Genomic DNA, 72,089 nt, shown 5'->3' with positions numbered 1-72,089 from the left:
GGCTCCAAGTGAAGATCACTCACCAATCCCCACAAAATATAAGGACTTTGTGGTTGTATTCAATAAAAGAAATGCCAGTGCTCTGCCCCCACACAGGCCCTACAACTGTCCCAGAATTCTCCTTGATGAAAATCTAGTGAAGAATTTTATCCACCCTTCGATGTCCCTTGCTGAGGCCCCAATCCTGTTTGTCAAAAACAAGGATGGCACTCTGTGCCTCTGCATAAACTATCATGTGCTGAACAGTATCACTATCAAGAGTAAATATGCCTTTCCATTGATCAATGAACTACTGAATTGGGTGGGTCAATTAAATCCGGAACACAGGTTGAAAACCACTGTTCTAGAACAATATCTCTGCTGCTTCATCAACTATCATCAAGATGACTGGCTCTGACTTTTGCCTTTCACCAGATTTGCTTACAATAACTGATCACAGATCAATCTGCCACAGTCCTTTCTATGCCAGTTATTGCTTCTACCCCTCATTTCATACATCTGTATTGCTGTTCTCCCATGTCCATGTGGCCTCTGATTTGATTCAACATGTCCACTGCAGTCAAGAGGAATTAAAATCACATCTAAACTCTGCCAAGGAGGATTACAAACAATACGCTGACCATCAACAGGACCATCCTCCCATGGCTGTCAGAGACAGGGTATAGCTCTCAACTCAACACTTGTATACCTCTTGACCCTCAAGGAAATTACACATCCCTAAGGGATCATTCAACAGATTAACCTGGTGGACCTTCAAGTCATCCCTGAACAAGAGCCTTTTTAAATCACATGCACTGATGAGTCATTCCTGTGCTAGGCTCCAGCCAGTCCACAAGCCAGGAGCTGGTTTGATGACCCTCCGGGCAGGTATATAAGTTTCACAGGAGAAACAGCAGCTCAGTCTGCTGAGTGTCACTTCATGGCTTGGAATTCTCCCCTGCCTGATAACAGAATCACAAGTCTTAGTCTGCTCTGGACTTGCTCTTGCTCCAGCCACATTCCTAGTCCTGCTCCAGCCATGCTTCAATCCTGCTGTGGACTCCTGACTCCAGCTCTGACCCCCTGGTTTTGACCATAAGGCCCAACTGCCACAGATCCGGCCACTAGGCCCCACATCCTCATCACAGTTTCTGACAGTGGCTTATACATCTGCTCTGAGAGTCACCAGACTACCTCCTGGTTTGTGGTTTGGTTGGAGCCTAGCACAAGAATAACTATTCAATGCATGTGGCTTAATCAGGTTCTAGTACAGGGATGACCCGTCACCTTATAGTTAATGGGTTATAGATTGTTGTAATGAGCCATAAATCCGGTGTCTTTATTAAGTTCATGATTTTTAGTGTAAGCAGAGTCTGAATGAATTCTCCCCTAACATCTAGTGGTGATGTGTAGAAAAGGACTTCAGGAGCTGATCAGGTGATCTGCATGATGGGATTGGTTGCCCAAATAGTCACTTTTGGCTGGCATGTTCAAAGACAGAAAGAATAAAGAATAAACTTATTTAATTCTTCAGGGAAGGACTGTGTTCTGCATAATAGAAGGGGAAAGAGACATAGTTAGGTCACTGCAGAGTAGTGCTGAGCGCTCAGATAAGCAGTTCTTCCTTACTACCTTTCCCTGGTTTTAATCTTTATGTGCTTATGCAAATTATCTTTATATGGCTGATTCATTTGTCATTACAGCAGGAAAAGGGACTTTGCCAGCATACTAAGCTCCCGCTATAGCACAAATGGAAATTGCCAATACTCAGTTCCTCTGACCCCAAGCTTTCTTTTGACATAGCCAGTCTCCCTATTATTGGGGCAGGAGTAATAAAGTGTTGTTATCCTTGTTATGTGAATCCAGGGCAGCAGAACTGTGCTTGGCATTTCCCGATTGAGGGACTCACCCTCAATTAAATGACACTCGCTAGGCAGGGGACATGGGTTCCAAAGCCCAGTGGGTTGAGAGAGGGTAGGGACAGGTACTTGTACCAGGTGGTGTGTGTTTTGCCTAAGGGCCCCAGACACCATTTGACCCTTCCTCTCTCCACTGTGTAATAACAGAGCTAATTTAGACTCAGTGAGAGTCTTGTTACATGCTGCAGAGCTCAAATCACTTATATCTGGGTCTAAGTATTAGACCTGTTTTGGGGCAGTGTCTCTGACACAAGAGACTGCCCAGTGTGTACCAGCAGCAAGGCTCCCCCACTAACAGCTGAAATCACTAAGAGCTGTATTAAGTGGGGGACCCTGAAGACATCTTGGCATGGCTGGATGAGAAGCGTGACCAGCAGGGCAGCTGGTGGAGAGGCGCAGCTGGTGGAGAGGCGTGGCGAGTGGCCAGCAGGGCAGCTGGCAGAGAGTGCCAGAGCAGAGCCCTGCAGAGAGGGGCGGCGAGTGAGTGCCCAAGCAGCAGAGCGAGTAAGGTGCCTCCTTACCCCCCCCCCCTGCCCGAGGGTGGGAGGTGAACTCTGCAGATGCATCTCTGCACTCTGGGACTGAACTGGCCAAGGACAGCAACTGATAAGAGAAGAGGTGGGCACGTTAAAGGGACTTTTGGGTTGCTGGAATTAAAAACCCGAGGGGAAAATGTGACTGCACCAGGCTTGTCCAAGCATGTGACAGTGTAAATTAAGGCATAGATGTCAGCTGTCAACACATCTTTCCATACTGTCTCTGAATGCTAGTGAGAGACCAGCGACTTGAATCCAAATATTTAACATCCCACACAAATCTGTTCCGATTTTGTATTCCTGTAGATAGATCTGAAGGATCATATTCCAACTCAGTGTGCACATTATTCCAAGAAGGTGCACATCATAAGCACTGATGCATACTTACATTCTGGGTCATTGGTCACATGCCCTCCTGTGCCCTGCTGAGAGCATGAATAATGTGTCAGAGCGCACTTGTTGGCACACAGGTTCTGTTAGGGTCAGGAGGCACCCACAAATAGATCATGCCCCAAATGCTAAGGCTCCACCTTAAAATGACCATTTATAATTCCTGTCATAAATAATATGCTTCTCTGTGGATGTAGGGGAAGTCAAGATTAGAGTGGAAAACTTCCACTCCATGCTCCCTGTGCTGGGTTTTTTCTCTGTGCAGCGCCCTGCTAGCATTTGGCCAGAAGTGTTGAATCATGAAGCTGCAATTGTAGTGTTGAAATTTATAGCTTGTAGTATGTAGGCGTCTTACTTTTGAACAGGTATTAAAGAATTGTTTGCCGCAGGATGACCTTTTACACAAAGGCTCTGTCACACATTGTTCAGTCTTTGCATTATTCTTGTGGCCAAAAGCAAATCTTAGATTAAGTTAATTCAAATTTAAGAAGTAGAATATGTTGGACTATCCTGAGTGCTTCTTTGCTTAATTCAATAAACCCTTGTATGTAAAGTAATTTACAGTCATATAACTAAAAGAAAAAAAAGGAAAATCAAGCAAAAATAATACATTAAAAGAATCTAATAGTTAGAAAATCAACATTTCTGGAAAACTAGAATAAAAAAATACTGGAGAAATAAATACTTATGAGCAGGGTCTTGGGTATTCTCTGCCTCACAAGTCATAGCTATAAGACATTTTATCTCCTGGTTTGCATGCCAAAATTGTTGCCATTTACTATAAAATCCATTTCCAAATTTTATATACAAGCTAAAACCTCTTATGCTGCCAAACCAGCACATAGTACTATTATGGTCCAATGCAGAACCTCAGACTACCTGCAAAATCAAAGAAGGGTCTGTGCTGTCTTTGGAAATGTGAGAGGAGTCAGGGCAAAGCCAAAACCTCTTTAAGCCCTGTAAATCAAAGTTACTACAGACAGCTGCAAAAACTGTAAAGGTGCAGGGAAGCTTTTAAGAGGTAGGGGAGGGGAGGCAACATTCCTGTGTCTTATGTATAATGAGAGGAGCTTTGGGCCTTCATAGCATCTGAGATTATTATATGTTCATTGTGAAGAAGATGTTTCTCTTCCTGAAAGCTTTTCTTCATGGTTTTAGGGCCCTCGCATTTGCTTCTTTATGGGAAGAATCTGCATTGGGAAGGGCGGGTGGGAGAGTGCTCTCAGTTTTGACTTGTGGATTTTCCTATATGTTGTCCCATATGGATGTGGAGTTTGTGTGCTCCATGGAAAAAGCTGGGTGTTCAACCCCCTGAACTCTCATATCTCAGGGGCTTCGCAGGAGGCAGAGAGCATCTTTGTGGATGCCCTTTGCCTCTGTATGGCTGCATGATCTCTGGCAAGTAGGGCTTCTGCAGGAATAGTGCTCCTGGACACTCCACTTCCCTCCCCACAATGTCCCCACAAGAAGGTTCCACAGCACAGAGGGACAGTAGCACAAATGAATATAGTTTCAAGTTGTGTAAACTTCCACTGTTTTTCCTATTTAGGTTTGGGAGTAGAAACCCATTCCCACTCCCCGCCCTCCAAACTCCACACAGTTGGGACACTGCAGAGCTACTGCAGAAGCACAATCTAGGGCTTGCAGGTAGCTCTGGAAAATGTAACTTACCTGACAATTATTATGTATGGGGTTTGTACATTTGAATATTCTACTTTAGAACTGTACTTGTGCAGTCTCAGCATTCATGGCAGATCTGCGAGCTTTGAAAGGAAGACCAATGGCTTAAGAAAAAAATACAAACCAAGGAGGAAGGATGGTCTTGTGACGGAGGTACAGGATTTTGAGTCAAGAGGGATGGGTTCAGTTCTGTCCTGTGTGATCTTAGACACTTAAACTCTGCGTGCCTCAACTTCCTCATCTGGAAAATGAGGATAATCAGACATTAACAATCTGGAGGACGGCGTGGATTGCACCCTCAGCAAGTTTGCAGATGACACTAAACTGGGAGGAGTGGTAGATACGCTGGAAGGTAGGGATAGGATACAAAGGGACCTAGACAAATTAGAGGATTGGGCCAAAAGAAATCTGATGAGGTTCAACAAGGACAAGTGCAGAGTCCTGCACTTAGGACGGAAATCTCATGCACTGCTACAGACTAGAGACCGCGCGGCTAGGCAGCAGTTCTGCAGAAAAGGACCTAGGGGTTACAGTGGACAAGAAGCTGGATATGAGTCAGCAGTGTGCCCTTGTTGCCAAGAAGGCTAACGGCATTTTGGGCTGTATAAGTAGGAGCATTGCCAGCAGATCGGGGGACATGATCATTCCCCTCTATTTGGCACTGGTGAGGCCTCATCTGGAGTACTGTGTCCAGTTTTGGCCCCACACTACAAGAAGGATGTGGAAAAATTGGAAAGAGTCCAGCGGAAGGCAACAAAAATTATTAGGGGGCTGGAACACATGATTTATGAGGAGAGGGTGAGGGATCTGGGATTATTTAGTCTGCAGAAGAGAAGAATGAGGGGGGATTTGATAGCTGCTTTCAACTACCTGAAAGGGGGTTCAAAAGAGGATGGATCTAGACTGTTCTCAGTGGTAGCAGATGACAGAACGAGGAGTAATGGTCTCAAGTTGCAGTGGGGGAGGTTTAGGTTGGATATTAAGAAAAACTTTTTCACTAGGAGGGTGGGGAAGCACTGGACTGGGTTACCTAGGGAGGTGGTAGAATCTCTCTTTTTAGAGGTTTTTAAGGTCAGGCTTGAGAAAGTCCTGGCTGGGATGATTTAGTTGGGGATTGGTCCTGCTTTGAGCCGGGGGTTGGACTAGAAGACCTCCTGAGGTCCCTTCCAACCCTGTTATTCTATGATTCTTCATAGCAGGGGTAGGCAATTATTTTTTGGCAAGGTCCAAATTCCAGAGAAAATAATAATAAAAAATAATAATGGTAATAATAAGTAAATAAAAATAACAAAAAAATATTTTGGGGTCTGTTCTAAAGCATCTGGCAGTCCGGATTTGGCCCCCAGTCCACCTATTGACTACCTCTGCCTCATTGTGTTGTTGTGAGGTTAGATTACTTAACGTTGAGAATCAGGATACATGGATGGAAAGAACTAAAAAAGTGCAAAGGAAACATACTGTAAAATTCTTAAGGTAAATTCAATAATGCAGTGCAAATAGACACATAGGTCCAAGTGCTCTGACAGAAATGAAATTCAATGAGAACTGAGCCTTTAACTCCCTCTAAATTCACCACTCATTAGTGTTCAAAGACAGAAAGAATAAAGTGGGGAAACTCATTTAATTCTCCAGGGAAGAAGGACTGTGTTCTGCATAATAGGAGGGGAAAGAGACATAGGTCACTGCAGAGTAGATTTGACTGAGCCCTCAGATAAGTAATTCTTCCTTTCTACCTTTCCCTGGTTCTAATCTTTATGTGCTTATGCAAATTATCTTTATATGGTTGATTCATTTTATCTTTATTATTACAGCAGGAAAAGGGATTTTGCCAGCTCCCACTGTAGCACTATAGCAATTGCCTATACTCAGGTCCTCTGACCCCAGGCTTTCGTTGGACAAAGACATTTAGAGACTTAGATGTTTACTATCCATTTCTTTAGGCAGACAACCATATTTCTTTCCCTTCTTAGACGCTCCACCATCTGTTCTTTGTTCTATCCTAGTAAGTGTGTGGAGGTTTTTTTTTAAATGAATGTCTGGTAAAAGGTGGAGGGTGGCATATAATAGAGGAAAGGAAAAGTAAGGCTCAAGCAAAGAACAGTTGGAATATGTACTAGCATTTCTCATTCATATGTTGTCCTCTTTTGCTATTGCTAAGGGAAATCAAGCAAAAAGGGTTTATTTACTGACATAAAATTCCACTTTAATTGCCGTATTATCAGTCAGTGAACTGAAAAGAAATACATAGCAAATACCTGAGTTATATTCTGTAAGTCATTTACCATAAAACCTATGATAAGTGAACAGTAACTGGATGAAATGCTATGCTTTTAAAATCAGCATGGAGAAACTTTTTTTTTCGAAATGTATAAAAACACCAATGCTCTTCTACGGAGCTGTTTTTTCTGGTTGGTTTCCCCCCCACTCCCCATCCACACTGATGAAAGTTTTTCTCTGTACTGTGCTGCAGAAGTTTTAAAATGAACTGGGCTCATTACCTTTTCTTGCAACAAGGCTTAGGCTTACCTAAAAGTACCACTGGGTTTCCCTGAATCTGCCCACAGTCACCAACTGGTGCAATAATATCTACTGCATCTTATCACAAAGTTGGCAAAACATTTTGATCAACAAATATTCAGATAATAATTATTTCAACCTGGCCTGACCTGTACTGTCCTGGAAGGCTATTTCATGCCTTCACTGGTCAACTAGTGGTCACTGCAGATATCCATTTAAGAGACTGTTCCTGCTAGCACTTTCCTTGGTAAGCTGTACTTCATTTATTGCAGGGGATTCTGGGTATTTTCCTTCATCATACAGGGTATGAGCTCTGCTTCCTCATGGGGAGAAGAGAAGAGAATTATACAAACTAACAATAGTTTGGTTAGTTCAGAAGCATTTGATTGTTGTAAGAGACAGTTTGTAGGATCCTGGAAGAAAAAAGCGTATCATATTAAAGAGAAGTGTTAGGTGAGAGAGCCTTCTGCTGGTTTCCCAGAAGCCATGTTTTGTTTTCTTTCTTACTGCTTTAGTCAACTGAATTCAGCCTATTCACATTCCAAAAGCCCACGAGAAGTGTACAGTTTTCCATGGGCTCTGTTCCTTGCACTCTCTTCCAGTTTAACTCCACAGAAGCAAGGCAGAGAGAGTTTGTACAATGCATAATTTCACATACATCGTTTTATAATAGACAGGTGGATATTGCCAAAAATGATGTGCAAGTAAAACTGATAGATTGTGATTAATAGCAACATTAAAATAAGGGTGAATTATTGTAAACACCAGCAGCTGTCTGCTCTCTATAAACTCTGGCTCAGGTCAGAACTGAAAATGAGTTTGGTGATTTTCATCCTAAACTCTAGCCAATGCATATATGCATGCATAAATAAAAGATCTAGGACTGAAATAGAAGGGATTGACACACCAGGAACAAGAAGCATTAGCAGAGCTGTGTGAAAACCCCAAGGCTATTACTCTGTATCAAGCAAATTTTATTAATCCTTCGCTGGCCTGAGCTCCAAGTTCACATACAACTAATACAAATTAAATAAAGCAGAATAAATGAGTAGGATTTCAGGCTAAAGCAATCACATGTCTAGAGTGGGCTCCAAAAGTGAAATGGAGTTCAAAATTGCAGGGTAAGTTATTTTATAGCATCCAACAGCATAGTTTATAGAAATATATTCATTTATAAAAATGTTTCAAAAGACATTACCAACATTCTTTCACAAGCCTCTGCTGTTCTGCTACAGGGTGGCTATGGTGTTGCGGATCCTGCAGTATGCTATCTTATCTTCACACTAGGTTTTGAAAATTTAGAACTGCCCACTATTTTAGAGTCTATTGATCTATCTTAGTTACTTATGTGACCGCCATAGTATCTGAATGCCTCACAATCTTTAATGTATAATCCCTGTGAGGTAAGGAAATGCCAATATCCCCTTTTTACAGATAGGAAATCAAGACACTGAGAGACGAAGGCCCAGATCCTCAAAAGTATTTAAGCACCTCATTCCCACTGACCTCTGAGGATCTGGGCCTGAGTGACTAGCCCAAGGTCATACACAAGCTGTGGTGGAGGAGCAGGGAATTGAACGAAGCTCCCTCAAGTCCAAGGCTAGTGCTCAAACCGCTGGACAATGCTGCAGTGCACTGAGCCCCCTCAACTCCTATTGACATTAAAGGGAGATGATGTGCACAACCACCCAAGAATGAATCTTTATAGTGGGTCACTATTTGTACAATTACAGTTGCGTGTCTTTAAATTTCTGCTGACCTAATCCCATTCCCTGAGAAATGTTTGACAATACTTCTATTGACCCCAGTTGGAGCAGGACTGAACCATCTAATAATATACTATATATCCATCAAGAATACAAACAATCTAGCAAGAAGTTCTGGAGATATCATTAATGGCTAGATCGTGGTCCAGAGGTTCTTAGTAAAAGTCAAGATGAAATTTTGTTCACTCTTTTCAAAACAATACAAAATTAGTACATCACTATTTGAATTTCACAGATCATGTGTTATTCCTCAATGGGTGAAATTCACCCTGTGCCTCAAGTGGCACATCAACCTCATTCAGGCTCTTTGCACACAGGAGCATTTCACACACTACAATAACATGAGGCAGGGCCGGCTCTAGGATTTTTGCCACCCCAAGCTCCAAGAGCGCAACTGTCCAAGCGAAAAAAGGGGGGGGGGGATGGCCGGAATGCCGCCCCTGGAATTGTACTGCCCCAAGCGTGTGCTTGCTTTGCTGGTGCCTCGAGCCGGTCCTGACATGAGGTTTCATCCATATTAAAGTATTATGTCCATGTTCTCTGCTCTTTGAGTAATTTCAAATGTTTCCTTTTACACATTACGTAGTGGAGCTACCTAAGGCTATGGCTACACTAGGGACCTTCCAATGGTACAGCTGTACTGTGCAGTTTCACCTGTGGAGTCACTCTAAGCTGGCGGGAGAGAACTCTCCGACTGGCATAGTTAAACCACCCTCAGTGAGCGGCGGTAGCTATGTTGGCAGGAGACGCTCTTCTGCTGACTTTGTCACTGTTTGCACCAGCGTGTTTGTCGGTGAAGTTTATGTCAGTCGGGGGTGTGTGTGTGTTTTTTTCACATCCCTAAGCGAAAAAGTTTTGCTGAGTAAAGTGCTAGTGTAGACAAAGCCTAAGGAATGGGTATAGCCTGTGTAAGTCACTTAAATTTAGAAGCGAGAGTTCTATTAGTTGAGTACATCCATGTCATTTAATAACATTCTAATGACTACGAAAGACTCGCTTGCCAGTATATTCCCTTTTTTGGCGTAATTAATATTTCATGATGTTGGAGTTAAATAAAATCCTAGGGTCATGTACTCAGATGGTGTAAGTCAGTTCCAGTGAAGCTAATGGAACTACATTGATTTACAACAGCTAAGCTCCTAGATTTTATTGCAAATCAAGGAAAATTACCTAAGCAGTGACATGACTCCTACAGAAGAGTTCATACCTGGCTGTTCATTTGGCATGCACAGGTTATAGTTATGATGAGATAACAACAGTATAAAAGACATTTAATTGCAACCCTCACCGGCTTCTATGTCAGCATTTCCATCACGCTTCATGAGGCAAGAAGTCAGCTTCCGCCAACACTGAACATGGGCCATGTCTCTGAGATTTGATTTCATGTGCTATATACCCAGATCTGTTATTTCTGCTATACACAATAGCTGTTGGTCTTTTACCCACTTGTAACACAAGCTATTAGGTGCCTGGAGTCTTAGTTCACCACTGCTTGAATATTCAAGAATATAGGCCAGCTCCTGCTCCCATTGAAGTCAATGGGAGTTTTCTCATTGAGTTCATAAAGAACAAGCGTGGGACCTCTGCCTTAATTTATGCCCAGTCTACGTGCTCTTTGGTGTTTGTGTTGGACTGAAATTGTGTGTTCTTTTGGTTTGCCACGTTTATTGTAGAATTAGCCTTGGTTACAGAGTTACTACAGCAAATAATACTGTGCTTGAAGAGCTTCATTCATTATCTCTGTATGTTTGTTGTGTTTATTTTTTAATAGAATAGTGAATAAATTCAAAAACAAAGAATATCCGTTATGAACTAGGAGACTGCTGTACATGAATTGTCAACAGGAACAGACACAGAAATGTGAACATATTTGATACAATGCTTTGATTAATGAAAACTATGAACAATTTTTGAAGGCACAGTCTTCAGTTAAATAGAGGATGCTGCTAATAAGTACCAAAATTGCTCAGAAATTATATCGTGGCACAGTCAAAAGAGTTAAAGAATTATATACACAAAACCGCAAACAATGATAATTCATTTGCATGGGTTTAGTATTCATTCTTTTCATTACCTACAACATCATTTACAACACACTTTGGTCCCAGTCCTTATTTAGGGTCCCATCCTGGAAGATGTTGAACACTCTTAAGTCAATGAGAAATGAGGGTATGCAGCACCCATCAGAGGACCGAGCCATTAGCCTATTCTCATGCATGGGTTACACTGAAGTTTATGGAAGTCTTGCCTAAATAAAAACTGAATAAAAACTGTCTGAGGACTTCACATGATTTGACTCTTTGTGATTAAAAGCTTTATTGATTCTGTAATACAGGACAAACAAAAAACACACTGATGCAGTTAAAAAAAGAGCTTGTTTTTGCATTAGAGTAGTACAAGAACACATTGAAAATAGTAAAAAGACAACTAATTATCATGAGTAAATAATCCTCCAGATTATTGGAATGTATATAGGGTTTATTTAACCAAATGTGTGTAACTTCCATTCATGCTAGTAGGAGTTAAACCATATGTCTGTATCAATGGGATAATATAACCCCAACTGATGAACTGTTAGAAGACCACAGTACAAACTATGAAATTGAAAAAGAAAACTTGGGCAGAGGCACAGAAAATCATATATGTATTCAAAGTGGGCCCAGATAAACCCAAATTACTATAGACCATACTATTTGTGAAACAAGCAGAATTATATGTGATCATACTTAGGCAATTAAATATATATTAGGGCTTTGTACAGAGACAAATATTCAGGTTTTTTTTTCAAATCTGGGGGCTAACTTTTGAATTGTTGCTAAAAATTCTGATCTTCTCTTTGGGCACCTCAACATCCATCGTCAGGACACTATAGCCAAATCACTGGAAAGCTGACCTTTTTGTAGTGAGCCAGGCACGCTTTTCCTTAAACTTATGTACACCAATGACACCAAAACAGGAGGACATTTTTCATATTTATTCCAGGATGAATTGCTGCTATTTTTCCATTTGTTTGTCTTTTCTTTGCAGATTTTGATAATAATAGCAAGATCCCTGTAATCAAAAAGGAGCTTTATGCTGCAGTTATGTCATGCTCACTCTATATGTATTTGCTGGAGGATTTATTTTGATCAACTTGATGATTAAGGTAGTCTCTGCAATGTTTGGTGACCTCTGCTAATGCAGCATGTTGCACATGTCACCCTCTGGGGCAAGAGTGAAGTTACGAATTACACAATAGCATTAAGGATTGCACATTAAGCTCAATCTGGGGTCTAATGCAAAAGGCCAGATCAGCAACATATCTTGACAACCAAAGGAGACATTTTTCTTGAAAATGTACATGTAGTTAGCTCAAGGAAGATCTGTTTTTAGCACAGAATACTGGATTAAGTGGCCTACCCAAGCAGGAATCCCATAATATTAAATATGGGGCTTACATCGTTGTGCAGGAACTATGTAGGAAGCAAACTCTGAACTATCTTTATATGGTGAGGGTTATGTGCTGATGTTTGCATGATGTAAACATGAAACAACCACATATGAAAAATCAGATATGCAAACACTTAGCCGGGTACTATGGGTGGGATCCCAAAAAAGGGGAGATGCTCATTTTCCCTGAATGTGGTATGTTCTACATCCATCACCAAATGTCAGGGGGTAGCGCATGGACATAGATGTTTATCACAACGTCAAAACCAACCTCTCCATTGGTTGGTTTAAACTGGTATGTTTGAGAAGCTATTGGCATAGCTAGGGTGACCAGGTGTTCGGTTTTCAATCGGAACATCCGGTTGAAAAGGGATCCTGGTGGCTCCTGTCAGCACTGCTGACTGGGTCATTGACTGTCTGGTTGGTGGTGCTGTGCAGCAGGGCTGGCAGGCCCCTGCTAGCTTCCGCACCACGTGGCTCCCATGGCATGTCCCCCCTCCAGCTCCCATGCGTAGGGGCAGCCAGGGGCTACCCTCGCCCCAAGCAGAACGATGGCCAATGGGAGCTTCAGGGGCGGTGCCTGAGGACGGGGCAGCGCGCAAACCACCTGGCCACGCCTTCACGTAGGAGCCAGAGAGGGGACATGCCGCTGCATCCGGGAGGTGCTTGAGTTAAGCGCTGCCCAGAGCCTGCACCCCTGACCTCTCCCCTCCCAGGCCCCAACCGCCAGTCCCAGCCCCAGCCCTGATCCCCCTCTGAATCCCTCAATCCCAGCCCAGAGCACCCTCCTACACCCCAAATCCCTCATCCCTTGCCCTACGTCAGAGCCCACACCCCCTGCTGGAGCCGTCAGCCCCGCCGCACCCCAACCCCCTGCCCTAGCCCAGAGCTCCCTCCCACACTCTGAAACCCTCATTTCTGGCCCCACCCTTGAACCAGCACCCCCAGTCCAGAGCCTGTACCTCCGCAACTCCCTGCCTCAGTCCACAGCCCCCTCTCATACTCCAAACCCCTTGGCTCCACCCCCTCCAGCCTGGAGCCCCCTCCTGCACCCCAAACCCCTCATCACTGGCCCCATCCCAAAGCCTGCACCCCCAGCTGGAGCCCTCACCCCCTCTCACATCCCAACCCCCTACCTCAGCCTGGAGCCCCCTCCTGCACTCTGAACTTCTCATTGCTGGCCCCACCCTGGAGCCCACACCCCCAGACAGAGCCCTCACCCCCTCCTGCACCCCAGATCCCTGAGCCAGCCCAGTGAAAATGAGCGAGTGAGTGAGGGTAGGGACAGCGATCCACAGAGGGGAGGGGATGGAGTGGGCAGGGCCTCCGAGAAGGGGTGGGGCATGGGCAGGGCCTATGGGGAGGGACTGGGCAAGAGTGTTGGCAACCCTAGGCATAAATGATGCATGGTGGGGGGGCATGTGGGGTTAAGCGCCCCTCCAGATTTCTGCTTGGCCTGCTGAGGGGGGGGAGGAGGGAGAGGGGCTCTGACCTTCTCCCACTGTGCCTGCCCCCCAGCGTCCTCAGCCGTTGTCCCTAGCAGCCAGGCTCTAGCAGGGAGCAGAAGGGGCAGAACCAGCTTCTCACGCCGGCTGCTCTGGGTCGCTGCCCTGTGCAGTGCATCAACTGCCTCAGAGGGAGCCTGGCTGGGGCGGCGGCCTGCCTCCCTGCCCCCCCAGCTCCCTGTCTGGGGCCAGCTGCTGGGGCCAGGAGCGGAGCAAGCTGGAAACATGCTGGAGGGGAAAGGGGGGGCTCCAGCTCACTCCGCTGGCCCCTGTCCCCAGCAACCGGCCTGAGCAGGAAAGAAGAAGGGGCTGGGGCCAGCCACCGCCCCTGCCAGGCTCTCTTACAGGCGCAGCAACCTCGAGCTGCCAGCTTCAGCCACGTAAGCAGTGGCTCCGTTCTGCTCCCCGCCTGGGCCTGGCTGCTAGGGAGAGTGGACAAACATGCCGGTGGGTGGGAGAGCGGGGGGAGGGGGAGGAGGAGATGCAGCGAGACAAGGACAGAGCTCCTCTTCACCCTACAGCTAACTCTGGTGGGACAGGGAGAGTGTGGCAATCCTGAGCTGGGTGCAGGTGGGGTGTTCTGGCAGACGAGAGTTATGGAGCGGTCAGGTGTCCTCCCCTTTAGATTACGCCCCCCAGTATCAAGAGCCACGAGTTACCTATGGCTATTGGGTTTAAAAAAAATGTCTCACCAGATACCAGAAAGCTAACTTCCCAGCTATACCAGCCACAATCAGCAAAGTACATTTATGCCACAGGGCCAAATGAGCAGCAACTAAATGTGCAGCTGCAAAGGACTCTAGGTAAGGATGGAGATTTTGTATACTAATTGTTAGGGGGAGACCATGTGGTACCAGCGTAAGGCTCAACATGTTGGATCATATTAAAGAAGTTCTGTATTAAAATCACAAATGAGTTTGATTCCCCATAGTTTAAATTCCAGGGTATTACTAATTAAGAGGTCTCTTGGTTTTTGGTACTGTTTCTCTCCCTCTATATGTGAAACTTGCAAGCTGCTAATTGCGTTAGTACTTTCTAAGACAGAGTCTGTTCTCAAAGCAATTCACACAGAGAGAGACTCAAAGCGACACTCTGTAACAACAGAAACAGCACCCAGAGACTCCCCGCCCTTTTGTTGTATTAACAATTGTGATTAAAATAGAGATAGAGGATGTATGTGGATGGATGCTTGGTGTGGTTAATAACTGAATGATCAAGGAGGTGCCAGCCTAAGGGATAGGTCAGTGGTTTGAGCATTGGCCCTCTAAACCCAGGTTTGTGAGTTCAATACTTGAGGGGGCCATTTAGGGATCTAAAAAATTGGGGATTGGTCCTGCTTTGAGCAGGGGGTTGGACTAGATGATCTCCTGAGGTCTCTTCCAACCCTGATATTCTATGATTCTAAGAATCCAGTGTCCATCGGCTGAAGAAGGCGTCAAGTGGAAATAACCAGAGGACCCCCGGAGGGCAGCCTGGAATCACCCAACAGCCTCAAGAATGGGAGAACCAAAGAACAAGGTAACATCTAGCAGCACGGAGCCGTCAGGAACGTGCTATCTGCTGATTGATTTAGCAACAGCATGATGAAGCAATTCCCATAGACTGGCATAGGAAGAAATTCCTATAAAAATGGACTCTAGAAAGTGAGAACTTTGGGGTCTGATTCTGCAAACCAACTTCTAGGAGCATCAGATGTACATCTGACAAGGCCCTGCTCCCTCCTCATGTCCAGGCCACCTGGCCAGTGGCTTGGCGTGAGCAACTCTAAGGCTGGTAACTCTTGATAACAACCTTGCAGAACCTGTGTGTGTGTGTTTGTATGAATGAATGTGTGAATAAATATGAAATTGAATGGAATGTCATAGCTATAACTAATTGCTTACTATGATTCTTTCTGTATTCACAATAAATGTGCTATTTTGCCTTTTCCCCTTTAATAAGATCCTGCTGGTTTTTATTTTTATTGGTATAACATTTTGGTGGAGAATTGCAAAAGGGGGAATATTGGTAAAAACCTCAGTTATTGTAAATATTGATGTGCACACCGCCAGCTCTATTGAGGTAGGCATTTCTACTAGGTTAGCCAGACCTGCTGGCCTCCGAGAAGGTAGCAGGGGAAAAACGCATAGATTAAGCTATGATTTCAGAATCTAGGCTGTGTCACTTGCTAAGTAATACCAGGAGTGACAAAGAGATTGAAATATCCATGTTTAAAAGAAAACAGGGTAAGCCAGTACCAGAGGGAGGAATGGAGTCAGAAGGAACTCCAACCTCACCTTTTGTTAAATTACACCTTTTAAACAAATCCTCCAAAAATTTGGGCACAGTCCTTGGACTAAACAAGCCCTAGCTGATGTCTGCACTATTTCAGACCTAGAGGATAGATTAGCTCAGTATATCCTCATATACAAACCTTCTAATGCTGCCAAAAGAGATGCAGCAGCAATGTGGTTATTGTGGGAGGCATGTAAAGATTCTTACCTCCGTTTGTCTTCATGTAAAGAGGAAAAGGAACGAACAGAAAAGGAAGCAGACAATTGAAGGTGCTGGCTACAAATACCCAAAGCCAGCTGAAAATAGTGAAAGAGGCACTCCAGGAATGCAAAAAGAGAGTGAAAAAGTTAACTCTGCAGAGGCTGGAGGGAATTAAGCAGCTAAACTTTGTGAAAATGTTAAAAAGGAAAAGTGTTAGAGAAAGAGCATTCTTGGTTTCTTTGCAGCCATTCTGAAGGAAAAAATGGGCCCTTTTCCAAAGCAATGTCTGTAAATTAGCCAGGCAAAAATAAACTATCTGATTAAAATCATTTGACTGGACATTTAGTCAAGTTTGCTAAAAGAACAGAAGGGGGTTCTATTGGAACTTAACTGCCTCAAATGTATAAAGGGAATGTAAGATGTAAAAAAAAGAGTAGTGTGGAAGGGATGTTAAGGAAAAGAAAATATGTATTTTCTATTTATCTATCTGTGTGTGTGTAAATATGTAAAGTTCTAAGGACCAATTGGTTTTGTTTTTGTTTTAAATAATGCCACTAAAAAGCCATTTGACTCTTTAATTCAAAGTTACAAAACTGACAGACCTTTTTGCTAGACACAATTTCTGGACTCCCAAGTGGGTGCATAACAGACACTTTTGACAAAGGGCAAACAGAGTGTCACTGGTTGAGTATTCACCTCCCCTGCTCTGCACTACAAACATGCCTACTTTTTCTCATCACAGCATGATGTAGATTGTGGCCCTTCACCACGTAATACAGCAAGGGTGTGCAACCTTTTAAGCCTGATGGTAAAACATATTACCCCCAAAATGCCAAAATTAATACTTACAAGCAGATTATCTGGCCTCTTCTGCTCCCATTGTGCTCTGCTGTGGGTACCATAGCCAGATTGCGGAAGTTAGAGCAATCCACACGGTGCTCTAACCTGTGCCAGGTCTGCAGGAGAGAATCAGGGGGCTATAACTGGAGGCTGGTTCTCAGCATCTCCTCTCCTCTCTCCTAGGATGCCCTGGATGGCTTTATGCAGGAGGGGAACCATCCTTCACTAGATAGTCTCCATGTGTTCAGGCAGAGACAGTCAAGTCAGCTCTCCCTGGGGAATCCCACAGGCTGGCAGGGAAACAGAGCAGCCAGAGGTACTCTTCCCTCCCTCCCTTTAGATGCAGTGGGCAGCCAGCAGAGGAGCACCTACTGAAAGCTAGGGGTGCAAGCCCACCCGTGTCTGAAGACCCCTTCCCCAGCCTAAGGGAAGGAGCTACTGGACCAGGGGTTCAAATAATTATGGGGAACAACCAATCTGGCAGAGGAGCAGCTGTAGCAGCAAAGGAAAAGCAGCTGCTCATGAGCACCCAGCTCACACGACAGCTGCCCCTGAGGCTGTAGAGAATGTGGTGGGAGGAACCTCGGGGAGACAGCTGGTGCCCCACCTCCTCTCTATGGTGACAGAGCTGATTCAGCCATTTTAGTTTAAAAACCACAGGGCACAGCTTAGGGGCGAGATCTCCAATTCATATTCAAATACAAATTTTCTTCTTAATACAGTTGCCCTTGAGGGCCATAATTTTGAGCTTCCAGAGCCACATGATGGACATCACTGTAGTACAGCATGTGGAATTAGCCCTTTCTCCGCTCAGTAGCCCACATACTGAGCATAAGTGCTAGACAAGTGTCCTGTTTCAGGGCAGCAAGCAGTCCTGCATATCCTGGAGGAGGACTGAATCCTGCATGGAAAGAATACTATTAACTTCATGTCTACTGTGTGGTCACACAGGGGAATTATTACTAACAAAAATTGCTGAAACCATTGGAACATGTCTTTCATTTTGCTCTTAATGAAACGGCCTAGGGCATTGTGCAGTATATCACATGGGGATGAGTTTGAGCCATACTTGTAATATTAGGTATAAAGCAGAAGGCAAAGTGCTCTCCTGGTGTCATGTGCTCCTTATCTTACCATGGTATTTGGGTGTGAATAATTACATTGCAAACATTTTTGAATTACTTTTACTTTGATACACAATAGCATTCAAAGTGTGTAGAGTCAACATCTCTGACTTCCTGAGTGCTCAATAAGTCTTCCTAAAATGGCTGCTCAGTTTGGAGCTGAAACCAATTTACATTCTCAATCCTTGTAAAGCACTATCCAGACTTCATCCAGGTATGAAATTCTGCAACAAAAGCTGAGGTGGTGCGGATACTAAAACACCTTTAATTTCTAATGATTTCTAAGGTTCCTTCGTAAAACAAACTATTTGCCAACTCATTAAAGGTGCCAACCATTTCTGGAATCTAGAGATGCATTTGGCCCTGAAACCAAGCATTAAGCAGCACTTAAAGCAAAAAAGTGTCCTCTGGTGTCCGTTCCTTGTCATGGCAGGATAGCTCTAATAATCCCCAGTCTCTGTAGGTGGGGGCTTTTTCCTCCTGGCAGGTTCAACCATGCTGGATTGGTCTGTGGGGGAGCAGCCAGATACAAAACAGACATCCTGGTCCTCCAGGTTGGGGGTTAGGCACAGGGTTAACAACCCTGTCCCCTAAAAAACAAAATATGTTACAGAAACAGCAGCAGACATATCAACCATTACTGTGGTTGATGGCCTTCAGGAGTCACTGACCTGTATGACTGCCAGTGGCGAAAGTCAAAAGGAAGCCACTGGCATGAAGACTGAAGGCTCAACACCAAGACAAAAACCGTACTTGGTTTTTTGAACATACGGACAATGTACAAAACAGGGAAGCTAACTCAGGTCACAGCAGAGATGAGAAGCTACCGCTTACATATCCTGGGAGTCAGCAAAAGCAGATGGACGGGATCAGGAAGATTAACAATAGCCTCGGGAGAAGCTTTGCTGTCTTCGGGATGGGATAATGGACAACACCATGAGGGTGTTGCCATCCTTTTGAAGAAGGGAGTGGAGCATTCCCTGCTTGGACGGAAGTCCATCAGCAGCAGACTTATGAGAGCCAGAGAGAAAGGGAAATGCAATAATATTACTCTGATTCAGTGCTCTGACATGATGAAAAGCAAAGGACAAATTCTATCTTATATTACAGGTGGAGTTAAAGAGAGAGAACTATGCCACGACATAACTATCATCATGGGAGACCTGAATGCCAAGGTTGGTAAGGACAAGAGAAACAATGACAGAGCAATGGGTGTGGCACCATGAATGAAAACGGAGAAAGGCTGGTTGATTTCTGTAATATGAATGATCTAGTCATCGTCAGAACCCTATTCCAACATCGTGAAATCCACAAGCTGACATGGTATTCTCCAAATGGCAGAGATAAGAACCAGATTGACCATATGATGATCAATGGCAACTGAATTACTTAGCCTACTTCTTTCTTCTAAAGTTGGCTTTGCTGTAGTGTCTGATCTGACCTAATGTTTATTGAACTCACTTGCCTTAAACACCACTCTGAAGTTCTTTAATTTGTTTCCACCCCAACCCTCACATGATCAAGTCCACAGAGATAATGCTTTCCTTACCTATAGAATAATAATATACTACATCTGGGTAATACCTTCACTCTAAGGGTCTCCACTCAATTTATAAACATTGATTAATTTAATTTCAAAACACCAATAGCAGGAGGGTATTGTTTTTATGGATGGGGAAGCTGATTCATATAGTGGTTAAATGTCACACCCAAAGTCACACAGGAAGCCTGGGACAGAACTGAGAATCCAACTCAGACCCACAGAACTGTCCTCTCTTTATTCCCCAGCTAACTGTTCCTCTGCCTCTTCTCTTGTATTTATTTTATTACTTTTATCTAATCTGATAATTATACATAACGTATTTCATTACTGTGTTTACACAACTTTTTATTATACTGTATTGGTAATACAGTACATGTTTATGGAGAAATACTTTCTCTCCTTTGTGTATAGATAACGTGATCATGCTTAATTTTTCCCTAATACTTTTTCATCTTTAACCATTTGGGGTCTTGATCTTCTGGATCTTGCAGTCTCATTTCTCTGCATGGATTTTTGGGAGCTTCCATTGCAGCTACATTAGGATAAGCACTTAGCTCTCCTCCACTTCCCTCCCATCACCCAGTACCAAAAAGCAGGCATATAAATATTCTAGCCTCAAATATTTTCAAGGCCTTCCTGTCCATTCCAGAATCTAGTGCACATTCTCTCCCTTCATTTTTTGAGATGCTCCATTGACTGGCACTCTTTTCCATCTTCCTGGCTGTATTGTCTCATATTTTCTATTCTATTCCTATGTAACCCTTCTGCCCGTCAGAGTTGGCAGCAACAAGGGCCGGGTTCAATATCTAGGGGATTCATTCCAATAACACAATGCAAACCGGCTCGAGCCCCCACCCAGTGACCTGGGACAAATATATACCACCCCCGCTGGGCGCCTCCAAGAGGCAATACTTCCCCTCTCGCAAGCACATAGTCTGAGTGTAGCAAAAGCCTTTTAATAACAGAGAGAAACAATGTGGCATTATGTTGGGGAAACACCACCAACAGGATTCGTAACAACCCATGAGCAAAAACCCACCCCAAGCAAATTGGGGCATGCTCTTTCTCTTTGGTTCTTGAGTCCAGCAACCTCAAATCACCCAAAGTCCCAAAAGTCCAATGACCCAAAAGTCTCTTTCCCTGGTCAGGGGAGCCCCAGAGTTCGAAAGTTTATCTGCAGAGCTTTACCTCCCAACCTGGGTGGAGATGTGGGGGGTGGAGGGGGAAGAGAGGTAAGGGGCACCTTACATGATCTGAAGCTGACCACCCCACAGCTCCATAGGCCTTCGCTCCGCTCCGCCAGCCACCCCACGAACTGCTTCAGTCGGCTCAGCTGCCCACCAGCAGCTCCCGCCGTCCCACAAACTGCTCCACCAGCCTGTCCACAAGGCACTCCAGCCGTCCCGCAAACTGCTCCACAATATATCTTCAATCTCCCCTACTACTTAACACAACACTCAGTGATTTCAGCTCTTAGTCAGTTCAGCTCTTTGGTGAATTCAGCTTGTAGTAGGGGAGCCTCAGTGCTGGTGCACCCTTGGCCCAAAGTGAGCTCAGCAGCCTGTAACTAGACTCCTAATGGAATCAAAATTAGCTCTGATATTCCACAGTGGAGAGAGGAGGAAGTGCAATTAGCATGTAAGGCCCTCACCAAGGGGCCCATGCCACCAAGTCCATGTCCCCAGCCTCTCTCAATGCACAGAGTTTTGGAACCCATGACCCTTGCCTAGCGAGTGCTACTTAGTTGATGGTGAATCCCTCCATCATAACAAAAGGCCAAGTACAGTTCCCAGCACAGTTCCCATAATCAGGGTAATAACAAGTTATTCTTCCTGCCCCAATAACAGAGACACTGGGGATCCCACAGCAGCCAAAGTGACCATTTGGGCAGCTATGGCCTCATGCTAGGCGGGGTGGGTGTGCCTATGCAACTGAGATTGGCCCCTGAAGTTCTTTTCCACAACTTGCCACAACTCACCACCAGATGTCAGGGTGGAGCTCATCCTGACACTGCTTACACCTAGAAATTTTAATGTTCTTACTGCTTGTATCCCTATCTCTCCTTCTTCTTCCATGCTGATCCCTCCACCTGAAACAGCCTCTCTGTACTTATTTGGATACCTGACTCTTTGAATTCTCTCTTTTCTTCTAGGTCTATGACATTCTTTCAACAAAATCCTACTTCCTGAGCCTTCCATTTTACACATATTTCACCAGCCTTCCAGAAATTTGTTCATGATAACCTCTTCCCCCTCACATCCATGAATGTCACTTCTATTGCATAATGTAATCTACCTAATTTATATACTTGTACTTTGAACTGATCCTGTTCATTGCGGCTGTCTCATCTCCTAATGTTTGTTTCCTCTCCCTTGTAGTCTGAAACATGGAAATCAGTTCCATGGAAATCATGGAAATCAGAGCTGCTTTTACCAAAAGAACCCACATTTAACAACACCGCAAACAGTGCCTATGAGTGCCCTTCTGTGAACTGGTTGGCCATGTAGGAAAAAACATTGACAGTTCTGTCTTAATTACTCAATGGTTCTACTATACTCGCTATTGCTGCTTTGAGATTTCCTCTTACAGAAATCTCCATATTTATTTCTGGTCTAACCCTAGCAAGGAGACTGCCTGAATTCAGACACTGATTTCCGTGGAGTTTCACCAGGGATTAGTTTGGCTCAGTCTGAATGTTTAGTTTCTTGGTAGCTGAAAGAAATAAGAATAGCCAGGGCAGAGGAAGAGAAGCGGAAAAGAGAGTAAAACAAAGAACCCCCACCCCCAATAAGATACAATATTTGGAAAACAAGTTATTTTAGTTAAATTGCATGCAATTAAAGTATCACTAGATGGCTCCAAATAGCTAGTGCACACATCTTTCAGTACAACTGAAATAACCAGCCCTTATGCCACAACAGTCCTGCCTGTATTTCTCCAAATCTTATTTGGTATTTAACACACGTTATTTTAAAAATCCTGAGTTGTATATACTTCATTATATTGAACTGAGTATATAGTAAGAACACAAAAGGGAATGGCCCCGTCTATTTCACAATCCTATTTCCAGTGAAAAGCCCTCTGTGTAAAACCTTAAAACCTTCCCCCTAGTAACTGACAGTAGTGAGTTGAGAAGTACATTAGAAATGTGATGCAAGATTCCTTTTTGCACAATGTGACTGAATAAAATCTTCCATGTAAGAATGTCTGTCTTATTCCAGGAGGTAAGGGTAGGGAGTCAGCTGTTTCATACTTTCAGTGAAAGTGTCAGCAGAAAGCTTGACATTAAATTAAGCCAGCTCCCCTTCAGAGTTAGCCTGAAAATAATGGATTAGTCAAGGGAACCAGACCACCTGGCTAATGGAGGGGGAGGAATGGAGCTGCCTGGACTCTAATGAGTCAGTCCTGGGAAATGGAATTCTCTCCCCCACAACCAAAAAGTAAAGGCAGGCCCACAGCCATCACCTCCTCACGTACTGCAGCTCACTGTCCTGCAGCCTCCATGTTAGGAACTGTTACACCTGAAATAATCCCTAAATTAAAGGCCTCACCTATTTTCAAGCTGTTGCTCCTTTAATAACTTCCTCCTGAGCCTACCGATTGGTTATATCACAGGCCCAGTAATGATTCCTTTCTGCCGGATGTGTGTTAGAGTGGTTTAATCCAGGAGATGTTAGGAATAGTGTTTGGAGCCATTAGTACCATCATACTTGTGAAGCATCCAATATAGTACCCCCCGTGTCCAAAGTGGGTGTGGGTTCCACATCACCACTGGAAATACAGAGAAGAGGTTTAGGCTCCAACATTTCTTTGTCCTGGGTGAACTGCCTTGAAATGCACAGTTAGGGTGGGAGTGTAGCATTGCCAGGCGTCCGGTTTTTGACCCGGAATGCTGGGTCGAAAAGGGACCCTGGCGGCTCCAGTCTGCACTGCTGACTGGGCCGTTAAAAGTCTGGTTGGTGGTGCAGCAGGAGCCCGGGGCTAAGGCAGGCTCCTTGCCTGCCTGGCTCTGCGCAGCCCCCGGACGTGGCCGGTATGTTCCTGCGGCCGCTAAGCGCAGGGGGGATCAGGGAAGCTCCGCGTGCTGCCCCTGCCCCCAGTGCTGGCTCCGCAGCTCCCATTGCCCAGAGCTGTGGGGGCGGCGCCGGTGGGCACGCACAGTGTGCACCATGCAGAACTGTCTGGCCGCGCCTCTGCCTAGAGGCTGGACATGCTGGCCGCTTCTGGGAGCAGCATGGAGCCAAGGCAGGCAGGGAGCTCCACATCAGAATATCCCATTGCCAAGTAGTTAGGGCATGCACCCAAGAGGCAGCAGCTTCAAGTTCAAATCCCTTCTCCTCCTCAGGCAGAGAGGGAACTTAAAGTGCGGGGAGGTATTCCATATCCCAGGTGAGCACCCTAACCACTGGGTTAAAAGTTATTAGAGAGTTGCGCTTTCCCCTGCTGCCCGTTATATGCAAGCTTGCTTACAGGAATCAGATTTGGTAGGCGAGGTCTGAGCACACTTACCATATCAGGCCCTGCCAGCAACTTAGACAGAGGAACATCTGTCTTCTCCTGGTTTGGGCATTGTTCTGGGTTTAGGTGTCTGGATGCCTGCTGTGGGAATGCAGTGTGCATGCCCAGAGGCAGAAACGTAAGTGCCTCAGGAATTTTGACTCCAGAAATTTAGGTGCCCAGTGACTTTAGGTGCCTACAGAATTTAGAGCAACTGAGCAAGAGCTTTGTAAATCCCAATTGGGCCTGATTCTGGGTTTTAGGTGCCTAAAATGGCAGTTAGGCCCCTATGTCCTTTTGTCAGGTTTCAGAGTAACAGCCGTGTTAGTCTGTATTCGCAAAAAGAAAAGGAGTACTTGTGGCACCTAAGAGACTAATGAAGTGAGCATCCGATGAAGTGAGCTGTAGCTCACGAAAGCTTATGCTCAAATAAATTGGTTAGTCTCTTAGGTGCCACAAGTACTTCTTTTCTTTTTATGTCCTTTTGTGAATCGAGCCCATATTTGCTGCACCCCTCCCTTGCTCTCCAAAACCCAACACGCGTGGTTGTGCATGCAAAAGGTTAATTGCACATGAAAATTAGGCAGTAGCATATTCAACTACCCATTTGTGTGCACAGATTTGGATTCTGTGGACATGTTTTGCTTCTAGATCCATTATGCCCAAACCCGGCCCTGTAAATGTTGAATGACACACAGGGTACATCCAGGAAACACACTCCATTAATAGGCATGTTCAGAACTCTCATTTCCTTGGAGTCTGATCCAAAAACCCAACAATTTCAGTGGGAGTCTTTCCATTCAGTTCAGTGGGCTTTCAGTGAGGCCCTGGAATGGAACATCTCATTGAAAGGTGTTACTGAGATGCATACATGCACATAGTACGGGGACATGCAAAGTAGCAGTGAAGCAGTATTTGCTGCTGTGTTTTTCTGATGCAGTCTTTTGCATAGGAATAGAGGAATCAGCTGTAAATAGATGTTTAACACAACGACACTATATTTTATTTAGGACACTCTATTAATTTGCTTTCCATTAACTACAAAGAAGGGTGAGAAAGAGGAACTGTACAGAACCATGATATTTCTTCCTCACTGAAAGATTATTGTTGTTTTATTTAAGTAATTGATAGTATGCATGTGATTATCAATGTGTGAAAGTAGTGCTGGACTGTAATTAAGAAAGTGGTGTATTATGCAACTTGAAATATTGATTTTGCTAACACATTGTCACACTTTTTGAATTATTCATGACATCTACCACATAATATATTAAGGGATTGAAATATTTGCCTGTCTTTTTTTTAAGAGGGAAAAGATTCATAGCAGCCCTTTGTGATACTGCATAAAATCGTAAGTAGAGTAGGCCATAAAGTTAGGCTATGTAATTATAACCTTTGCAGTTCCAGAGTCCCCAGTTAATGATATATGATCATGAAGTAGTTTCAGAATTAAAACTGGTTTGGCCTGCAGATATTTCAGTGTGCACCTTTGTTCTGTACAGCTTGAATATATGCACCAAAAAAAAAAAAAAAGGACATCTGCATGCAGGCTGAATTTATTTCCTACCAAAGGTGCCAAATTTGTCCTTTCTTGGGGGGGGGGGGAGGGATGTACTCGACCCCTGCTCCACCCCAGGCCCCACCCCCACTCCACCAAGCCCACCCCACTCCACCCCTTCCCCCAAGCCTCCACCCCCGCCTTCCTGCCCCCACCACACCCCCTCTTCCTGTTCCCCCCTGCACCGCCTCTTCCCACCCTGTTCTGCCCCTCCCCTGAGCACGCCCTCACTCTTCCCCCTACCCACAGCACCTCCGCCACTCTGCTAAATAGCTGATCCATGGTGGGTGCTGGGAGGGAGAGGAGGCGCTGATTGGCAGGGCTGCCAGTGGGTGGGAGGTGCTGGGGAGGAGGAGAAGGAGCTGAGAGGGGGGCTGCTGATGAGTGCTGAGCACCCACCATTTTTTCCCTATGGGTGTTCCAGACAAAGACAAGTAGCCTTTCACTCACAACTGAAATGCAGCCATCTTTGCAGTGTTTAACAACACAGGCCCATATTCAGCCTGTATTGATATGGGATCTCAATCATAAAGTTCACTGTGGTGGAGTTTGTATGAAGTATGTGAAGCAGCTCCAGCCTTCTCTTCACATTTATAATAGTGCAGCATTACCACCCACAAAAAGTGGGCAACATTGGCTGGGGAGTAGGGAGGTCTAGGGAGCCAGGGCTGAGCTATGTCGGCATATTCCCACTGATTATGGGATCACAAGTGGGAATTAAAGTTGTCATTCCAAGGGGAATCCTCTCTCTCATGCAGAGAGATGCCATTGAAATGGGCTTTTTGCCAGCGTCAGTGAATCTGGCTCACAGTCTGCCTAAGACAGGTACACAATAGATGGCAAAGTCTATTGAGCATAATAAGTAAATGTGGCCACAAACATTCTGAGCAAAATTCAGATAATAATCTGAAGGAGTTTCAAAGTTGCTACAATTTGCACCATCTTCTGAGCCCGCTCAGTGGAAGTAATGCCAGCTTAAGCCAATTTAGACACAGGATGAGGGGGGCAGAAGGTGATGTGTTACAGCAGGTTAGAATCTCTGCAGTTCACTCACCTTTCAATTTGACCCTCAGAGTGCTACAGTTAAAGAACAGATTATAAATCAGAGCGTAACAATTCATGTGATAATTCTGCCTGCCTGAGGATAACCCTTCAGATGAAGATGAACAAGGGCACTAGGAAACATATGGATATCCACCAAAAAGGTTGATCCTTGCTCTTGCAAAATATCAGGTTGTTAATGCTCAACCTGTTTTATGAGAAACTACAGTACTAAAACTCTCTTCCTCTGGAACTTAAAGCTACAGTAGGATGAATGAGAACAGACTATCATGGTTTTTGTGTACTGTAAAGCAGTGAGCACTGGCTAATTTTTTCAAGCCTGGGTGCCTAAAGTTAGGTCTTTAAATCCCTGAGGTACTGGAATAAAAGTAGCTAAATTTTCAATATTTTTGGAAAGTTGCAGCTCCCACTGACTTAGAAGTGCTCATCTCTTTTGGAAATCAGGCCACTTATATCTAGGTGCCAATATATGCATTTAGAAGCCGCACTTTAGGCATCCAGTTTTAAAATTCTGACCATTCTTCTTAAGTTATTCCTGGAGGTGCTTTTGCACTAGCAAAAACTCATTTTTTGATATTTTTACTCTCAGCAGAAATATTGAGCGACCAGCCCTAGGGAGCTCTGTAGAATACAGAAAAGCCAGTAATTCCCAGCAGCAGCTCAACGGGTAATGGAGGCTTGGGAGAAGAGTCTAAAAGTGGCAGCACATTAAGGGAATCACATTAATGGAAGGGAGGAGGATGCTGCATCATCTGTGGAGGAAAATTCATATTTTATCTTTTCTGCAGATGGTAGTTACCCAAAAAAGATAACTTGTAGCATATATTCATCGTTTTATAATTACCTGAAAATCAATGTAATACTTCACAATATCACTCACTATTTGAACCTTTGGTATGCCCTGTTCCAGCTACAGAGCCATATTTATCCCAGGCAGATGAGCAACACCAGGCCTGAATTTGCCCCAAGGAATGAAGCTGGAAAAAGCTACATGACTGTTAAAGGCACACATGTGATAACAGGTGTCTCTTGCCAGTGAGGAATAGCTCCCAAGGGAAGGACTTCCTGCAGTAAAGATGCCTCTTGGAATTTGATGGAGACTGCCAACCTTGCCCAGCCATAGCTGGCTTTAGGACCTATTGAAAACGGTATATCTCCTGAGCAGATGCAATGTTATTTAATCCTAGCTAGTGCATATGGCTGTTGGAGTAAATAACATTTCATAGGCATAGCAGGCCTATTTAACGCAGAGTGTGAAAACTGATATCTGCGCTGGGATATCTGACTAAGGTTAAGAGGACATTGTATATTATTGCTACTCAGTCTTAAAGTTGGACTACATGAAAAAATGAGACACTGGCTTCTGAAGTAGCATAAGGTGGGGTCTAATGAATTTGAGTTTCAAGGGATGTGTATGTATTATCACAATGAAGACTATTATCTACCTATCTCAGATTTTTCTTTAGAATCCATCCCTGCTCTAGCAAAATGCAGTTCCTTATCGGGCTCTGTGGAAAAGCCATCATCATCTAATGAAAACAGTTCCATGGTACAGTACAATTTCTCCTGAACAGATGAAGGGATAAGGTAGGCTGTCCTTCCCACAGTGCCCCAGGGTGGCACAGACCTCAGTCTTTTTGGTTGATTCCAGTCTTTCCAAGTGACTTACATAGCTTAATCATGCTACATGATATACCTGCATATATACCTTAGCTGGTTAGCAGATTGAGTTCTGTGCTTCTAATAAAACCGTAGACTTCCTTAAAGAAAAGTAATATAGGTTTTAGTTAAAAAATAAAAGAGAGACAGGAAGAAAATAGTTTGCAATCATTTTCTTAGTATAGAAATCTGATAACCCCCTTTCAGCTAACTCTTACTCAGTTTTGTGGGGTCAATTCAGATGTGCCAGTAGCATCTTGTACTGGCTTATTTGGCAGTAGACTAGATGCAATAGGGTCTTTATGAGATCGTGTGCCTGCTAAGGAAGGGATTCCTGTTTGGTCCTATGGTGACTTACCATCTCTGTAAAGATGGAAAATTACATAAATGGAGTGAAGCTGAGGTAAGACACAACTGAATTCTAGATTATCAAACTCTCTCAGATTGCTATATTTTTTCATTTCATTAACATCTCTCTTTACGGAACTGGCAGCATAGGCTGATGGGTACACACGTGTTATGTTGCAATATACTATTTTAACAACATTTAGTTTCACAACACAGTTTCATTTTGGCATAAAAAGAGGAAGAAAGGGTCTAATATGGTGTGATTCTAATAAGTCAGTTATAAAACCTCCAAATCTCCCAGGGACTTCCCTTTAATTCTTCTGAGTAATGGAGAGTGAGAAACAAAATACATGTCATCTTTGCAATGTAAAAAAAGCTACATACAAGTGAACTTTTAAACTGTCTGGAAGAACTACAATTTTTCTCTGCATGGTCATTTCCTGTTGTGTATCTTCTGTCTCAGGTAAGCTGCTAAGCTCCTGAAGGTAAGAACTAAAACACATTATGCACTGTACAATTCTCTGTAAATGTTTTTGCTGCCTCTCCACTTGGCTTGTTAGTGTCTGATTGGCAATCACATTGGTAAAATTCAGATAATCTTTGTCTGATTGGCATGTGGACAGTGTAGGTTTTCAATGATTTTACATAGCTTCTGTGAATTTCCACATGCAATTTCTGGTTCCTTCAGAACTGGTAAGTATATTACAAACTCCAGGCTAGTGTATCTGCCTCCAAAACTATGAGTCACAATAGTTAGTCTTTGATGTGGCTTAAGGATATGAAAACGTAGTCACTCAGATCCTGTGTGGGGTCTTGGTACACGACTGGGCCTCTAGGCACTACCATAATACAAGTAATAAAATAATAATAATCTACATTATGTAATACTTTTAAAGCAAGTGTAATTGAATATGCTGCTTTTATGCTGGTATTTATATCATTTTTCATTGATGTGTATGTATGAGTTAGGAAGTTATCCAAGCGACAGCTTAGAGGTAGAGTACTGCATATGCAGATTGTTTCCCCCAAGTAAAAAATGGATATTGTATATCTGTGCCAAAAGGTTTAGAATTTTTCTGAGCAACCCAATTGTGGTTAAAATAAATATTACCTGTAGGACCTTTAATCCTTGCATTTTCTAGACTCACAGGAAATTCAGGAGTGTGCACACACGCACACAGACACACACGCACACACACTATTTCTCTCTCTTACATTTAGTCCCCAGCAGATGTAACCCTTTCATTCCATGGTCAGGTTCGTGCACTTTCCTCCTGTTCACTCTTCATAAAATGGCAGTCATTTCAATAGCAATGTACTGTAGCTCTTTCTCTGTCCCCCACTCCTACTAAGTGTAACACTTTCAGTAACAAGAGCACATGAATCCATTTCCCCCATTCCAATTACTTGAGATGCAAAATATTAATGAACTGTCACAACATGGATATAGCTTTGAAATGCACATACAAAATCCACAGAGTTAAGACTGACTAAATAGAGATTTCAGTTTACTTAGAAGAGAGACATGTAGAAACAAAGATTTTATCACTCTAAATTGTATAGTACAGGGGTTCTCAACCTGTGGGTTGCCAGTGGGCTTTAATGGGGTCACCAGTGCTGGTGTCAGACTTGCTAGGGTCCTGGGCTGGAGCTGAAGCCTGAGCCCCACCTCCTAAAGCGAACGCCAGAGCCCCACCGCCTGGGGTTGAAGCCGAAGCGGTGCTCAGGCTTCAGCTTCAGCCCTGGGCAACAGGACTCAGGGGCTGAAACCCTTGGGCTTCGGTTTCACACTAGCAGAGTTAGTTAATCTATGGGTAGGTTGTGCCATGATTGCCCATTATGGAGTTTTTTTGCACCTTCCACTGAAGCATCTGGTATTGGCCACTGTCAGAGACAGGTTATTGGATTAGAGACAGCAACTGCCCAATCCAGAATGGCAATTTTTATGTTCCTTTGTACCCCCTTGGTGCAGGCAAATGCATGTTTTGTATAATGTAGGCAGCTAGTTTGCAAGATTTGGCCCATGTAATTGTAATCTAGACAAGGAGCAGATTCAGAGGAATCATGCTCACAGTTGGCAAACACCTTTAAGGAAGTTATACACAAGGGAAGGATATAACTCCTAGCTTTAGGTGGGAGTAGGCAAAGGAGATCTTGTCTGAGGCTAATGAAGAAAAGTGTTTATTTGATATTTGGAAAGGTTCTTAGCCATAGTGGCAACAGAGCAGTATAATGAACTCCAAATAGAAGCACTTGAGGCACAGTCACTGTAAATATTCAACAACAGCTTTGCTATAGGGCTTTTCAGATGTACACAGCAAAGAGTCTTGCAAAATGCAGTTTAGAGTGGATGGCCCAGAGAACCTTTTCTGACCTGAAATGAAGACCACATTCGACAAAAAGGTGTAGGGGACTGGAAACTTATTGGAGTTCCCCATGGAGAATTTGTACAAGACTGTTCCATTGTGTACGTGTTGGGGAGTGGAAGGGGGCAAGTTACTCCTCATCAGATGAGCAGGAGCAGGGCTTAAATTCTCATAGAGTATTTCCTGGAGCTCCCCGGGGCTCAGGGCTTCTGTCCTGTGGGTCTGAAAATATTGATCAGAGCTTTGCTCCGGACAGCTCCAGCTGAATTTAAGCCATGAGCAGGAGGTTCAGTTTCCTAAATCTGGGGATGTCAGGGAATTCCACCATCTTCATGGAAACTGTATGGCTCCGCCCTCTTTCCTGGCTTTCCCTAACCCCCTATGGTTCCTGCCAGTGAGGCCTCCACAGGCACTGCACTGTCAGGGCTCCACGTCCAGCTATAGCTCCTCAAGAATTATGACGTGATTGGAATAACAGAGACTTGGTGGGATAACTCACATGCCTGGAGTACTGTCATGGATGGTTATAAACTGTTCAGGAAGGACAGGCAGGGCAGAAAAGGTGGGGGAGTAGCACTGTATGTAAGGGAGCAGTATGACTGCTCAGAGCTCCGGTACGAAACTGCAGAAAAACCTGAGTGTCTCTGGATTAAGTTTAGAAGTGTGAGCAACAAGAGTGATGTAGTGGTGGGAGTCTGCTATAGACCACCGGACCAGGGGGATGAGGTGGATGAGGCTTTCTTCTGGCAGCTTGCAGAAGCTACTAGATCGCACGCCCTGGTTCTCATGGGTGACTTTAATTTTCCTGATATCTGCTGGGAGAGCAATACAGCGGCGCATAGACAATCCAGGAAGTTTTTGGAAAGCGTAGGGGACAATTTCCTGGTGCAAGTACTAGAGGAGCCAACTAGGGGGGGCGCTTTTCTTGACCTGCTGCTCACAGACCGGGAAGAATTAGTAGGGGAAGCAAAAGTAGATGGGAATCTGGGAGGCAGTGACCATGAGTTGGTTGAGTTCAGGATCCTGACACAGGGAAGAAAGGTAAGCAGCACGATACGGACCCTGGACTTCAGGAAAGCAGACTTCGACTCCCTCAGGGAACGGATGGGTAGGATCCCCTGGGAGACTAACATGAAGGGGAAAGGAGTCCAGGAGAGCTGGCTGTATTTCAAGGAATCCCTGTTGAGGTTACAGGGACAAACCATCCCGATGTGTCGAAAGAATAGTAAATATGGCAGGCGACCAGCTTGGCTTAACGGTGAAATCCTAGCGGATCTTAAACATAAAAAAGAAGCTTACAAGAAGTGGAAGTTTGGACATATGACCAGGGAAGAGTATAAAAATATTGCTCGGGCATGTAGGAATGAAATCAGGAGGGCCAAATCGCACCTGGAGCTGCAGCTAGCGAGAGATGTTAAGAGTAACAAGAAGGGTTTCTTCAGGTATGTTGGCAACAAGAAGAAAGCCAAGGAAAGTGTGGGCCCCTTAATGAATGAGGGAGACAACCTAGTGACAGAGGATGTGGAAAAAGCTAATGTACTCAATGCTTTTTTTGCCTCTGTCTTCACTAACAAGGTCAGCTCCCAGACTGCTGCGCTGGGCATCACAACATGGGGAATAGATGGCCAGCCCTCTGTGGAGAAAGAGGTGGTTAGGGACTATTTAGAAAAGCTGGACGTTCACATGTCCATGGGGCCGGATGAGTTGCATCCGAGAGTGCTAAAGGAATTGGCGGCTGTGATTGCAGAGCCATTGGCCATTATCTTTGAAAACTCGTGGCGAACGGGGGAAGTCCCAGATGACTGGAAAAAGGCTAATGTAGTGCCAATCTTTAAAAAAGGGAAGAAGGAGGATCCTGGGAACTACAGGCCAGTCAGCCTCACCTCAGTCCCCGGAAAAATCATGGAGCAGGTCCTCAAAGAATCAATCCTGAAGCACTTACATGAGAGGAAAGTGATCAGGAACAGTCAGCATGGATTCACCAAGGGAAGGTCATGCCTGACTAATCTAATCGCCTTTTATGATGAGATTACTGGTTCTGTGGATGAAGGGAAAGCAGTGGATGTATTGTTTCTTGACTTTAGCAAAGCTTTTGACACGGTTTCCCACAGTATTCTTGTCAGCAAGTTAAAGAAGTATGGGCTGGATGAATGCACTATAAGGTGGGTAGAAAGTTGGCTAGATTGTCGGGCTCAACGGGTAGTGATCAATGGCTCCATATCTAGTTGGCAGCCGGTGTCAAGTGGAGTGCCCCAGGGGTGAGTCCTGGGGCCGGTTTTGTTCAATATCTTCATAAATGATCTGGAGGATGGTGTGGATTGCACTCTCAGCAAATTTGCGGATGATACTAAACTGGGAGGAGTGGTAGATACGCTGGAGGGCAGGGATAGGATACAGAGGGACCTAGACAAATTGGAGGATTGGGCCAAAAGAAATCTGATGAGGTTCAATAAGGATAAGTGCAGGGTCCTGCACTTAGGACGGAAGAACCCAATGCACAGCTACAGACTAGGGACCGAATGGCTAGGCAGCAGTTCTGCAGAAAAGGACCTAGGGGTGACAGTGGACGAGAAGCTGGATATGAGTCAGCAGTGTGCCCTTGTTGCCAAGAAGGCCAATGGCATTTTGGGATGTATAAGTAGGGGCATAGTGAGCAGATCGAGGGACGTGATCATCTCCCTCTATTTGACTTTGGTGAGGCCTCATCTGGAGTACTGTGTCCAGTTTTGGGCCCCACACTACAAGAAGGATGTGGATAAATTGGAGAGAGTCCAGCGAAGGGCAACAAAAATGATTAGGGGTCTGGAACACATGACTTATGAGGAGAGGCTGAGGGAACTGGGATTGTTTAGTCTGCAGAAGAGAAGAATGAGGGGGGATTTGATACTGCTTTCAACTACCTGAGAGGTGGTTCCAGAGAGGATGGTTCTAGACTATTCTCAGTGGTAGAAGAGGACAGGACAAGGAGTAATGGTCTCAAGTTGCAGTGGGGGAGGTTTAGGTTGGATATTAGGAAAAATTTTTTCACTAGGAGGGTGGTGAAACACTGGAATGCGTTACCTAGGGAGGTGGTAGAATCTCCTTCCTTAGAAGTTTTTAAGGTCAGGCTTGACAAAGCCCTGGCTGGGATGATTTAATTGGGGATTGTTCCTGCTTTGAGCACGGGGTTGGACTAGATGACCTCCTGAGGTCCCTTCCAACCCTGATATTCTATGATTCTATGATTCTAAGATGGGAGTAGGAAGTAAGAGTGCCATAAGATATAAAGTTAATACTGATGGTCACTATAACTTTTGTATAAAGTACGCATAGGGTGGGCCTTGGCTCTACATCCTCCCATCCCCCAACCAGGATCCCTAACCTCATGGAAGGGCTTCTCGGAGTCGTAGGGGGTGGGAGAAGATTTCCGGAAAGGGATCCATAGGATTTTCATTCCCTCCATGAAGGGAGAAGGGATTATTTGCACCTGTGATTCTAGGAAGCCAGCTGGAAGAACTTGTGTATGTATAGGGATCACATACGAAGCTGAACTCCAGATACCGAACAGAACACCTATAACGTTATTTAGGACCATACTTTGGGAGCCTGGATGCCAGACACATTGTGGTCCCAAATGTATTTGTGTCCGTCCCTTTCTAAAAGCCCGCATCCCACATATCCTTGTGCCCACTGGCTGTACTACATTCCTTTCACTTTATCTAGAAATCTTCTAACTCACTCAGGCTTTTTAGGGGACAAGCAGATTTTATTACTACTCTTCTTATATATATATATATATATTGCTCCAGGCTCTTGCTTAGCCTAGGCTAGGTAGTCAGTTCAATTCTGTGTTGTTATGTAGCTTCTCTATCAGCTGTGCACTGGGCTCTTTGTACACACACTGCCATCATCTCCAAGCAGTGAATCTGTCAGTCTGAGAAAGCCTATGATATTGCTGGATTCTGGATATTTGCGCAGAGGCTCACTCTAGTCACACTAATGCTAGCAGCATAGATCAAGGGTCGACTTATCTCTCCACTGAAATGCAGAAAATACCCAGGTTAAGGCATATGCCAGGGACTTGGTTTTAAAAACCGAAAAGATATAAAGGTAATAAAGATTTACAACAGGCAGTGCCTCTTTTATTCCTCCCCAGTGCAAGCTATGCTAGTATTCCTTTAGAATTTAATCAGTCACCCATAGTAAAAAATAAAATCCGGCAGCCCTGTCTCAGGCAAAACATGTCAAGAGTAAAGACCATGAACTAGGCCATCTGCTCTCTTTGTCCCCCATGGAATGAAACATCCATGTGAATTTTTCAAGGAAGGATAGGAGAAAAATAGACTGATCTAAAGGAGCATGAAATCCTCATCGCTCCAACTCTGTGGAATCCCTTATACACAATCTCTGTGCATTTGCGACTCTGTGGTGTGCATGTGTATTGGAGGCAGGAGAAAATGGAACTGGGAATAACTGTTCTTCCCTTACCAAAGAAAAAGCACCTGTAGGAAATAATGCTGACCCTTTCCACATGCTAATCCCCTCTGTGTGGCCAGTTGCCAGTAGTGAGACCATGGCAACTTGCCTCTAGCTGAATTGATGGGCAGAGGATGGAGGGGATAACAGGAATGTATTGAGCTTCCGTGTAAATGTCCAGGCCCTCAGAATTGCCTCTCACCTTAACACGATTTCGCTTGAAGACCTGGGAACATCTGCAGGCTGAAAGGGAAACAATCCTCTACAGAGCAAGAGGGTAAAGCCCACTCAGCCAACTAGATTTTTCCAAGTAGTCTGTGGGTCTGAACTTGCTCAGTTTCATGAGTTTTCTGGGTTCCCCCACCTCAGCACTGGGTGTGATCTGACCCTGAAAATAAGAACTACAGAATTTGGCCAAAGAAATGAAACCAGCAGTTTCAGTTCCCTGCTCATCACTTTCTGATAGAAGAATGGTACATCTGGCAGCTGGGAAAACAATGATGACACATGCTACATAAACTGGGCACAGCCTATGTACAGTGATTAGAAATGGGATAGATCATGTAATATAGTTTTACATATTTCTCAATATCTACACCAAAAATAAGTATATGGGTCAGTATCACAATAATTCCACATTTGGTCTGACCAAAGTAAAAGCCAACACTCTACTGTTTCCTGTGAAAGACTATAGGAGAGAACTATTTTGGCATCTCCTCCTGCTATGATGGAAGCAGAATTTATCTGGCATTCTGAAGTAGATTTTCATGGCTCTCTTAGTGTGGCTAATAAATAAAGTAAACCAGCAGCAATTAATCCTAAGGGCAATTAAGCTCCAGATAGGGTTTCTGAAGCTGTTTAAAAGGAAGGGATGCTAGAAACCAGTCATCTGAGAGGGCACGCTGTCCTCATGGGAAAGAGATCTCCCCCTCTCAGGAACCCTCCATGGACACTAGTCTATGTCTCTTCCCGTGTTCTGCTAACTGCTGTTACTGGAGTCACAGGGCTGAGGTAAACATGGAGCTGCCACAGGGACAGAGGACAGCCAGGACTCAGAGTCCCTAACACATGTATGTAGATATTATCTCCACACACAGATTACATTCTGAGAGGCCCTGGGTGAATTACTTTCTCCTCCCTCCTAACTCAGAATGGGTTCTTTGCACAGACGGGCCTGTTCTCTCCTGCTGACAGCTCCTTTCTGCCCCAGTTTCTGAGGACGCTTCCATAGCCAAGACCAGGACTTTGTCCAATATGTATTGCAACATTTTGCAATGGCTACTGTAATGCAAGGAATGGCTCTTGGAGGAGGTGAAAGCCCTATCACACCCACCGATAATGAGTGACAACCACAAAGTTGGCATGTAGTATCCCATGGGCCACATAATGATACCACCTCTCCTTTCACAGTTTGTATAAGCATTTCCCAATCACTTGTGTGCTCTCAGTTCTGGTGTTCTGAAACAGTTGAATAAACTGAAAAATATCTATAACATGTGTTCCTCCCTGTGGAGACAATATCCGTGCCTATTGCATTTTATAATTGGATTAAATGTTAAATGAAGAGTTCTACATGTTATTAAAGTGAAGACTATTTAATTTCTCGTGGGTCACTTGGTAGTTTTGTACTATAAAAATGATTTGGACATGTGAAATCTGCTTGGTAAAACTTAACTTCCTCTTTGCTCCACCATGTGGGACTGGTCTAGGACCCCTTTCTTACAGGATATTTTCCTGCCACTGGTTTAGAAAAACTGTTGCATAATTATGAATAATTATACTGAAATTGAATGTGCTGGGAGGCTGAACATTTCCTGGTGCATAGCGATGCATGTATCTCCCAGTTACACAGTACTATGCACTCTGACTGCTTTCTAAGTGTCTGATTTCAATAATCATTGTATGGCTATTTTTCTGTAACTATACTGTATGGTCTACATTCTCAAAACTAGCCAATGATTTTGGGAGCCTTGATTTCTGGGTGTCTGACTTGAGATAGTGTGGCCCTGTTTCCAGAACTGCTGAGCATCCAAAACTCCAACCAAAATGAACAGGAGCTGGGGGTACTGAGAATGTCTGAAAACCAGGCCCTAGCTGTCTCAATTTGGAAACTCAAAGTGACCATTCAGACTGGCTGTTAACCAATATTAGCCAGTCCAAGTACAGAAATTTGTATAATCACTCTATGGCGGGTTTTTTTAAATTAAAAAGAAACCACGAAAATAACAATTATTCAGCCTGAGAAGAAGGAAGAAGTCAGATTCACATTCTGAGTGTGAGATCCACCTTTTCAAACGGTGGCATGTGAAGGCCTTCAAGTTTTGGAATAAACCCCATAGCTTGAATGTGCATGGAGAATGGAAAAAACCCACTTTTTATGGCCACCCACTGAAATCAATACACTTTCTGCAGAAACCATATAGATATAAACCACAAGCCATTGCACAAAATATCCTTATAAAACAAAAACACAGTATATTGTATATAGTGGTGTACATAAAATTATTTTATGTGATTGGTCTAACATCACAGTTAGCAGCCTAGCTGCTCACTGCATTCATTTAAGCCATTTAAAAAGTGGTAAACTCCTATGGTGATATCCTGATCTGAAGCTAATCTATATGCAACCAATAACAGATTTTCAGGGGGAACATAATCAATACAAAAGTCTTTTTACAAACAAATGAACTATTTGCCTTTTCTTGTTGTTTTTTTGTTCCATCTTCCTGTTGGTTTATGATCTAATTTAATCTTTGATGTCTTATTTCCTCTTTTTTCAAGAATGTTGTCAGAAGGGTATCTTTGTGGAATCCCCTATTTTTGTGAGGACTTCTTGAGTTCCAAGCTCTACAGAAAGCGAGAAGCAGAGGAGAAGGTGCATGAGATGAGTGTCATGTGTGGCTTTACCTATTCCTCCATGGATGAAACACAGGGCAGAAGTCTCTTTCAGAGGTGGTCTGTGGGCAAGTTCTTTTCTTCAGTCCGTTCAAAAGGAAGCAAACACAATGGAAGACAGAAAGAGACTTTACCGCAGGTTATTCAGAGCCCAGAGTTTGAAAGGCAAACATCTCCAGCTGGGAATATGGCTGGAGGATCCACAAGTAGAGATACCTACCTGGTTCCTTCTTCCTGTAAAAGCATTTGCAAGAATTACAATGATTTGCATATCGCTGGTGGCCATGTGATGCCTATCAGCTCAGTAACAACAGATTTTACCTGTGACAGTGGGATAGGCCCATTTTTGGAGTCATCAGAGATTCCTCCGCCTATGGAATCCATGATGCCACCCAATGACCTCATTCGCAAGCCCGTCCAAGGGTACTCGTCATGCTGGCGAGTGACTAGCATAATGCAACACCAGCAGCCCCTCTCCAATTCAATACTGAATGACTACCTAGAGCAGAAAGTGGTGGAGTTGTACAAACAGTATATCATGGACAGCATGGTCAACAGCGCATCCCCCACTCAGATCATGGCCTCTGAGCTCATCATGACCAACGTAGACCAAATCAGCATGCAGATATCACGGGAGAGGAATATGGAGACCACTAAGGCCAAAGACATGGTCATTAACTGCCTATTACGACTTGCCAGTGGAAAAGTATCTAGTGAAATAAGCACCCCTAGTCTGCATATTTCGCAATAAAGCAGCATCAGTATGTAGACTGGTGGCATTAAGGTGGTCTACAGCTAGAAAGCTTACAGGCTTTGTAAATACAAATGTTAAGTTCTCAGTTATAGTACTCTTCTGATATTATTGAATTAACCCTGTTATAACTGAGAGTATTGTTATTTGACCAATTTCTGTTGGCCAAAGAGACAAGCTTTGCAGCTACGCAGATCTGGTCCAGAGGTGAAGAAGAGCTCTGTGTAGCTTGAAAGCTTGGCTCTTTCACCAATGCAAGTTGGTCCCATAAAAGACATTACCTCACACATCTTGTCTCACTAATATCCTGGGACCCACAAGGCTACAACAACACTGCGAACATTATTGTTATTTATAATTTGTACTGTCATTGCACCCAGGAGCCTCAGTCCTGCTAAGCTCTCCCTCCTGCTTGGAATCTGCACTTTTATCATTTGTAGGGCCCTACCAAATTCACGGTCCATTTTGCTCAATTTCATGGTCATAGTTTTTAAAAAGAGTAAATTTAATTATTTCAGCTATTTAAATCTGAAATTTCAGGGTGTTGTAATTGTAGGGGTCCTGACCCAAAAGGAGTTGTGGGGAGCTCGCAACGTTACTGCTACCCTTACTTCTGTGCCGTGGCTGGCAGCGGTGCTGCTTTCAGAGCTGGGCAGCAGGAGAGAGGTGGCTGCTGGCCAGGATCTCAGGTGTGAAGGCAGAGCCACCGCCAGCACCAGTACAGAAGTAAGGATGGCAAGGTATGGTATTGCCATCCTTATTTCTGCCTGCTGCCTGCAGAGCTGGGCCCTCAGCCAGCAGCTGGCACTCTCCAGCTCTGAAGGCAGCAGTGCAGAAGAAAGGATGGCATGGTATGGTATTGCCACCCTCACTTCTGAGCTGCTGATGGCTGGGCGCTGCCTTCAGAGGTAGGCACCTGCCAACAGCCACTGCTCTCCGGACACCCTGCTCTGAAGGCAGTGGAGATGTAAGGGGGGCAATACCTCAATCCCTCTAAAATAACTTTGTGACCCACCAGTAACTCCGTTTTGGGTAAGGACCCCAATTTCAGAAACACTGGTCTTCCCCGTGAAATCTGCATAGTATAGGGTAAAAGCACACACAAGACCAGATTTCACAGGAGGAGACCAGATTTCATGGTCCATGATGCATTTTTCATGGCCGTGAATTTGGCAGGGCCCGAATCATTTGTACCAGTGTGAACTTCAGCCTTCCTCCCAAACAAAGCTGGCTGTGTCCAGATCTCGCAACTATGACTAATCTCTACTGTCTGCCCCAACTCTATCCATCCTCTTACTTTCTTTGTTTCACCACCTTCCCTGCTCACTTTCTCTCAGATCCAATCCAAGGTTAGTTCTGAGCCAAGTAGGCTCCCCAAGTGTGTATGAATTTGTTCTTCTCTGAATTGAACCGTTAAAAAGAACAGGGAAAAATTATAATGATCTGCAATCACTTGTAGATATTGTTTTTTTTTGCCAGCTAGCTATATACGATGCAGCTTGGGGAATAGAACTCAGAGCTTTAGAAAACATAGCACTTTACCACTTGAGCTAAAAGAGAATCTTCCTTAACTGATACATGCAATATCCTCTTTTTAGGCCATTTAATGAATGTTTTCTTATGAATCTAGTGGTGGAGGGCATTGAAGGGGGCAGAAAATAGGATTCATCATAGCTGGGAGAATTCCAAACTGCACACTAAAGGCCTGAAGGTAATGGGAATATTTCCACTGAATGCTTGAGGAAGCCTAAAATATCCCACCCAATAGTGAGCAGTGGTACATGTACACAACAAGCAGTACATTAAAGTTGGGGTTTGTTCTTGTTTGTTCCTAATTAACTTGTTTATTCATAATACTGTTCCTTGCTGTGATCACTGGCATGCACCTCAGATCACAGAGCCTGGCTCTTGATGTACTTTTATAAGGAAGTCCTTCCCCACTCCACATACTTGCATTCACTTTTTTTAGACTCAGTTCTTTGTGGAAGGTACTATCTCCTATTATGAGTTTGTACAATAGCTAGCATAATGGGGGGCCAGTCCCCCTGTGCTACTGTAATACGATAAATTATTAATAAACACCCACCAGATATTTTTGCTTTGGTGATTCATTAGAGCCTAATATTTGCCTTTGCATCTCTCTCAGCGGGATCTTTTTTACTTTTATCTGTACAGTTTTTTTTTATCAGCATGTAACATTTTTAAAAAATAAACTTGTTACTTAAAACTTCATTTTGTTGCTGCTCTCTTGCAAGAAATTGCTTAGTGATAACATTTATACTTCCCTACAGGGTGATAATTTCAGGATGAAATGACTATTTGAAGTACAAATGGCTGAAATTTGTAGATTTCTAATACCTTTGAAGCGAGAGCCCCATTCAAATACAGGGGCGTTACATCTTGTTGTCATAGCAACCTACTATAATACTATTATACAGCAAATCAGTAAAAGTAATCTTTCCTTTGTTACAGTTCAGGATACTTCAATGATCAAATGCAATTGACAAATAGAAATGATGCTATTTTCCATCCAAGAAACACATTTTCACGGTAGCATGTAGAGAGTTATGCAACATCAGTTAATAATAAACATCTCTTCAAATCCTTTATGGTCTTCTTTAAACCTGCCCAGAGGTATATGGATATGCTGGGCCCTTTAGAAGCTATTTGTGAATAGCATGTGGAGCACCACTAGAGTAAGTGAATAATGCAAAAGATATGAATTTTTTTACAGATATGCATTTAGATTTTTAGATGAGTTTAGTCTGACCATACTTGTACCCTGTTTTTCTGCTAACATTCAAATGATTGAGTTTTATTGATACAAATATTAGTAGAAAATGAATTGCAAAGTCACAGGCATGAATATTCTTGCCCAAAGTGCTTGCATCATCATCAAGGCACAGAAATTGTTTCTTGCAAACACTCAGCTCTAAGCATAGCATTTGCTGTGTGCCTTATGATCACTCAATTGATGTTTTAATCAGCTGATTCTCAAGTACAGAACTTGATTTATTTTTCCTTCATGGTGGGCGCTTGATTAGCAAGTACGGTAAATATATTTTAAAAAGTGTTTCCACTGAGTCATTGTGCATGGCAGGTATGACCCCCAGATACATGAGATGCAACTGAAACTAGTTATAGTGAGAGGTGTTACGTAACCCAGCACAGCTAGATGGCTAAATGAGATACAAGAGATTAATATATTGCAGTTTTGGCCACTGTCTCATTGGAGTTTTGATTTAGAATTGCATCATTGAAAAGGATTATTATTAATAAGTTCTATTGGCAGTAATGCCTGAGGCTCCATCCCCCTGCCATCAACCATTTGATGTGGCTACCTTCCACACAAGAACCTGCCACTCTTTTCTACAGAATGGAAACATACATCCTGCGCTATTCAGGAATCCTAGCGGTTTAAAGCCCACATTGATCACCAGAACATCAGCTGCCTTGATCACAAGCCTGTGCAACACACTATATTTTGCCATGCAAAAATTCACTGTGGACTTCAAAGTTGTATCTGTCCAGTCCACTCAGTGAACACCATTCTCAAACACTGTAAGACCACATGTTTCTCATGTGCTGCTGGTGGGGTGAGGGGGTGCAGATGAGCTCTGTAGAAATAACTCTGAACTATTGTCTTGGGTTTTGGCCCTGTGCAGGTAGTGCCAGAACATACTTTCAGCTGCCTTGAAACTGCTTTTTTAAAGCTCCCCTTTTCTTGCTGAGGAAAGAGCAAGGGGTAAGTGTTCACCCTAGCCTCCATTTTGAGAAAAGGTTTTGGAATTAGCATCAGCACCTGTGGAATTCTGGGAGATGCCCAACGTAAGGTGAGAATTTCACCTCTTTCCCCACAGTTACCCTGAGCTCACTGAAAACTCCCAGAAGCCACTGTTTCAGGGAGCGGGGTTGAGAACTGAAGGCTCGGTACTTACAGGGAAGTGTGATTGCAATAGTGTGGTAAAGCATAAATGGGGATTCAGAGTAAAGCTGAAAGAACATGGCTAGAGCAGACGCAACTGAATCTCTAGTACTTATATTGATGCTGTCTCAATAGATCAACTACCAATAGTTCAGTTCTCTAGTGCAGGCACAGCCACAGTAAGTTTCTGGTCAAGGAAACTCCCCTTGATATATTCTTGAATATATATGCCGTAAAGTAAAGGTGTTAATTTGTACTGTCCAATTGATTATGAAATGTTAAGGTGTTATTTTTTATATAAGGGCCATAATATTTGCACAGGTGCACTTATTTTGGAAAGCTGAATAATCAACCTTTCCCTGGACAAACACAGTTGTTTCCTTCTCCTGTATGAATACTTACATATATCTTCCAATTTTTTTTTTTTAGTATTGTATTGAACCTGCTCCTTGAGATAACTAGGTGTCATTCACCTCTTGTCCCTGGCCAGGTTATTTTCAAAACTTTATTTGAATTTAGAGAGGTATCACCTTAAACACATGGATACATCCTTAGATTACTCTGTACTCAGACTAAAGTTCATTCCCATATCTGTCTTTGGTCAAGCCAAAACTAGCTCCCTTTTGTCATGACCACACTAGGTATGACTTTCTTTCCTGACTGAAAGCCCTTTGGATGCTAATTTGGCTCCTACTAAATTAAGTCAGGTGATTACCTAAAGCAGATTATCATTCTCTTTCTCTCTCGGATGCTAAATTGAAAAGGAGAAGCTGCTATTTCCCAGTAACTCCATTGACAATAATTTCTACCCTCTATCACGTGAAGCTCCCTCTATTACAATGTTTTTGGGGAATCAACTTTAGCTCCAGTGGCAGAACCTGGGTGTTTTGAAAAAGAGTTTGAATTCTACCCCCACTTTATTGTAGTCCCTTCCAGGTCCCACTTTGTATTAAGGGTATATTAATAAATAGTTTATAAAGGCTAATAGATGTTTCAATGAGTGGTGAATTGAGTGCCATAGTCTCCAACAAGTCAAAAGACTGATTACAAACATGATTTAAAACCATCTTCAATACCCTCTACAAATATACTTATAACTTTCTTTACTACATACTACTCATTGTGACCTGCTTATATCATCTATTAGTCCTTTATAAACTGCTTATAAATGTAACCTTATGATAAAGCATGCCCCTATTCTGTTAAGTTTCCATGCCCATCACCATCTGAATACTGTCACTGTGAAAATCCAAGTAGCCATGGCGTGTGGTGTCAAATGTGTAACCCGAAGGGGCCACAAATTTGTTGCAAGATGACACAGATGTACCTGTGGCTCGACTGGTCACAAACTTGCCTTTCAGTTCAAGTCTTGCACCTTAGACTCGGCTTCTTTACCAGTTCTGATTTCCAGTGCAGCCCAAAGGGGATGGTGATGTAATGCACATGTCTTTGTATGTGATATGAAAATGACCATTTAATGCCAGGATGGCTATGTTCAAATGAGAACAAAAAGCTGATTTGCTGGCCACTTAACAACCCTAAATAAATTAGTTGACGTTTAAGCACCAAAATCCATTTATGAAAAGAGTTACAGCAGTGATTAGAGCCAGACGCGTTGCTAGGATTACATCTCAGTACCAGTGCAGAGCCCGCTGTAAGGATTGAGAGGGGATGCTCTGCAGCTCTTCTGTGCTAGGGCTGGAGTGACCCCTGGAGCAGGTTTGAGCAGCCTGAGCTCTGTCCTGTCTTGCTCTCCCTGCTGCTGTAGGGAATCGTCAAGAGGCAGGGACATCCCACCACACCTCCTTCTACCCCCAGCTTTCCCACTGAGCAATGGCCTCCTGTGGGTGGGGCACAGAGCTGGTGTAGATGGGTCTGTGCCTGTCCTATGTGGGCACCTGCCTACTTTGCAGCTAGTTTTATGCTGGAACTGGTATAAAGGAGCCACAGCCCAGTGATGAATTCCCCTCCCTGTGAGCAGGCGTTGGGAAAACTCCCTATATAGCTTTGCTAAAGATCTTCTGTAGTGGCCCCCAGCAGCTCTGTTATTCCATTCTAGCTCATTCCAACGCACTGCCAGTCATGCTGAGTTCTAGGGGTGGTCTTTGATATGGCTTCTGAGCCCACCAAACTAATTGTCACTTGTGGCCTAAGGATTTGAACCCAGGTGTGTGGAGGTGAAAAGCTTGGTGCATTTTCACAAATTTGCTCTGCTACTTGCCTCTACCAACAAACCAACTCAACCAAGCCCTTTTGATTCAAAAAGACAGCTGTGTCCGGGGCTGCTCAACATCCCCCGATGGCCAGCAAAGGTCAGCGGTGCTGACAGAATGACAGAGACGGACAGCAGAAGTTTCACCAGCTGCATTATTAATACACATAGTAGACAATAGAGGGTGAGGGGGAAATGGGCCAGATCCTCTGCTGCTGTAAACTGGTGTCGCTCCCTTTAGTTCAGTGGAGCTATGCTGATTTACACCCTCTGAGGAACTGACCCAACAGCTGTTCTATGCCGGATGGAAACACCATCTCCTCAGAAATCTATCTGTGGCTTAGAGAATCAAGACCATACAGCTAAAAGCAAAATACAACAAATATTTCAGGATACATCATTTTAAATTAATATATGTTTATTCTATACATAATAAATTTGCTGCTGCTTTCGTTCTGCTGAATCAGGGAATGTTAGCTTGTGGTCTTCCAGGCATTAATGCTGACAGAATAAGGATGATTTTTCAGAATGCTAAGTGGGCTCTCTAATGAACAATGCTCACCAGTCAGCATATTGTCAGAGCCGCTTACCTCCTTCATGAACTCTCTGTGGAGCTCAGTGTCAGATGAAATACCTCATCTGACACTGAAATCTCATCAAGAAAAATGAACAGAGCTCTCTGTTGTATTAATATCGGATCACTAGTGAACTGCAGTGCATAAAATCAGGCCTCCCTCACCCCCAACTATTTCCCAACCTATCTATCCAAAATGCTGCTGTTAAAATCATTTTACACTCCTACTCCTTCTCCTTTGGCCACACCTGCAACCCTCCAGAATCCTTTAACTGCCTTCCTGTCTTTTGCCATATCAGTTCAAGTTCATTGCCCTCACCATCGAGTTACTACATACTCACACCCTGGCCTATATGTCTGCTCCCATTCACTCCTACTCACAATGGGAGTACCTGTAAGTCCCTTAAGTTACTTTCACCACTGAGAGAATCTATATAAACACAAACCAAAGAAGGTAATATGAACAAAAAGAGTGACGGATAATTACTTCCCCTGTCTGGAGATCAAGCCAGTATTCAAAGCATTCAGTGCCTTCCAGTAGGCATTCTCCTCCTTTCATCAGTCCAGGATCCTTTCCCTGTGAATAGACTTTCATGGAAGGGGAATGGAGGGGAAGGAGTTAATTCCCTATATACTGCGGCCTCGATACTGTCCTCATGCTATCAGTCCAGAAATAAAACACCCTCTGACCGCACACCCCTAGTTGTCACCTACTCCCTGCGCTGGAACTCATAGGGGGTATCATTGAACAGTTACATCCTATACTTGATGAGGACCCCATTATGAAAGAAATCTTTCCTGAACCCCCACTTCTGGCCTTCAAACAACCCACTAACCTCTCCAAGATCATTGTCAGAAGCAAGTTCCCCACAGATCAGGACACACCAACTCAAAGCAGCACCACACCCTGCCAGAACAAAAGATACAAACCTGCAGACACATCTCTACTGCTACAAATATCAACATCCCCCACAACACACCTTTCAAGACCCATGGCTCCTACAAATGCCCATCACAGTGTGTGATGAACCTCAGCCAGTGCACTAAATGCCCCAACGACAGCTATGTGGGTGAAACAAGACAATCACTACGCTCTTATAGATTCACAGATTCATAGATATTAAGGTCAGAAGGGACCATTATGGTCATCTAGTCTGACCTCCTGCACAATGCAGGCCACAGAATCTCACCCACCCACTCCTGCGAAAAACCTCTCACCTATGTCTGAGCTACTGAAGTCCTCAAATCATGGTTTAAAGACTTCAAGGAGCAGAGAATCCTCCAGCAAGTGACCCATGCCCCATGCTACAGAGGAAGGCAAAAAACCTCCAAGGCCTCTTCCAATCTGCCCTGGAAGAAAATTCCTTCCCGACCCCAAATATGGCAATCAGCTGAACCCTGAGCATATGGGCAAGATTCACCAGCCAGATACCCAGGAAAGAATTCTCTGTAAGAATTCTCTTGAATGAACTCACACAGAAAAATGATAAAAGACAAAAATACCCTATCACCTGTGGATGAACACTTTTCACAAAGTGATCACTGTACATCTAACCTATCAGTCCTCATCCTCAAAGGAAACTTGCATAACACATTCAAAAGACGAGCCTGAGAGATTAAATTCATTACTCTGCTAGACACTGAAAATCATGGTGTAGTCAATGATTTTAGTTTATTATCCATTTCTTGTGTGATGTTATGATTAATTCATATGTCATGATATATAAAACCATTGTATGTTAAACAGAGTTAAATTGTAGGATTATAGAAATATAAGATTAAGCAGTATTTAGAGGGAATAATGTATTAGATAGCTAAGTAAGAAAGGCTGGAATGCAAGACCTGTAGGCTGAGGCCTGCAAGATTTTAGCTTAGCTATTTTAGGCCTTGGAGATAAGAAATGCTGACATAAGTAAGTGACCGAAGAATAACCCGATGCCCCAAGATTATGGGAAAAGAGATCCCAAGTGGTAATATTGCAAATAAATAGCCAGAAGATTAATTTTAAATCATAAAAATGCTGTAGAGTCACGTCTGTCTCTCACATGTGTCTTAGCCACAGGGTATAGGTTGTACGTCAGTGGTAATGAGAATAAAGAGAACCTACAACAACCTGTAGAACTTGGAGTCCCTTAAGTTTCTAGGGGACACAGACGAATAAGGGAAAAGAGGGTTGACACTTTCATGTACATGCGCAGAATATAGGTATAGACAGAATCACATTATAACAAGGGGGTGCCCAAAGCAGGAAAACTATGCTTCCCATGGGAGACCTCCAGCAGGAACTATCCTTGTACTGATGATCAATCCATGAGAGCGCCATCAGACTCTGACACTATTTAGGAGGATGTGAGCATGTCTGTAGGTATAACTGGTGCATGGATATATCTAGGAGTTGTACATGCTGTGACATTCATAACTTTCTTGGCAACTTTAATAAAATTGATAAGAGATAGTGGACCTTGTTCTTGTGATTGTATGTGTTACTTGCCTATGGTTTCATGTGTTCCTATGAACTCTCGATCTAAAACAAGCAGAGATAACTCTGTTGAACTTGAGACTGTAGCTGCCAGAGCCAAAGCCTTGATGGTGTAATATGACATCACTAAAATTAACTTTAACTAAAAATAAAGACTACAGTGGCCTTAATAAAGACACTTGATTTATGGCTCATTACAACAATCTGTAACCCACTGACCCTCTCTTTTTTTCCTATGAAGGCAGAGGTGTCAAATGCGCCACTCTACCTTGAATGGTCCCTTACAATGCGTGGTAACTACTTATGCTAAACCATCTGTTCCACCTTGCATTTAGCTGTGATGCTGGGAGTACCTTTCCCAGACCCGAAGAAAAGCTCTGCTTGGCTTGAAAGCTTTTTTCTCTCGTCAACAGAAGTTGGTCCAATAAAAGATATTACCTCCCCCACCTTGTCTCCCCACACTCTGTCACACTTCTATTCAGCCAAGGGCCTAGAGATGAGCAGCATAGAGAAAGGTTTCAGAGTAGCAGCCGTGTTAGTCTGTATTCGCAAAAAGAAAAGGAGGACTTGTGGCACCTTAGAGATTAACCAATTCATTTGAGCATAAGCTTTTGTGAGCTACAGCTCACTTCATCGGATGCATTCAGTGGAAAATACAGTGGGGAGATTTATATACATATGGAGTGGAAATCTATCAACTTCATGAAAAAACTGACACCCATTTTTTCATGTTCTCTATGTATATAAATCTCCCCACTGTATTTTCCACTGAATGCATCCGATGAAGTGAGCTGTAGCTCACAAAAGCTTATGTTCAAATAAATTGGTTAGTCTCGAAGGTGCCACAAGTCCTCCTTTTCTTTTAGCATAGAGAAAGGAAATGGAGCTGAGGCAAGTACTGCTGCTTTCCTTTCCCCACACACAGGGGTGGGGGGGGGGAATCCTTCCATAAGCAAAGAGAAACACAAGTTAAAACTGCTTAAGGGTGAATCAAGAAAGTAAGAAAGAGTACTGAGTGGGCTCATGGCATCACAGAGAAAAGATAAAAGACAGCAGTCTAAAAGGAGTCATTGGAGCGTATAAGAGAATGGGGAAAGGATCAGTGAAGCAGCACAGCGGCATACTAGACACCTGGTGGCAACCCTGAGTGATGTCAGACTGTATTGGCGGGACTACACAAAGCCTTGTGGCAGCAGCAGACTCACTGTTAACAGAAATGAAAGAGCAGTGCAGTGTGGAGACGACTGAAGAGTTAATGACATCCCCGCCGAGTGGGGATTGTGAAATCGTCTCAGCTTCTGCAGGACATTCAGGAAATATATTTCACAAAATGGTTCCTGCTAAGAATTGTCGCACAGGAAACAGAATGTTCCAGCCATTCCTCATTGAATATTGAAGTGAGGACAGCAATTTGGGGGCAAGATTTTCAAAAGTGACAATTTTTGCAAGGCCAGCTTAGAACAGCTCTGATTTTCAGAAAATGCTAAGGATCCACCTTCCCTTCATTTCCAGGTGAGAGTCAGGGCTGGGGTCCTACAACCAATTACACAGTGTGACTGGCTGAACCCTACTCACTGGAATAAGGAGCCTGAGCACTCTAGTATTGGGAGTGAAGCACAGGGAAATCCACAGGAACTTCTGCTCTAGGATGGACTGAGGCATTTTGTGAACCTGGATAAGCTAGCAGGTAGGGCTAGCCAAAACCTGGATATTTAATAGCCTGTTCTTTTGGTGAACATCCTGGGTAAATATATTACTAAGCAAAAATAAAATAAGGGAGATTTTTTAAAATGGTTTATGGGAAAGGAAGATTTAATGGGCATACAGCTTGGTTAGGCAGCATATTTTGTTGGTATAATTTCAGTATAACAACCAGGAGATAGAACTCTGGTTTAGAATCAAATTACAAGAGCTGACCTATGTACTTCCATTTATACAATCCTCAAACTTTTGTCCTTTAAATGCAAACTATCCTGCTGGAAAGTGGTTCCTATTTTGGGGATAGGAGTACAAGAATGAGCTGATGTAGGTAGGTATGTAGGTATCATAATTTATATGATACCTACAGTCTTCTGTCCACAATGGGCAAATTCCAGTGCATTTCTAAATGAAAGCTATTTATCAAAAGAAAGAAACATATTAAACATGTCACAGGCAGGCACAGCAATAATTGGGGCTTTTAGGAAACTGAGGTTATAGGCTGTCAGTTCCACCACTTTAAACCAATCAGTCTCAAGTGTTCCTGAAGTATTTAGCAAATGTAGGTTTAAATGCAAAGCTGGCTGAAGTATCACTCCAGAGGCAGCTTGTTTGACTGAAGAGATATTGCTGAACATTATTCAAAAGCTACCTTCGTATATTCTTCTGTCATTCTGCCCATTAATAAGAGCATGTTACAAATATATGGCACTGTCCTGTAGCTGGAGATGAACCAAGCAGTAGTTTGAATTATTTGGTTACAACCCGCCAGCATCTATTTAAAAAACAAAAAACAAGGTAGGAGAAAAACAGGTCAGCTGAATAAAAGCATGGCATTTACCAAAAGAATCCAGTAAAAAAAAAAAAAAAAGATTAGCTAAGTAGAGACTGATCCTGAGAGGGACAGAGGCCCTTTAAAGATCTTTAGAGATCTTCAGAGATATTTAGGTGCTACCTCCCATTGATTGCAATGGGAGTTAGATGCCTAGATTCCTTTGAAGCCTAAGCAACCACAAGTCAGTGAGAGTCAGAGGTACTCACCATCAGGCCCTCTGAAATAGCAATGCTTAAAAAGTCACTTCCTGCACTTGGATTCATAAACGTACACTTGGGAGGGGGCAGGAGTGGTGGGAAGTTGGGCTTATTTTGTCTCAGGAGGATTTATTTGGTCCAATGCACAGAAAGGTAACAGCTATAACATTTAACTGCTTTGATTTTGATTTAACCGAAGGTTCCTGATTTTGACATTCTTTGTGGTCAGTGAGCTTTCCCTGTGCATCTGCTGATCGCAGCCATGCAGTGGCACTTCTAAGAATACTGACTCTCACAAGTGCCACACAATAGGTGATATTTTCTCCCTAATCACCTCCCACAAAAAGTCAGAAGGTTGTTTTCCTGCTCAAAATGGACTCCAGGAACTTTTACCTCAATGTCAGACTCAAACGTGTGCGTTAACAACATGATTAAGAATAGAGAGAAGCAAAAACACATTATATTGAAAGGAATGGCATGATGATAGGGTGGACAAGCCTTGGGTTCACCAGGGCAGGAAGCGGTTAATTGTTTGTTGTGGAGATAGAGCTGTCCCTAACCCCCGACACCTGTCTGCACTATCAAGCCTGAAAGGAATGACCCCTTCACACACTGGAAGAATAAAACAGGGGGACTGAAGCAAGCTTTAGAGCTGGGCTGTCCTGAATGAGGAATCTGGTATTAGATGCAGAGAAAACTTCAAGCTGAACCTGAACTGAACTATGAATGCTGGAGCAGCAAGCCCATGAGCGCAGATGGACTTCATGTTGTCCTATTATCATTTGTTTGTTGACAAAGTCAAATACCAAGACTGGGGTGTCTCTGTCACACAGGGTGTGAGAGAGACACCTGTTCACAAGTGTGCATAATGTATCTTGTCTCAATCTCTGCAAAAGCTATCTTAGGGTACATCTACAGTACAAAATTATTTTGAAATTATTCTATTTGAATTTTTGGAAACGATCTTATACATTCGGTCCTGTGTGTCCCCACTAAAGTGTGTGAATTCGTCGGAGTGCGTCCACGGAGTACCAAGGCTAGCATTGAATGTTGGAGCGGTGCACTGTGGATAGCTATCCCACAGTTCCCACTGCCCATTGGAATTCTGGGTTAAGCTCCCAGTGCATGATGGGGCAAAAACATTCTTGTGAGTGTTTCTGGGTGTGCGTCGTCAGTCGCTCCTCCCACCGTGAAAGCTACAGCAGACAATTGTTTTGCGCCTTTTTGGCGTGCAGACGCCATACTGCTTTCAGCAGACGGTGCAGTACGCTGCACCACTTCTCTCCTGGTACTATGAATCCACCTCACATTTCCTCTCATCTTTCTATGTAATCTCTATAAGTATCTACTCTTTCTCTTCCTCATCGACCGCTTCCGCAGCCAACTCTGCTCAGCCGTCATGAACCAAGAAGCACAGCTCCTCCGCCAACTCTGCTCTCCCGCTCTTGCTGTGCTACCGAGCTTCTTCATGTTGTCTGTCCTGGGCTCCCGCCTCCGCGAAAGCTAGAGAAGACAACCATTTCCTGCCTTTTTTCGGCTATCATGAACTGAACAGCACCTCTTCTGCTGCCACTCTGCTGTCCTACGTTTCACGCTCTTTTTCCAGGATTACCCGTGCAGGCGCCATAGCGCGGCAAGCATGGAGCCCGCTCAGATCTCTGCTGCAGTTTCGACCATTGTAAATACCTCGTGCATTATCCAGCGGTACGTGCAGTACCTGCAAACCCGGGTGAGGAAGCAACAACAGCGCAATTATGATAGTGATGAGGACATGGACACGGACATTCCTAGAAGCACAGTATGTGGCGATTGGGAGATCATAGTGGCATTGGGCAGGTTCATGCCGTGGAACACTGATTCTGGGCCTGGGAAACAAGCACAGACTGGTGGGACCACATAGTGTTGCAGGAATGGGATGATTCCCAGTGGCTGTGAAACTTTTGTATGCTTAGGGCCACTATCATGGAACTTTGTGACTCGCTGTCCCCTGCCCTGAAGTGCAAAGACACCAAAATAAGAGCAGCCCTTACAATTGAGAAGCGAGTGGCCATAGCCCCGTGGAAGCTTGCAATGCCCAACAGCTACCAGTCAGTCGGGAATCAGTTTGGAGTGGGCAAATCTACTGTGGAGGCTGCTGTGCTGCAAGTAGCCAACATAATCATTGACCAGCTGCTATCAAGGGTAGTGACTTTGGGAAATGTGCAGTCTATTGTGGATGGCTGTAATGTGCTGGGGTTCCCAAACTGTGGTGGGGCGATAGATGGAACGCATATCTCTATCTTGGGCCCGGAACACCGGGGCTGCCAATACGTAAATCGTAAGGGGTACTTCTCCATGGTGCTGCAAGCACTGGTGGATCACAAGGGACGTTTCACCGAAATCAGTATGGGATGGCCGGGAAAGGTGTATTATGCTCACATCTTCAGGAACTCAGGTCTATTTGAACAGCTGCAGGAAGGGACTTACTTCCCAGACCAGAAAATTACTGTTGCGGATGTTGAAATGCCTATAGTTATCCTCGGGGACACAGCCTACCCCTTAATGCCATGGCTCCTGAAGCCATACACAGGCACCCTGGACAGTAGTAAGGAGAAGTTCAACTATAGGCTGAACAAGTGCAGAATGGTGGTAGAATGTGCTTTTGGATGTTTGAAAGCACGCTGGCGCAGTTTACTGACTCTGTTAGATCTCAGCACAACCAATATTCCAATTGTAATTGCTGCTTGTTGTGTGCTCCACAATATCTGTGAGAGTAAGGGAGAGACGTTTATCGTGGGATGGGAGATTGAGGCAACTCACCTGGAGGCCAATTTCACACATCCAGACAACAGGGCAATTAGAAGAGCGCAGCAGGGCATGCTGCACATCAGAGAAGCTTTGAAAGCCAGTTTCATGACTGGCCAGGGTACGGTGTGACAGTTGTGTTTATTTCTCTTGAAGTTACCTGCCCCCTATATATATGAAAGGAAATAAAGTCACAATTGTTTAAAAAATATTCTTTATTATTTGTTACACAACACATTGAGAAAAATCAGAAAGTAGACTGTTGGCAGGGGCTGGGGGTGGAGGAGGAGGGAAGGAAAAGTCCAGAAACCAAATCAAAATTTTGGATATGCCAGCTTTCTGCTGCTTGTGCAATCCTCTGGGGTTGAGTGTGTGGGTCCCCGTAGCCTGTGTTCTTGGGTGTCTGGGTGAGGAGGCTATGGAACTTGGGGAGGAGGGAGGGCGGTTACACAGGGGCTTCAGCGGCAGTCTGTGGTCTTGCTGCCTTTTCCGCATTAGATCCACCATACAGCGGAGCATGTCAGTTTGCTCCCCCATGAGCTTGACCATAGCATCCTGCCTACTCTCATCGTGTGCATCCTTCCTCTCTTCGTGTTCATTTAACGCTTTACGGGACTCCGCAATTGTTTGCCTCCACGCATTCAGCTGGGCCCTGTCAGTGCGGGAGGACTGCATGAGTTCGGCGAACATGTCATCACAAGTTCGTTTTTTCCGCCTTCTAATCTGGATCAGCCTCTGGGATGGAGTAGATAGGGGCCGTGTTGAAACATTTGCACCTGCAGGAGGAGAAAAAGGGAGGGTAGTATTTTAAAAGATACATTTTAGAGAACACAAAGGGGACACTTTCTCAGGAAAACAGGCAATTCATAGTACACAGCACATGTTCTTTCTGTACAAGGTCGCATTTTGCCTCTTATACTGAAGTGCCTGCCACTTTGGTGTGAGTAAGCCATCACACGCGGCCAGGCAATAGAATTCAGCTTGCAGGCAGCCATGGTAAGAAGATGCACGCGGGGTTCTGCTTCTTCCGCATTCATTTCAATGCTTTCAAACTGCCTGGTCCCCTTTCCCATAGCAAGCAATATCTGGTGGGTTTGCCATATAAAAGGAGGAACTGCGGGCTCTCTGGGATGATCGCTTCACACAACACCCCTCCCTCCCCGCGTGGCTCCGATGAGGCTCTGAGCAGGGATGAGTCCTTTAAACTAAACGTGAACAGCCCAGTGCGGCTGGGTTTTCCCTCAGCCCTCACTGCGTGGCTCCGATCAGGCTCTCACTCACCAGAAGTGCCTTCTCCAGGGTCATGGTCCGGGAGCCTGCACTGGGAGTCGGGGGAGGCTATTGGGTCCAGCGTTAAGAATAGTTCCTGGCTTGGGGGGGGGAAACGGATTCCCCACTTGCTGCCTGCCTGTGCACTCTTGTCCTTCTCCTCTTCTTTCTCCAATAATTCATCCTCCTCGCTTCATGCAACTCTCCCTTTGCAGGTGTCCACGGACAGTGGTGGGGTAGTAGTGGCATCACCCCCCATAATTGCATGCAGCTCACGGAAGAAGCGGTGTGTATGGGGCTGTGACCCAGAGCTGTGAAATTATTTTCTTTAGTGACCTTGTTTCTGTATTCCAATCATAAATGTATGGTCAACTGCATACAAGACATTAAATGATCTGCATTTTACCTAGATAACGTCATATGACATCTGATACTGGCCTATTATCTTTAATCAGCATTTCAAATGACAAGGGAGCACCCACAAATGAAGTAGGTAACCCCACCGAGTACAGATTTTTTTTTAAATGAGAATTAAAGGCCAGTTCTTGGCCTAACATAGGGCCAGATTTTGCCATCTTTACTCATATCAGATAGAACTTTCTGCTGCAAGTTACCCCCACTAACTTCAGTGGAGCTAATCATGGGTAAGATACTACTCAACAGAGTTCAGGGTATTAGAATTAAGCCCTTACATATCATGTACCATTAATAAAGTCAGGGAGATAAATTCAGCCTTACTGTAAGTGGATGCAATTCCACTGACTTGAATGGGAGCTGCGAGTGATCAACACTACTGAAAATCAGGCCATTTACTCAGGTGCTTAAGGTTAGTTTTAGGTTCCTAACATCAGGCATTCAAGTTTCCTAATTCTGGATTTTTTAAACGTATTTTCTCTCTCTCTTGTTCATCACATTATGTACTTAGATTAAAAGCTCTTTGGGGACAGGGACCATCTTTTTGTTCTGCATTTATATAGTGCCTGGAACAATAGGGTCCTGGTCCATGACTAGGGCATGTAGCCACTATGTTAAAACAAACATAAACAATAACATACACACATACTTCTTCATAGTGAACCCCCTATTTGTATTATCAATATTTGTTTGTCATTAGACATCCTTCAGTGGTTGCCTCTCCAAAGTCAACATTTACTGCTATGTACCACATTGTGGCTCCTAATACATTAGAGGAGGGATTTCAAAAGCACTTAAGTAACTCAGGAACACAAGCCACAATGCGATTTGTGCTCCTAAGACACTTAGGGACTTTTGAAAATGTCAGCCCACAGCAATTTTCTAGATTTATATTGGGAAGCAACTTTGCTTACATATCACAATATTTTGGTAAACTCTGACTTTTTCATGATGACCCATATAAACACTATCTTGGGGTGAAATGCACTTAACTTGCATAAGGCTTTAGACAAGGCTTTAAAGATCCTACCACTTAACTTGCATAAGTTAAGTAGTAGGATCTTTAAAGCCTTGTCTACACTACAAAATTAAGTCGACACAAGTTAGTTCGACATACAGCCACCGCAATCATCACCAGGGGTGTTTCTACCTACTCAACCGTGTGGGGCACTGACAGGTGGAGCTTCCCCCCACCCCCTCCCGGGCTGACAGCGGGGCTCACTGCTGGAGCCCTGCCTCTCTGGAGCTCACAGCTCAGGCCATTGGCACTGGGTTGTCCTAAATTACATCAACCTAAGCGCTGCACCTCTCATGGAGGTGGAGTTATTAGGTCGGTGTAGTGGTGACTTATCGGCAGGACCAATAGTGTGGTGTAGATGCTTACAGAGTTAGGCTTGGTCGACCTAACTCTGTAGTGTAGACCAAGACAAAGATATTGTCTGCATCCATTCCCCTGAAGTTATATTTTAGTATCACTCCATGCTATGCCCAGACCTGAGGCCTGATTGTTACGCACCCAGGATAAGCATCCTCTGAGATTCATTTGATGCAAATTCCTTGTTAATTTGTCCCAAACTTACCAGAAAATAAAATAAATCTACCAAATCTACTATAGAATAAGTTGGTGCCTCTGAAATTTCAGATGGATAGTTTTTAGTTTTGTAAACTTAGGATAGGCTGTTCAAAATCAGGCTTATAATAATGGAAAGCTTGTTACAACTTCTAATGTGATGGAGACTGGTATCCCTCCCTAGCAACATCTGAATAAAAATTTTGATTTTGATTACTATGACTTTCCTACAATTCATGATCGATCATTTGTATTCTTGCACATCCTTATAAAAACAGATTAGACCAGTCCTTTGCAAACTGTCCTTTAGTTAATTATTTTAGGTATATCAGTTAAGACTTCCATGTAGGTTAAGCATGTGAGACAATAAAAGCTGAGAGGATCTTTAACCCTCCCCCCCGTCCATAAAGTTGTCTTTCCTCAAATACGTACTGTAGTATGAAAAATGGCTCAGTGAACTCCATTCCCTGGTGTTCCCCCACCTGCTTCGGTGGTTACAATTGTAGATGCAGTTTTGTTTTTACAAGAAATGTGCAGTGACGAAACTCTAGAAAAGTGGTAATACTTGGAAGGCACCAGTGACCATCTGTTGGTGCAAAACCAGAGAGACACAAAACAGACTCAAATCCTAAACTGAAACTGGAAGTGAGTGATATTTACGTCACACAAAAGAAACAAAACTCAAGCCTAGCAAGCCGGCACAAGATACCTGACCTCAGCCAGATCGATGAGGCACACTTTGCTTTTTTAAAGATGATGTCCATTTTAAAGGCCGCATTTGACTCCCAAAATTGATATTTTTTAAAAAGGGCAAATCTTGACCCCAGGGCCTGGCTCAAGTAGCTGGGCTGGGTGTTGAACAGATGTACAGGGGAGCGCATGCCTCAGAAAAGTGATTCATCTTCATTAAAAAGACATTTCACTTACTTTCAGGAATCTGTAAAGTCAACGTCTTGCCAGCCTCACTTTTCTTTAGAGGAGGAAACCAAGTGAACTGTGGAGCAACTAGTGCAGCCCAGACTTTAAGTTTATGTATTCATAGAATCATAGAATCATAGAATATCAGGGTTGGAAGGGACCTCAGGAGGTCATCTAGTCCAACTCCCTGCTCGAAGCAGGACCAATTCCCAGTTAAATCATCCCAGCCAGGGCTTTGTCAAGCCTGACCTTAAAAACCCCTAAGGAAGGAGATTCTACCACCTCCCTAGGTAACGCATTCCAGTGTTTCACCACCCTCTTAGTGAAAAAGTTTTTCCTAATATCCAACCTAAACCTCCCCCACTGCAACTTGAGACCATTACTCCTCGTTCTGTCATCTGCTACCATTGAGAACAGTCTAGAGCCATCCTCTTTGGAACCCCCTTTCAGGTAGTTGAAAGCAGCTATCAAATCCCCCCTCATTCTTCTCTTCTGCAGGCTAAACAATCCCAGCTCCCTCAGCCTCTCCTCATAACTCATGTGTTCCAGACCCCTAATCATTTTTGTTGCCCTTCGCTGGACTCTCTCCAATTTATCCACATCCTTCTTGAAGTGTGGGGCCCAAAACTGGACACAGTACTCCAGATGAGGCCTCACCAATGTCGAATAGAGGGGAACGATCACGTCCCTCGATCTGCTCGCTATGCCCCTACTTATACATCCCAAAATGCCATTGGCCTTCTTGGCAACAAGGGCACACTGCTGACTCATATCCAGCTTCTCATCCACTGTCACCCCTAGGTCCTTTTCCGCAGAACTGCTGCCTAGCCATTCGGTCCCTAGTCTGTAGCTGTGCATTGGGTTCTTCCGTCCTAAGTGCAGGACCCTGCACTTATCCTTATTGAACCTCATCAGATTTCTTTTGGCCCAATCCTCCAATTTGTCTAGGACCTTCTGTATTCTATCCCGGCCCTCCAGCGTATCTACCACTCCTCCCAGTTTAGTATCATCTGCAAATTTGCTGAGAGTGCAATCCACACCATCCTCCAGATCATTTATAAAGATATTGAACAAAACTGGCCCCAGGACCGACCCTTGGGGCACTCCACTTGACACCGGCTGCCAACTAGACATGAAGCCATTGATCACTACCCATTGAGCCCGACAATCTAGCCAGCTTTCTACCCACCTTATAGTGCATTCATCCAGCCCATACTTCCTTAACTTGCTGACAAGAATACTGTGGGAGACAGTGTCAAAAGCTTTGCTAAAGTCAAGAAACAATACATCCACTGCTTTCCCTTCATCCACAGAACCAGTAATCTCATCATAAAAGGCGATTAGATTAGTCAGGCATGACCTTCCCTTGGTGAATCCATGCTGACTGTTCCTGATCACTTTCCTCTCATGTAAGTGCTTCAGGATTGATTCTTTGAGGACCTGCTCCATGATTTTTCCAGGGACTGAGGTGAGGCTGACTGGCCTGTAGTTCCCAGGATCCTCCTTCTTCCCTTTTTTAAAGATTGGCACTACATTAGCCTTTTTCCAGTCATCCGGGACTTCCCCCGTTCGCCACGAGTTTTCAAAGATAATGGCCAATGGCTCTGCAATCCCAGCCACCAATTCCTTCAGCACTCTCGGATGCAACTCGTCCGGCCCCATGGACTTGTGCACGTCCAGCTTTTCTAAATAGTCCCTAACCACCTCTATCTCCACAGAGGGCTGGCCATCTCTTCCCCATTTTGCGATGCCCAGCGCAGCAGTCTGGGAGCTGACCTTGTTAGTGAAAACAGAGGCAAAAAAAGCATTGAGTACATTAGCTTTTTCCACATCCTCTGTCACTAGGTTGCCTCCCTCATTCAGTAAGGGGCCCACACTTTCCTTGGCTTTCTTCTTGTTGCCAGCATACCTGAAGAAACCCTTCTTGTTACTCTTGACATCTCTGGCTAGCTGCAGCTCCAGGTGCGATTTGGCCCTCCTGATATCATTCCTACATGCCCGAGCAATATTTTTATACTCTTCCCTGGTCATATGTCCAAACTTCCACTTCTTGTAAGCTTCTTTTTTATGTTTAAGATCCGCTAGGATTTCACCATTAAGCCAAGCTGGTCGCCTGCCATATTTACTATTCTTTCGACTCATTGGGATGGTTTGTCCCTGTAACCTCAACAGGGATTCCTTGAAATACAGCCAGCTCTCCTGGACTCCTTTCCCCTTCAAGTTAGTCCCCCAGGGGATCCTGGCCATCCGTTCCCTGAGGGAGTCGAAGTCTGCTTTCCTGAAGTCCAGGGTCCGTATCCTGCTGCTTACCTTTCTTCCCTGCGTCAGGATCCTGAACTCAACCAACTCATGGTCACTGCCTCCCAGATTCCCATCCACTTTTGCTTCCCCCACTAATTCTACCCGGTTTGTGAGCAGCAGGTCAAGAAAAGCGCCCCCCCTAGTTGGCTCCTCTAGCACTTGCGCCAGGAAATTGTCCCCTACGCTTTCCAAAAAACTTCCTGGATTGTCTATGCACCGCTGTATTGCTCTCCCAGCAGATATCAGGAAAATTAAAGTCACCCATGAGAATCAGGGCATGCGATCTAGTAGCTTCCGTGAGCTGCCGGAAGAAAGCCTCATCTACCTCATCCCCCTGGTCCGGTGGTCTATAGCAGACTCCCACCACTACATCACTCTTGTTGCACACACTTCTAAACTTAATCCAGAGACACTCAGGTTTTTCTGCAGTTTCGTACCGGAGCTCTGAGCAGTCATACTGCTCCCTTACATACAGTGCTACTCCCCCACCTTTTCTGCCCTGCCTGTCCTTCCTGAACAGTTTATAACCATCCATGACAGTACTCCAGGCATGTGAGTTATCCCACCAAGTCTCTGTTATTCCGATCACGTCATAGTTCCTTGACATCACCAGGACCTCCAGTTCTCCCTGCTTGTTTCCAAGGCTTTGTGCATTTGTATATAAGCACTTGAGATAACCTGTTGATCGCCCCTCATTCCCAGTATGAGGCAGGAGCCCTCCCCTCACAGACATTCCTGCCTGTGCTTCCTCCCGGTATCCCGCTTTCCCACTTACCTCAGGGCTTTGGTCTCCTTCCCCCGGTGAACCTAGTTTAAAGCCCTCCTCACTAGGTTAGCCAGCCTGCTGGCAAAGATGCTCTTCCCTCTCTTCATAAGATGGAGCCCGTCTCTGCCCAGCACTCCTCCTTCATGGAACACCATCCCATGGTCAAAGAATCCAAAGCCTTCTCTCCGACACCACCTGCGTAGCCATTCGTTGACTTCAACGATTCGACGGTCCCTACCTAGGCCTTTTCCTTCCACGGGGAGGATGGACGAGAACACCACTTGCGCCTCCAACTCCTTATATCATATAAGTGCATAAAATAAAATCGCCTCACTGTGAAGATTAGATCTTTAAAGGATGTTTGTGAATAATTAGTTTTCTGAGGAGCACACACTGATTTCCTTTATCAGAATTGCTATCATAGAACAAACACCACCACATTTATCACAGACAATTAGCTTGACAATTTTTTGCCCTTTTTTTCTGACTGCAGAAAAAAATGAGGAGATTGCGAGTTTTTTGAATGTAGTCACTGAAAAATATTTCTCAGTGAACGCTGGTATCTTTTATTACTCTGTGGATTGATCATGAACAGCCCGCTGTGAGTACTTAGTTAAAATTCAAGCTGTGTTAGCAGAGTGGTAATATAAGTGAAGTCAAACAGCATTGTTTCTTGTCCTTGAATGGAAGGCTTTAAATAAGCCTCTGGGCCTCTAAATCGCTCAGCGAGAGGTAGCAGATAAATTGGATTATGGAATTTTAGAAAATTTTAAAGCTTTTATTTTCTGGGCCACACAAGCCTTACCCAAGGCATCATTCCTAGAAAAATTAGACTTTGCAAAGAATTATTGGTTAGGTGCAGAATTTACATTTAAATTTTTTCCACCGAAGTAACAGTATGCATGTGCTAGTCCCTGATTGCCATGAGTGCAGTTAGTTTCTTGTCTGTATCACTTAGGCCCTGATCCAGCAAGGTACTTACGCATATGTGTAACTCAGGGTATGTCTACACTGGCAGAATTACAGCGCCAGCAGTTACATCGCCGCTCAGAGAGCGCTGAAGGGAAACTGCTGTTGTGTGTTCACACTGTCAGCTGCCTGCACAATAGCATGTTCACACTTACAGCCCTTGCAGCGGTATTCGGAGCGGTGCACTCTGGGCAGCTATCCCACAGAGCACCTCTTCTTCTTCTGCTACTAAGAGTTGTGGGAAGGCAGAGGGGGTTGCAGGGCATCCTGGGTCCTGTCCCAATGCCCCGTGATGCATTGCTTCGCATCCCAGCAATCCCTGTGCTTCCGTCCACATTTGGCATCATCTTTCAACGGTTTGTGTACTGCGCGCTCTGACTCTTCGGTCTGCAGGAATGGATCCCGAACTGTTGACCAATATGCTTCTCGCTCTCACTAACATATCATGAGTGGCAGTGGAGTAATTCCTTAAACTACAAAGGCAAGAGGAGTGCGACATTGATCTCGCCACACATAGTAGCTTCGCACGAGATTGCTTGTGGCATTCACGGGGATTCTGACCACAGTGGAATGCTGCTTTTGGGCTCGGGAAACAAGTACCGTGTGGTGGGATCACATCATCATACAGGTCTGGGATGACCAGCAGTGGCTGCAGAACTTTTGGATGAGGAAAGCCACATTCATGGGACTGTGTGAGGAGCTTGCCCACAGCCCTACAGCGCAAAGACATGAGAATGAGAGCTGCCTTGTTCGTTGGAGAAGCACATGGTGATTGCACTGTGGAAGCTGGCTACTCCAGACTGCTACCGATCGTTCGCTAACCAGTTTGGAGTAGAAAAGTCGACTGCTGGACTCGTGTTGATGGAAATATGCAGGGACATTTATCGCATCCTGCTCTGAAAGACTGTGACTCTGGGCACTGTGCATGACATTATGGATGGCTTTGCACAAATGGGCTTCCCTAACTGCGGAGGGGCATTAGATGGCACGCATATTCCAATTCTGGCACCAGACCTCCTAGCCACTGAGTACATTAATCGCAAGGGATATTTCTGTATGGTTCTCCAGGTGCTTGTGGATCACCATGGGCATTTCACGGACATTAACGCAGGCTGGTCTGGAAAGGTGCATGACACACACATCTTTCGGAACACTGGCCTGTTCAGGAAGCTGTAAGCCGGGACTTTCTTTCCGGACCAGAAGATCACCGTAGGGGAAGTTGAAATGCCCACTGTGATCCTGGGAGACCCTGCCTACCCCTCGTAATACTACTCAAGTATTTAAAGCTTCACAGGCACAGATCCTCAAATGAATTTATTTCACGTTTAAGTACCTTGTTGAATGCAGTGTTGCTGTAGTCATGTTGGTTCCAGGATATTAGAGAAACAAGGTGGGTGAGGTAATGTGTTTTATTAGACCAACCTCTACTGGTGAAAGAGACAAGCTTTTGAGCAACACAGAGCTCTTTTCCCAGTCTGGGAAAGATACTCAGAGAGTTACAGCTCAATACAAGATTGAACAGATTGTTTAGCATAAGTAGTTCACACATATTGTAAGACACCATTCAAGATCAAATAGCCCATTAACACCTCTGCAGTCATAGGACAAAAAGAGGGGGTTAGTGGGTTATAGACTGTTGTAATAAACCATAAATCCAATGTCTTTAAGCTAGTGTCTAACAAAGGTATGAATTTAAGCTCCCAGGCTTGTCTTTTGAAGATGTTGTGCAGGTTTCCTTTGAGAACAAGGACTGAGAGGTCATATATGAAGTGATTGTTCTATGAAAAGTATTCGCCCAGGGTGATAGGGTGTTTTTGACTTTTGTCATTTTTCTGTGCGAGTTCATTCAAGAATGTAGTGATTTTCTCATAGTACCTACACAGTTGTTATGGGCGCATTTAGTGCCGTGGATGAGTTACAGCACATGTTGGAGGTATAAGTAGGGCCCCTGGATCTTGAAAGGCGTGTTGTGGGGGTTGTTGATCATTGTAGTAGTGAAGATATGTCTGCAGGTTTTGCATATGTTATGGAAGGGTCTGGTGCCACACTGAGTTGGTGAGTCCTGATCTGTGGGAATCTTGCTTCTGCTGATGAACTTGGCAAGGTTGGGGGTTGGCTGAAGGCCAGAAGAGGGGGTTTGGGAAAGATTTCTTCAGGATATGGTCCCCATCAAATGCAGGTTGTAACTGTTTAGTGATACCCCCTATGAGTGCCAGTGTGGGGTGGTAAGTGGCAAGAATGGGAGTCTAAATTATCTCTGTGGCAGGTCTTTGGAAAGGGTTTTTGGAAACTCTGTTCCCTTCTGACTCATGCTGTGTCCCATCCCATATAAAATATACCACTTCTTATGCAAATATTTGATCATGTGAGCTTAAAATTCACTTTCCACCATCATTTGTTTGACTAAAACCTCTTCATTTGAATGTTTGTGGAAAGTGAAAACAAAAAAGGACACAAGCATGGGTCAAAGCACATTTCTTTTAAAATTTGAGAAAATACAGAAGTTTCTTGAAACATGTCTTTAGTTCTAGTAGTTGGATTTTAGCACCACAGTAACAAATTCTCAGTAAAGTTTAGATCAGTGTTCACCAAGGTTTTCATTCCCAATATATTACGATATGCTAAGGAGTCTGCTGTGCTTCTGGAAGTGAAAAAACAATTCTAACTATGAAGTTGCATCAGAAGAGCCATGCTTAATATTTGAGTTAAGCCATAGTTAAACTTTGAGTTAATGTTAGTTCTAATGGACACATCTACTATTCCCTCAATTTTTTCACCATTATATCCAGTGACTGTGACGTCAAGATAGAGCTGGTCAGAAAATAGGGGAGAAAATAGCCCATAGCCCACATTTTCATAAAAGTTTGTTTTTCTGTCAACATTTTATTTTGATACAGTTTTTGAGCATCTTATAGGAATGCTAGAGGTATGTGTGTCCATTTGCATGTGTACAACTGAACACACATGCAGGTATTTAGGTCAAAATGCATAAAAGGGGCATAAAAAGTACTGATTTTCTGCTGCCACTTGTTCCCTCTTTATGGATTTAATACACTCACACTTTTGGATCAACTCCACTCCACATACCAGCACCACAATATTGTGAGCCAAATCAGTCTACTTTGGAACATTACAGTACAATACTATCTCAGTATTAAACTCCATGCAAACTATCAGATGTAGGGATAAGATAACATGGTGACTGAGTCCAGTATATAAGCATGGGTAAACCATGTTACAAGTAAATTAAAAAAAATAATTATGTATTTTTCTTCTTTATAAGGTAAGGCTTGAAAGGCTATTTTTTTAAATGTATTCTTTTACATAAGAAATTGAGGTCTACCCTGGAAGACTCAATAGCAACTGGAGAAGTAGTACAATTTCACTCCCACAAGGTTGAGCAATTGAGAGGGGACATGGGTTTTCATCGCACTGTTTAGCGCTCTTGTTTTTACTGGGTTTTGTTATTCTCTTTGCCTATTAAACTGCAATGCCTAAAGAATATTTAGAGAAAGGATGTCTTTGTTAAAGATTCAACACCTCTAAGGGACTTATAAAATGAAGGATCCACAGTTGCCAACTTTTACGCTGTGAATAAGCACCCCGACTTTCACAATAAGCCAAAAATCAAGCTAAACCCATTTCAAAACAAGGCCAAAACAAGCCAATCCCTAAGAACCCCAACACAGTATGTGACTAGATCCCCCCCCCCCCCACCGGCATGCAGTGTGGGACTGTGGTGGGCCCGCTGTGCACCCCTGACTCTCTCCTCCACTTATCCCTACTTGCTGGGAGCCGATTGAAGGAAAGAAGCAACAAGCTAAAACATGCAACAAACTACATGCCAAACAAGCAACAAGCCAAAAACTAGCCAACATGCAACTCACAAGCCAATTAAGCCAAAAACAAGCCCAATTTCTGTTTTTTTTTTTGCTGGTTTGGCATGTCTGGAAGGATCTTGCAAAAATACATGAGCAGTGCCATTGACTACTATGACCATATATAGACTAAGAAAATAGCTCGTATCTAAAAATGGGTTCACTAACATGTTCATTAACATGTTCTAGTCCAGTGGTTCTCAAAGCCGGTCCACCGCTGGTTCAGGGAAAGCCCCTGTCGGGCCAGGCCGGTTTGTTCATCTGCAGGTTCGGCCGATCGCGGCTCCCACTGGCCGTGGTTTGCTGCTCCAGGCCAATGGGAGCTGCTGAAAGCGGCGCGGGCTGAGGGACATACTGCCTTTCCCTGCACAAGCGGTGGAACAAGTTTGGGAACCACTGCTCTAATGATTATTTGTACTACCATAACACCTAAGAGCCATAGTTTTAGACCAGGTCCCCAGTGTGCTAGACCTTATATAAACACAGAACATAGCATGATTTATGATTTAAACTGTGGTTTAAAATGTGTTAGCTAGTCATAGTCAATCTCTAAGATATTTAATCCAGTCTACACTAGACAGATCCTTAGTCACTTTAACTTGCATAGCTTTAGTCCCAGCATGGAGCACAGTTTTAAAACAAATCTCTCTCTCTCCAAAGCTGAAAATGCCTTCTCATTATCTATAGTTTTGTAACAACTACAGTAATGGACATGCTATGATTTATTTATTGAAGTACCAGTTTGATTTAGGCCAGAATAAAAGTGTGGAAATGGCAGTGATTTTAAATGACTTTTTATACTCAGAGCTGAAGACGAGGGAGTCAGATCACAAGTGATATAAGCAGGGATGAAAGGCAGAAGGGGGTGGGGAGGAAGAACTACACAGATTACTTGGAGCTTGCTGGTATAGAGCAGTCACATTTGCCCATTGCTTACTGCAGTGGGATGGATGCAAATTCAGCTATGACTCCAGCAGTATAAATTATCTAAATAGTGTTTAAAACTCCTATTTTCTCTCTCTCTCCTTTGTGTACATGGGCCAAATCTTGCAGACCTTACTCAGGCAAAGCTCTACTGGAATATAGACTGCATTCTTTACTGAGAGTCTGAAGATTTACCCTGCCCTGGTGCAGAGCTCTGGACACCATTACTTGTACAAACATAAAGGTCAGTGTTTGGGGGGGATAGCACTTAATTAGAGAATTTCAGGCGGTTTTACATACTACTTGCTTTATGTCCTTAAAGGTGAGTGGATGGATGGGCTGGTCCATCTTAGGGGTGGGGACTAAGGTAACTCTCCTGCTGCCCCCCACCTCTCTTTGGGAGGTGGTGATGGAATCCCTGCAGCTGCACTCAGACGGCTCTCCCTGCTGGAGACAGAAGGGAAAATGTTGTTATACCGGCCACTTCTGTAAGGAGGAAAAGATGCAAATGGAGAAGGGAGAGAAAAATGCTGAATAAAGCTATACGTTTCAACAATTTCTCTGTCCCACTTCAGACTGGAAATTTGGAACAGTGTCAGTCAGAATGGGGTAGCTGCCTGCCAGATCCCAGTTTCATCCATTCATTCCTAAAACTTTACAGTTCTTCTCTGGCTGTGCTCTGATGTGAGGATTTCTGAGCTCTAACTGCTCTAAATTCTAGTTCAAATATTAGTACAAAAATGCCCCTGGAAATGAAAGATCTAATTTTTTCCCCCGTCAGGATTTCATCTTTGGCAGAAGCTGTAGCAAATCAATTGTAAAGGGCCAGCAGGAAGACGCATCATCACTCTGACATGCAGTTCACATATTTCATGTTAAAATATATTTTAAACCATCATTACTTCTCAAAGAGATTTTACAAGACAGATGGATTTGGAAGGCTTCCTACCTGGATGACATACAGCCATAGTGATATATGAAACTTATAGCTCAGAATTCCAAGCACAACCTCCTCCATGCCTAGGTTATATGACAGAACACCTGTCTGATGGGACTAGCTTCCTGTAAATCCAAGGATGGTTAGGGAAGGCAGCAAGGAGGATAACAGGATAAAACTAGACAATTGGGAGAGCTTAGGAGGTGGAAAAATTAAGGGGCTGATTTGGGACAGGGTGATAAGTGGTTAGGGGCTCCTACTATTTTAGTGAATTCATGGCTTGTTTGCTCTTTAATCACTCTTTCAAAATATTTAAATCATTCAAAAATGCCACAGCACTAGCCGACAGTGCTGCAATTTGGAAGGGAAATTTTCTCCAAACTCAGATTGGCATGGGAACAGTTAATTCTGATTTGTGAGCTGCAAAAGTATCAGCTTTTTGTCCTTGCTAAGACCTTAACCTGAAGGTGAAAATATAGGGAGAAGGAAGGAAGTGGAGACTCATTTATTTTTCCTGATGTAAAAATTAATGCTCATCAAAAGCCTTCCTCTAATGACTTTCATTGAGGTACTATCGCAAAAGCATCTGCTTAGTGCAGAAATAGTGGGCACAGTCTCATCATTGTGTCACTGCAGGAAGTAGGCGTTGCACTCCTCTTGTTCACAGGCTGCTTTGCTGTGTGTCACTTTAATAACTATGATTTGCTACCATTTCCCCAGGCTTTTTTCCAAACAGCCTTGTGTGTTGTGTTAACTTTTTAGCATGGCTGGACAAATTTAAACAAACAGATTCAAAACTCTTGGATTGGGCTGGGAACTAAACTCTCAAAAGAGGAATGGAAAGTCACAAAAATGACAGTTTTCGTAGGCACAGGTGGGAAGCGAGGCACCTACCTCCCATTGCAAAAATCAAAGGGGAGTTAGGACACACAGGGGCCATTTGTGCTTTTGAAGATCTCTCCCCAAATAGTTAAGTGCGAAACACCATTTGTGTCCATATGCAGCAGTCCAATTTAAAAAATTCTTAGATAGGAGCCATGGGGTATAAACCTGAAACTTGATTCTCCTCCACACCAGTGTAACATTCACGTCAGTGCTATTATTCCTGGTGTAAATCAGGAAAACTCCACTGAAGTCAGTGGAATGAGAGGAGAAAGACTCCAGGAGTCTTGAGCTCGCAATCCTTTGCTCTAATCACTAATACCAATGCTGCTTGGTTCTATAACAAGGGTATTATGGTCTACCCCTGTACATCACACCCCCAGGTATAAGCCAAGGAATACTCAATCTCCACAAGCAACCATCTACTCTGGGCCCAGTTTGGCTGGTTGGTGCAAATGGGTTGCAGGGCATGTAGGTAAGGGCCTTGGGAAATACCCTTGCTTCAGAGGCCCCTATGTTCACCTGCACAGCAGCACTGAGTGCAGGTGGCATTCTGGGGCACAGTGGAGGCAGGTTGTGGGTAGACCAGACTATGGAGGAGGTGGATTGGGGGTGGGAGAAGGCATGGTTATCTCAGACATTCACCCTAGCTACTTGCAAAGCCCCATAGTGTTCAATGAAGAAGGCATACAACTGAGGACTGCTCTAGCCTCTATCAGGGGCTGAACTCCAGAAGCCATGGAATAGGGAGGGTGCACGTTTTCCCTTCAGTGTGCAGGTACAGGACGGAGCCTAGCTCTGTATCTATCTAGCTGTACCTTTGACCCCTCCCTGGTATCTGAGTGCACCCTCCTCAGGTATTAGGCCTTTTGCCTTCACCTTTCCTGGGGTGGAATCCTGTGCTTCTCCCACTCCTGGAGTGGGTCTTAAGGCACTACAGCCCCGATCCTCAAAGGTATTTAGGCTCCTAACTTCCATTGCTGGTCAGGGTGTAGCCTGGCACATGATCCCCCTGCACGGCTCCATAGCATTCTGCCTCTCTGAAGCAGAACGTCTCCATTGCTTGCCCTGTGTAGTGTGGCTCCACATCAATTCCAACATCGCGCCTATTCGGCCCTGTCACAGCACCTCCCTACCAGGGTGCCCCATTCTGGCATTGTGCAGTGCAGCAACCACTCAGTCTCAGTTTCCTGGCTGGTCTTCTGCTGCTCTGCCCACCCTCCAATGCCTTCTGGGTTGTGGAGACTTACCTCCCTGGCTAGATCACTTACAGTTCTACCCCTTCCAAGGCACTCAAAGATCAAAACAAGTCTGAAGCAACAAACACTTCCGATTCTTCCAGGAGATATGGCAGGCAACAGGCCCTTGGCTTTTCTCCCACAATAAGTCCTTTATATCTGCTTTCTCTCTGCCTACCCCTTTCTATAGGGCAAGGGTTTTCTTTTTAAGCCCCTCCCTGGAGGCTTGCTTCCTGCTCCAGCTGTCTTAATTTTGACTAATTGCGCCTTTAGTAGCCCATTAACCCTTCCTGCCTTGGGTGGAGGCATGTGGGCCCTATTACAGGCCCTTCTTGTGATTGACATGTACACCTGACATAGGCTACCCTTTCTGGATGTGGACTCACTCAGCAGTTAGAGGTTAGACAGACAGTAGCTGAGCAAATGCCAGTTCCTCTGCTGCAATATTGAGTGTAGTGTGAGCATCTTTCTCTACTTAAAAAGAAAAGGAGTACTTGTGGCACCTTAGAGACTAACCAATTTATTTGAGCATGAGCTTTCGTGAGCTACAGCTCACTTCATCAGATGCATACCGTGGAAACTGCAGCAGACTTTATATATACACAGAGAATATGAAACAATACCTCCTCCCACCCCACTGTCCTGCTGGTAATAGCTTATCTAAAGTGATCAACAGGTGGGCCATTTCCAGCACAAATCCAGGTTTTCTCACCCTCCACCCCCCCACACAAATTCACTCTCCTGCTGGTGCTAGCCCATCCAAAGTGACAACTCTTTACATAATCAAGTCGGGCTATTTCCTGCATAAATCCAGGTTTTCTCACATCCCCCCCACCCCCATACACACACAAACTCACTCTCCTGCTGGTAATAGCTCATCTAAACTGACCACTCTCCAAGTTTAAATCCAAGTTAAACCAGAACATCTGGGGGGGGGGGGTAGGAAAAAACAAGAGGAAACAGGCTACCTTGCATAATGACTTAGCCACTCCCAGTCTCTATTTAAGCCTAAATTAATAGTATCCAATTTGCAAATGAATTCCAATTCAGCAGTTTCTCGCTGGAGTCCGGATTTGAAGTTTTTTTGTTTTAAGATAGCGACCTTCATGTCTGTGATTGCGTGACCAGAGAGATTGAAGTGTTCTCCGACTGGTTTATGAATGTTATAATTCTTGACATCTGATTTGTGTCCATTTATTCTTTTACGTAGAGACTGTCCAGTTTGACCAATGTACATGGCAGAGGGGCATTGCTGGCACATGATGGCATATATCACATTGGTGGATGTGCAGGTGAACGAGCCTCTGATAGTGTGGCTGATGTTCTTAGGCCCTGTGGTGGTGTCCCCTGAATAGATATGTGGGCACAATTGGCAACGGGCTTTGTTGCAAGGATAAGTTCCTGGGTTAGTGGTTCTGTTGTGTGGTATGTGGTTGCTGGTGAGTATTTGCTTCAGGTTGCGGGGCTGTCTGTAGGCAAGGACTGGCCTGTCTCCCAAGACTTGTGAGAGTGTTGGGTCATCCTTTAGGATAGGTTGTAGATCCTTAATAATGCGTTAGAGGGGTTTTAGTTGGGGGCTGAAGGTGACCGCTAGTGGCGTTCTGTTATTTTCTTTGTTAGGCCTGTCCTGTAGTAGGTAACTTCTGGGAACTCTTCTGGCTCTATCAATCTGTTTCTTTACTTCTGCAGGTGGGTATTGTAGTTGTAAGAAAGCTTGACAGAGATCTTGTAGGTGTTTGTCTCTGTCTGAGGGGTTGGAGCAAATGCGGTTGTATCGCAGAGCTTGGCTGTAGACGATGGATCGTGTGGTGTGGTCAGGGTGAAAGCTGGAGGCATGCAGGTAGGAATAGCGGTCAGTAGGTTTCCGGTATAGGGTGGTGTTTATGTGGCCATTGTTTATTAGCACTGTAGTGTCCAGGAAGTGGATCTCTTGTGTGGACTGGACCAGGCTGAGGTTGGTGGTGGGATGGAAATTGTTGAAATCATGGTGGAATTCCTCAAGGGCTTCTTTTCCATGGGTCCAGA

The 72,089-nt window shown here is 44.1% G+C and overlaps 1 protein-coding gene across 2 annotated transcripts; it reads left to right on the top strand.

Annotated features, from left to right (window-relative positions):
• Positions 1-29,088: 29,088 nt before the first annotated feature.
• Positions 29,089-41,526, top strand: TASL (TLR adaptor interacting with endolysosomal SLC15A4). 2 transcript variants are annotated; one of them, XM_048863502.2, is made up of 2 exons: positions 29,089-29,290; positions 38,430-41,526. In XM_048863502.2, exon 2 carries the CDS (start codon positions 38,431-38,433, stop codon positions 39,292-39,294), a length of 864 nt encoding a protein of 287 aa, XP_048719459.1. In that variant the 5' UTR covers positions 29,089-29,290; position 38,430; the 3' UTR covers positions 39,295-41,526. The 2 variants fall into 2 exon arrangements, with proteins under 2 accessions (XP_048719459.1, XP_074988164.1); XM_075132063.1 differs by having other exon boundaries at positions 29,089-29,312.
• Positions 41,527-72,089: the final 30,563 nt, after the last annotated feature.

This window comes from Caretta caretta, chromosome 1, assembly GCF_965140235.1.
Source record: "Caretta caretta isolate rCarCar2 chromosome 1, rCarCar1.hap1, whole genome shotgun sequence".
NCBI lineage: Eukaryota > Metazoa > Chordata > Testudines > Cheloniidae > Caretta > Caretta caretta.
The sequence above is the reverse complement of the archived record's forward strand: the minus strand, read 5'-3'. Positions and strand labels throughout refer to the sequence as shown.

Bases quoted from the DNA above. Each gene is read 5' to 3' on its own strand.
- TASL (XM_048863502.2), top strand. From the start codon at position 38,431: ATGTTGTCAGAAGGGTATCTTTGTGGAATCCCCTATTTTTGTGAGGAC.